The 72089-nt window shown below is 39.3% G+C and overlaps 4 protein-coding genes and 1 pseudogene across 4 annotated transcripts; 1 reads left to right on the top strand and 4 right to left on the bottom strand.

The window, feature by feature from the left end:
* Positions 1-9755: 9755 nt before the first annotated feature.
* On the bottom strand, positions 9756-11222 carry LOC143542349 (diaboline synthase-like; annotated as a pseudogene).
* A 14522-nt stretch (positions 11223-25744) lies between these two features.
* On the bottom strand, positions 25745-26272 carry LOC143542340 (akuammiline synthase 1-like). Its single transcript, XM_077034948.1, has one exon. The coding sequence runs from the start codon at positions 26270-26272 to the stop codon at positions 25745-25747; it is 528 nt and encodes a 175-aa protein (XP_076891063.1).
* Positions 26273-29401: 3129 nt separating this feature from the next.
* LOC143542339 (17,18-epoxy-17-hydroxycur-19-ene N-malonyltransferase-like) lies at positions 29402-30508 on the bottom strand. The gene has a single exon (XM_077034947.1). It carries the CDS (start codon positions 30506-30508, stop codon positions 29402-29404), a length of 1107 nt encoding a protein of 368 aa, XP_076891062.1.
* A 4997-nt stretch (positions 30509-35505) lies between these two features.
* On the bottom strand, positions 35506-36633 carry LOC143542337 (diaboline synthase-like). The gene is made up of 2 exons (XM_077034946.1): positions 36034-36633; positions 35506-35934 (listed from the first exon to the last, which is right to left on the bottom strand). The coding sequence occupies exons 1-2, from the start codon at positions 36631-36633 to the stop codon at positions 35506-35508; spliced, it is 1029 nt and encodes a 342-aa protein (XP_076891061.1).
* Positions 36634-38996: 2363 nt separating this feature from the next.
* LOC143542363 (uncharacterized) lies at positions 38997-41783 on the top strand. The gene is made up of 3 exons (XM_077034965.1): positions 38997-39827; positions 40550-40718; positions 41258-41783. Exons 1-3 carry the CDS (start codon positions 39096-39098, stop codon positions 41704-41706), a joined length of 1350 nt encoding a protein of 449 aa, XP_076891080.1. The 5' UTR covers positions 38997-39095; the 3' UTR covers positions 41707-41783.
* The last annotated feature ends 30306 nt before the right edge of the window (positions 41784-72089 follow it).

Raw genomic sequence — 72089 nt, 5'->3', positions numbered from 1 at the left:
GCAATTTCAATTACCAAAAATCCGGTCCATTTTAGCAAAACGAAGCACATCGAAATTCGATATCACTTCCTTCGTGACTGCTACGAAAAGAAGTTAATCGATGTGATAAAAATCCCCACTCAGGAACAACGCGCTGATCTCTTCACTAAAGCATTTGATAAACCACGGTTTTTATATTTACTAGAGATCAACGGCGTTAAACGTATATCAGAAGACTCGCCAGCAGTACTCTTGTCATCGGCGTACACCCCAGCCTCCTGGGTTGTAGATTCGAGATCGCGAGAAGACATCTTGCAGATGGAAGTAGAAAACGATTTCAAGAGAATGCTCGACTGAAAAGGTGAGTATTCGCCGGAAATCGTTTTGAAGATGAAGAGAAAAGTGAAAGTGTGGATTACAAAGAACCCTCTCCCCCTTTATATACTAATCGCAATTAATGCGATGAATTTAATGCGGAGGAGAGAGAAATCGAAGGTGCAATGAAACTATGACACGTGGGAAAAAGCAAGCTGGCAACAGCTGTTGAAAGGACGCGTACCATTAATTTCGCGGCCACGCGCCCGAAAAATCGCGCCCACGCGCCTGAAAAAGCGTCTGGAATGACCATGTACTGTCACGTCACCATAACTTCCTGCACGTCCTGACACAGTCAGAAGAAACCGTCGCACGACGTTTCAGAGGTTTGGACTGTTCTTATCCTTTCACCAACTCTTCGAATTTCAAAAAAATTCAAAAAGATTCAAAAGTAAGCGGGAAAATACCCCTTACCTTGGCAACCAAGTAACTGTAAGACAGGTGCGGGTACAGTGTTAAGGCAAAACCCTTCACATACTTAGCACCTGCAGGGAATTGAAGCCAAAAATACCTCGGCAACCAAGTAACTATAAGACGGGTGCGGGTACAGTGTTAAGGCAAAACCCTTCACATACTTAGCACCCGCAGGGAATTGAAGCCAGGAATACCTTGGCAACCAAGTAACCATAAGACGGGTGCGGATACAGTGTTAAGGCAAAACCCTTCACATACCTAGCACCCGCAGGGAATTGACGCCAGGAATACCTTGGAAGTAAAGTAACCGTAAGACGAGCGCGGGTACAGTGTTAAGGCAAAACCCTTCACATACCTAGCGCTCCGCAGGGAATTGAAACCAAGAAGGATCTTCTGGGCAATGCTTGCGGAAACGGAAATAACATCCCCGCATAGCGGGAACGTCGAGAACTACATTGTTTGAAGCTCCAGGATGGAATTGGTGGTTTTAACATAATTGATCACTATGTTCAAAACTACCAAAACCTCATGGAGAATCCACACAAGTGGGACTCAACGCTCCTGACTTGCGAGGAGGTTACAGACCTACCCGCATCATACCCAAAGATCAAGCAGGAAAGTCGGGAATTTCTCAAGTGACAAGGACTTCCGCGGGAAGAATCCCCATGGAAAACCTTAAAACTAAACCTTTTTCAAAACCCTTTGCTTAAGTCCAAAAGTTCACCTCACTTTATTAAACATTCATGAGAAGAACATTGGACTGGGGGGACTTGAAGAGGTAGGTCCCAGCAGAGCCCAGTTGGACCCGCAAGACTCACCTTGAAGAGGGACGTCTGCGCAGAAACCAACTGGATCCACAGGACCCACCATGCTCAAAGACGTGACGTCCTTACGCGCAGTACGCAAGCTGTTCCCGCAGGAAATGCCTCCCAATGGTGAAGTACTCTGCTTGTTCCCGCAGCTGCGGATACAAGCCATCAGGGAAGGCCACCCGCGCAGCAAGGCTACACGCACAAGGCACTTAGCTCTCAATCACTCAGTTGTCACCTGAAGGAATGAGCAAAGCCGGGAACAATCCCGCACAAAGGCGGGAGGGGGAATACTCCCGCCCAAAAGCCAGTCCGTACGATACGGGAAGATCTTCTGTACTGTACCTGACGAGGTATGGGCAAAAGATCTGACCAAAGATACGACAGCTCATTGACAGTAGTATGGCGAGCAGCATGCTCTTGTACTGTATGTCACTGTCAGCAGCTGCCTACCCACCAACTACCAGCATGGCACGTGCGTAGGCCACAGTTGGTAGAACAGGAATACTATTCAGCCGGCCACACCTCTTTGGAAACCTACCTTCGGCTATAAATACCCCAAATGGTATGATCATCTCATCTTATCACATTATCATCATATACTATCTCGTATTACATATTATACCTGATATCTGCTCTAGCAATCTCTTAATATACATTTATATTTAAAGAGCAATCTAGTCTGATTCTCACGCCGGAGGGTGGTCACAAGGAGGAACCCCCCCTTCTCAGTGACGAGCTCACGGTGTCTGTTTTGCAGGTTATCAGAAGAACCATCTTTGCCGGGTCTAACCCCTCGTGGGAAACATCTATCTAATCCCCAGGTTATCCGTAATCTGCCCGGGGTCCGGTTAGTGTTTCTTCAGTATCGAGAGAAAGAAATCCAAAATTGATTATGAAGCATTCTTGTTAAGAGTAAAGGAAGTAGGAGAATAGTTGTTGAATCTCTCATGTTTGCTTATGAAGTCACAAAGTCATAGATGCTCTTCACCACCCATGGTGCCAATACCGCATACTTCATTTGTTAAATAAAATGCAGTAAAATTGTTAATAGATGTTCTAACATATATATAGTAAGTACAATGTTTTAATAGTACAAATATTACAAAATGAACTAAGAGTAGGCTAGTAAATAAACTGAACGAACACGAACAAGGGCATGCTAAATTGTGTTCGTTCATTTAACTTTAAACGAACACGAACACTTAATCGAAGAAATATATTGTGTTCGTGTTCGCTTATTTAATTTATAAAGTGAACATGTTAGTGTTTGTTTAAAATCTAAACAAATAGTTCACGTACATAAGCGAACATAACTGAATAAAGGTTAACAAACATATATGAACAAATGTAAATGAACAAAAACGAACATAAGTGAATACAGTTAAATGGATAAATATGAAGCTTTTAAGTATAAGTCTTATCTAGATAGTATTTAATTATTTTTTATTAATACATAAATGAACATAAACATTAACGAACAAAAATGAATGAACGAAATATGTGTTCATATCCGTTCATTTAAACGAACACAAAGTTTTTGTTCATGTTCGCTCGTTTATTAAATAAACGAACTTTCTACCGAACGATTCGCAAACAGTTCACCAAACATTTAATTCATTCGTAGGCCTAAATGCCTAACTAGTGTGAATTATCAAGGCAACACAAAACATGTCAGATGCCCAACATGGAATTCTCAAGTTTAAGATTAGTCAAAATGGGTTTGGATCAGTTTTAGATCCAACCCACACTAGGCGGCCCAATGGGTTTGAAAGTAAAGCAACCACTTTAGACCTTCGAAAAATTATGGCCTCCAGTTTATTAAGAAAGTTATTATGTATTAGGATTTTTTTTATCAAATACATAGTTTTATATCCAATCCACACTCGCATATCATTATAAACTTATATTATATGTCAAAATTGGGTTAAATTTATGTCAAATTTTTTTTGGTTGGATATTTTATGTCAAAAGCTAAGAGCTAAACAAGATTAAGGATATCTAGTTTAAGCGTGACTAATTTATATCATGCATTTCTTTTAAGATTTCCAGGTTCATGTAAAAGTTATTATTCTATATTGGATTCAACCCGTAAACCTGTAAACGAGTCGTGTATTATGAATGAACACCAAATAAAAATAAGAGAACATTGAGAAAGACAGATCACCAAGAATATATATTATCTGAAGAACTAATGCATGCATACATAAACTTAGAAATAGAGACTAATTGTAAGTTTGAAATATTTTTTTAATTCACAAGCCATAAAGCTTGCATGAAGTGAAAGGGGTGATGGTTTTACCTTGAAGCTTCCAAGTGGTTTCCATGGCCAATCTGTGAGAATACCAGGAGTGGCAGCCATTGATCAACCCAATTTAAGCTTGTGTTGTTTTGTATATATATATCGTGGCTGGGTTTATACTTCAATTTATAGACAAAATATGTAGTCAAGCTTTTGGTGAAATAAATGGAAAAAAGAAAAAAAAAAGTGTCATTGTAATTATATCTAGCCTCTAGGGATTTCATTGTTAGTAGTTTGAGCATGCGATGTAGAATACTTGTCTAGATGAATGGCTTATTTTACTATCGAGTTAACTTGTTAAGTGATTACACGAGGTTAGAATCAATAATTAATTACTAATAATACTAATCGAATTATAGATAAGAAGAACACTCAAATTTTCGATCACTCAATTAATGGAATACTAGGTTAGGAACATGTGTACTACATGCACTCTGAAAATATAGTAAAACACAAATAAAACACAAATAAAACAAGATATTAGTTAATATACTTGAACAATTTGTAAATTAACATGATATATAAACATCATTTTATATAAATTTTATGTTTTGGTAATGAAATTGAAGATGTTAAAGCAATCAACGTTTTGTAGTAGATTGTTAGCAAGTGTATAAGATTATGGATGAGTTTTGATTTATTACATAAAGCACATAACATAACAAAAAAAAATTAATATAGTTGCATATGAAACAATCCTTATAAAACATTAAATTATGTATTACATATATTATTATTAATTTTGGAGCTCTAAAATTAAAATTCGAATTAGATTATGTTACAATTATCTGTCAATAGACTTATTATGGAAGAAAACATGATTTACACCCTTACTAATTAATTATCATTGTTCATATAAATAAATAATTATTGATATTATTGATGTATTTAAAATTAGTCAAATGTTTTAAAATGGAAAGTTTACGTAACTATTACAACGTTTGAATATACGATTGAATATAATGTTGATAAATTAGTGTTATATAAGAAAATTGCCTATGTGGACATCGGCTATGTGCTCACGATATGTTTGCTTTAATAATATAATTAGATTAGATATATATAGCTTAACTTTAAGAGCGTCGTTAAAAAGAGTATAACTTATAATCATAAAGTTGCATGGGTTAAATCAAAACAATTGGTAGAATACATATTAGTGTACATGATCATCTTCTTGATAATTCGAGGGGTCAATAATTTGATACACATGCTATCTAAATTCACTTTTACAACTGCCATTTAGTTATTTTTTTATCGTTTTCTTTAATAATTGTTGTTTGGAGCACTATTTTAATTTAAGTTTTACATTATTCGACTCACATCTTTCTTAAGATCAAAAGCTCTAAAACATCAGTTTGAAAGTTGGAAAAAAACTTAACAGAATTAAGATTTTTTAACGGAGGTCCAATAAGACGAAATGAGCGAAAGGTGAGACTTGTGGCAAGAATTTTTTGAGGTAAGATTATTATCGGCCAATTGCAAAACGAAAGGATTAATAAAATCTAATTTACCTTGTTTATTTAAACCATATGGTGAATATGCCACTAAGTGTGCAACTAAAAGTCGTTGGTAGCCTTTTAGTGATTCAATTAAGAGACTACATCTGACTTAGTCGAAGTTAATTAAGTGTCTTTGGTTCTGTTAAAAAGTCTCTTAATGTTTAATGGAACCTATTAATATGTAAGTTTTAAGGTTTTAAAAACATGCTAATAGATTTAGATATGACCTCTTAATCGGTCAAGCCTTTCAATGATTCAGTACAAGCTTACCAAACAGTCAAAGCATGAAACTGAATGTGTTACTTAAAATTTTATATTGTTACTAAAACCGTATACTTGAAGTAATCAGTGATAAAAAAAACTGAATGTGACATCTAACGTGGCAATGAATGTGATTTTGAAACTTCGATATTATATAGTGTAGTTATAACAGCAGGCCCTTACAAGGCCTGGCCGACGTTTTAGGCATGATTTCGATGAAGGCGTAAATTTTTTTTAAAAAAATTATACATATACGTATAAATATATATTTCTAACATTAATAAGTGAACTTGAATGATAAGAAACCAATAAGAGCCTAAAAAAATATGAACAGTTCGATTATGTATCAAACCAATATGATAATATATTATTGGGTTCGGGCATATTAATGAATAATGAAGTAATAGACTTGCAGGTAACTTAATAATATGTTTTATTGCACGATTTTGTGAGGAATTTTTTTTTATATAAGGGTTTTTTTTAGTGTTCTTTTTGGACATTCAAAATTTTCGAGACGACCTTATATAACAATACATATTGTACTTTGTATATGCTATAGCTATCTTTCACAGGATGTTAGCTCACGTTATAAGGCTATGGAAGAGGGCTTGAGAGGTTTAAATAGAGATTTAGTTTTTGATAAATGTAATAAAGTATGTGATGTCTTATAAATTCAATTTATGTAATGTTTTAAGCAATAACAGATTAGTTATTGGTTTCTACTTTTGGTAATAGTGGCTCGTCAACCGACATCATCGCTACCACTCTGCCACCATCGTTTCTACATCCACAAATAACCCATCATCGCCGCCACCAACACCACTACCATCGCCATAGCCCCCACCATCGTCGCAACCTCCACCGTCCCCCCACTGCAATCAATATAAATTATCATAACTCACTTGCCATAATTATATATTCTTTATTTGGCCAACTACGCAGCTTTAATATATATTTTTTATTTTGTGCAAATGACAACTTTAGTTTCAAAAAACATGCAATTTTAGTACTTTTTTTAACCCCGTCAATTTCCTTCGTTAAGTCAGGGTTAAAATGATAACTTCATTTATTATATTTGTTTCTCTTTTCTTTTAACATCGTTTCCCCTTTTTAATTGATAAAACCCTAAATTTTCCTAACACATTCTTCTTCAAATTCCCCATACCAATCTGATCCTTCAAGCAAATGAGCAACAATAAATACCATAAATGGAACCCGTCAATTTGGTCCTTCGAATTCCCCTACCAATCGTACCTTCACCACTGTGACGACCACCGTCGCCTAGGTTCCTAAATGGAACCCGTCAACAACATCACCCTACCAGACCACCGTCACCATCGGCGTACAACATCACCGCCATCGCCACATACATCAACAAGATATTGAACCGAATACGAAATATCTAGTCTGGTATGAGATAAATAAATTAATTTTAGATGGTTATATTTTATAAAAGAGAATCATCCTTTTTACACAAATTTGAAAGTACAAAGTTTTGTTCAATAGGTACATTAACCGGTTTACAAGCTGTTAAACCAAATTCTTGTAAAAGCTCAACACAATAGTTTCTTTGTGATAAACAATAACCTTCTGTTTTTTTCAATACTATCCCTAAAAAATATTTTAACAACCCTAAATCTTTTATCAAAAAAATTTATATTAATAGGATTTTAACATTTTCTATCTCATCTTGTGATTCCCGGTGATAACTATATCCTCTACATATACAAAAGAACAATTAACACATTGTTTACATATTTATTAAACAAATAATGATCACTTGAACTTTGAACAAAACCTATACTCAACAAAACACCTACAAGTTTCTCATTCCACATCCTTGATGCTTGTTTTAAGCCATACAAGGATTTTTTAAGTTTGTAGACTTTAGTTACAACCTTAGAGAATAAACCCTTGGGTAAATTCATGTAAAATTCCTCATGTAAATCCCCATAAAGGAAATCATTATTTATATCAAGTTGGTACAAAGGCCATTCATGTTGCACAACCAAACAGATAAAACACTTAACGGTTATCATTTTAACCACGTGAGAGAAAGTTTCATCAAAGTCTATTCTTTCTCTCTTTCTCTCTGGTTAAAACCTTTTGCAACAAGGCTGTCTTTTTTATCTCTTAACCTCATCGGTTGATTTATACTTAATTTTATATACCCACTTACACCCTATTGGTTTTCTTCCAATAGGCAAATCAACTAACTCCCAAGTTTGATTTATGTTAAGAGTATTCATTTCATCATTCATGGTTGTTACCCAATTACTATCGGTAATAGCCTCTCTAAAAAGCTTAGGTTCAACACTAAGAACAGACACTAGGTACATAAGCTACCCAGTGGCAGATGTAGGTTAGTGCTAGGGGTGGCCTCGACTACCCCTCAACTTATCGTCGTAGTGTAAAAAAATAAATTTTAGGTAGGTTTTCGTGTTTCGTTAGCCATGAAAAAAAAATAACGTTACCCTTATGTGTTTTAAGCTCAACCAATTTAATAATTCAACCCAACTAAAGCCCAAACAAATGTGTTATTAATCACAAACAATCAAAGATAACAAATAATCTCCAATCTTCAAACACAGACGAAGCTTACAACACCAATAAACCAACTACAACGAAACTGGATCATTAACACAATGATCTAGTGTATAAACTCTCAAGAACAACGAAACAATAACCAAACCCTAACTGTGAGTATGATTATAAAAGACAGAGAGGAAACTAGAGGCCAATGGTGGAAAAGTAATATCTTCAATTCGAGCCGAGTTTGAGCAGAGGCTCGCTCGGTTTGACTCGGTTCGTGAACAGCCCTAGTTATAACACCTCCAGCAACCCAAATGGGCCTTCAACAAACTCTCACCAGCTAAACCCATACACAAGTAGCTCTAAGCCCAAAGCTTTTAAACTTTTAAAAGCCCAAAGCCTCCAAAGCCCACCAGACACAACACATGCACATATCAGAAATAAACGAGTAAGCACAACACATTATACAAATATTGAAGTGACCGATAACACCCTTTTTTACGAGGAAATATATACCTCATTTCTAATTCATCCATTCTGTAACTGTATGTTTCGACTTTAAATTAACATCACTCTCACTTTTTTCCGTCTTATCACACCCATCCCAAAACCAAAACAATGCATCCTTTCACATGTGTGTGCTTTGATTCAATGTCTTTAGACTCGGACAAACCATCGATTACCATGTTACAGGTCAGACCGGCCCGGGAGGTCGGACCATACATTGACCGGATGACGTCATAAGTAATATAAATATAAATACATATAATTTGTATTTCAGTTTAATTTTAATTTTTTTTAATTTGTATTTGGAATAATGTATTAATTACATAATAGAAATTAAATCATTAATTGCTCACATTAACTACTGTCATTATTATGTTGAGTCATTAATTGAATCATTATTGGCTGTTTTACACTAATGGGACTGCAAACTTAATTTTTTTTCCAATTTTAGGACTTATTTTCTTCTAAATAAACATAAATCAAGCTTGGTTGGTTCATTTTGCTGTTTTCTTTTAGAGTATTTCGACTCCCTAATCGTAAATTCTTTTTTATTTAATAGAAAACAAAGAATTTAACGGTTCAATATGTTGTTCACCGGTTCCGGTCGGACCGTCAACCACCAAAGCTGGCAGGTTCTTTAGAAAACGAGCAATACCATGGACAATACTATGCTAATAAACGAACCATAAAGCCTACAGGTTGGACCGTCCGGTCTGGGTTTCAAAACATCGTTTTATGATTTTTTTATCGAATTTACTACGTAAACAAACAAGTACTAACCAAACACACAATATACTTTGATTCGAAAATAAGGGAATTGGTCGTAGAATGTTTCGATCAACCCTATTTGGTATGCAGTAAACGAAGAGTCACATCAGTATAAGGACACTGATTCGCTTAACTGCTAGACGGATGTTTGGGATAACTACCCAACCACAAATTACTGTTCATCAGGGCTTTAAACATATCGATTTCTAAAGTCTTATGGCATCCGGACTAAACACAAACATAAATAAACACAATGCAATTTTTTTAAACTAAACTGAACAAGATAAAACAAATATAATAAAAGGCACATTCGGTTGTGAAGTTATTAAACCAGGCTACAAAATCAGAATTAGTTAATTTTGACAAAATGAAAGCAGTTCCTTGTCATTCTGAAATCTTTCCATGTCTTGTTTTTCTAAAGTCACCCATGCTTCAATGCCGTCTCCATTAGGAGTATCCATCAAAGAGCAACCAACACGTTTCTCCGGTCTAAGCGTTAAACTTGCAACTGCTGGATTTCCCCATCCGAAATCCACTTTGTTAAACGGAAATCCGCATAAACTCGAAAACATAACAGTTTTGTAATTCTAAGTCTTCTTCTTTACTTAACCTTGACGCGGCCGAATCAATGTTTTCACAAGCCTGTTGCTGACTTTTAACACATTCAAGTTCCATCTTCCCTTTTTGTATATTGGAAACCAACACCTTTAATGATGCTTCATTTTCATGTTTGGTCATGACCAAAAAAAATGACCCAAAATTTCCCACAGTAGTTTGCGACTGCTTTGGCACAAATTTATTTCGCACATTAACGACAACAAGTAAGATAGATTTTTTAAATCCTGCGGCCCATGTTTTGTATATTAGAGAAGTCAATACTTCGACCCGTGTAGGTTTGTTTATAGATAGTACTGTTGATCCACCTTCCGACATTGCAAGGACCTTATTCTTGAGGTCACTTAATTTTGAGTTCGAGAACACAAACTTTCTGGTGACAGGATTGATGCACCTTGTCCCCAAAACCGCAGTTTCTGGAGGAGGTACATGGAAACTGGTTGTAGCATGGATCTGAAGAAAACGAGGGTTAAATGGGATTATATCTTGGTGATCAAGGGAGCCATAACGTGCTACAGAAGCCCAATGGCTCATGAGTGAGCCAAAAGTACTGGCATCACCAATTAAGTGAGATATGGCCACTGCCACCGCGATTCCACCACACGCAAAGTGATTGACTTGAACTCCAAGGAGATTGGCTCTCTTACTAGGAGAGTGTTGCCACCGGGACAAGCCATCAACAAAAAGTTGGCCAACAATGTCATCATCGTCATCGATATGTTGGGACATGTTCATTTGGCTATCGTGTTTGGCTTCGACAAACACAACTCCCTCATCGTTACAATGCATGTAAGTTGATGTGGGTGAGTGTACCCTGCTGGCAAACGGATAGTATCTGGTTAGGCTTTGTGACAATGATTCCTTCATCTTCCGCACTTTGTCATCAGGGGTTAAACTGCAACTTTTATCGTTTGGGTAGTAGAAAATTAGCGGAACAAAGTTATGTGAGATGTACTGATCAAACTTGGAAAGATTATAAGTTCGTAGATGAGATGGAGTTGGAGATGAGGGTTTGATTAGTTCTCGAGAAATGATGGTGTGAGGCTGTCTTCCTTCGAATTCTAGCAAATACCCTATCATCATCAACTTTTAATGGAAAGACTCTTTTTATTTTAATCTTGTAGCTGCGGATTAAACGTAGATATATAGTGCCACCATGTTTGTATATATCATTATGTTCATAGCAGTTACAATCTTTTCATTTAATGATCCTTATCTTCCATACTTTTTTATCCCTAGAAGGGGACAAAAACATCATATATAGTGACAAAATATTTATTCAAAATATGGATGATAATAAAATAACCATTGATGAAAGACAATTCAGACTTGTTTTGCTTTATTTATTTTGGCTGAGTTCATACTTAAATTTATACACATATATAGTAAAGCTTTAATTAAGTGGCATAAATGGAAAAAAAAGATTAAAAACAAATAATGTTACATTGTAATTATATGTACCCTCTAGGGATTTTAATGCATTTGACGCAAATGATTATATTTTTTTCTTTGTGTGTGTGTGAATTGAATGACTAATTGGATCATTGACGGAACATTGACCCGGTCCATTATATCTATTCCCCGAGTACCATAGACCATCCCACATAAGAAAACCCACCATAAATGAAAAAACCCTCGACCCAACCTCGAAGTCTGGAACCCCGTATTTTTTGTCACATGCATGTGGATGTGGAACTAGAATCAAATACATCATCATCATCGTCATCGTACTCAGTAAATTGTAAATCTCACCAATAGCAAAATTATGGTAGAGTCCGAAAATGGTAAAATGTAAATACCTTTACCTCTACCTCGTATGAATAGAGAGTCTGTTTTAGTAATATCCCTAGCTCAATAGAACCAAATACCTTCCTCTTTTTATATTTAAGTCTGTAGGTGTCCTACCTTAACGACTTGAGCTAGGGATCATTGGCTTGACGAAAAGAATATTCGTATATGTAAAGAAAACTTTAAAAAAATAGTTAGAAATAAAATAGGAAGATAGAGTAAATTGCTTTTTACGCAACAAAAAAAATAGAGTAAATTGTTTTTAGGCCACGTGATTTAGTCTTATGGACAAGTTTTAAGCTTAAAATCAGTTTCTAAAGTCTTATGGCCTACGAACCACGCACAAACATAAATAAACACAATGCAGTACGTTTGAAACTAAACCGAACAAGATAAACAAAGATAATAAAAGGTAGATTCGGTTGTGATGTTATTAAACCAGGCTGCAAAATCAAAATTAATCAATTTTGACAATATGAAAGCAATTCCTTGTTATTTTGAAATCTTTCCATGTCTTGTGCTCTAACGTCACTGATGCTTCAATACCATCTCCATTAGGAGTATCCATCAAACAGGAACCAATACGTTTCTCATGTCTAAGAGTTACACCTGCAACTGCGGGATTTCCCCATCCGAAATCCACTTTGTTAAAAGGGAACCCGCATAAGCTCGAACACACAAAAGTTTTGTAATTTTCTAACTCTTCTTCTTTACTTAATATTGACAAGTACGAATCAACTTTTTCACGAGCCAGTTGATGACTTTTAACACATTCAAGTTCCATCTTCCCTTTCTATATCTTGAAAACCAACACATCTAACGACGCTTCACTTTCCTGTTTGGTTGTGAACAAAAAAAAACGACCCAAAATTTCCCACGGCGGTTTGTGGCTGCTTTGGCAAAAATTTATTTCGCACGTTCATAGGAACAAGTAAAATAGATTTCTTAAATCCTGCGGCCCATGTTTTGTATATTAGAGAAGCCAATACTTCAACCCGTGTAGGTTTTTTTATAGATAGTGTTGATCCACCTTTCGCTAGTGCAACGACCTTATTCTTGAGGTCATTTGATTTTGAGTTCGGGAACACGAATTTTCTAGTGACAGAATTGACGCACTTTGTCCCCAAAACCGCAGCTTCAGGAGGAGGTGCATGAAAACTGAGCGTAGTGGGGATTTGAATAAAATGAGGGTTAAACTGAAGTACATCTTTGTGATCGAGGGAACCATAACGTGCTACCGAAGCCCAATGACTCATAAGTGAGCCAAAAGTACAACCATCACTGAAGAAACGTGGATCGACTCACTGGTGGATGATCTACTTTCCTCGGGTGTGATTATGCTTTTTCACCGATGGTTCTCTTGGATCTGGGTTCTTCCACCTACAAAATGAACAGCACCGTCAACTTACCCCTCAGAAAGGGACAGAGGGGTCCTCTTTGGGGTAACCCTCCGGTGTGAGAATAAGTGTTTGTAGGAGAAGATAATAATGTGAGAGTAAGGAAAATGGAGTGTATTGCTTAATAGCTGAATACTCTGTAATTGGATGTAATTGAGTGTGTTACTGGCTGTAACTGAGTGTATAATTGGATCCCTCTCCTTGTGGAGTTGATGCTGTATTTATAGTGCTAGGGTTTCCACTGATTGGGCTAAGACCCAATTAGGGTTTTGTTGGCCTCCTCCAATTGATTTGCGCCACGTGTCCTTGGGGACACCTGGTGCTTTTTCATTGGTTATAATCACGTGGTAGCACATGGGTTATGCTGAGTTGTCCACCTTTCATTTGGCAGCTGTCAACATCAGCATATTCTTATTCCTTAAAAAGATACCTTCTGGAAGGTTGTCTGACGTGCACAATCAAGGTTGCCCTAATCCTGATTTGGATAAGGACGAGGTTGATTATGTGCATGTGTGATATGCGCCTATCCTGAGGATGCGCGAGGTCTTCTCTTTATTCTCACGCGCAGATGTTTCATGCGCATATGTGATGCACAAGCATGTGATATGCGCCACGCGCATATGTGATATGTGTGAGCATATGTGATGCGTGAGCATATGTGATGCATGAGCATATGTGATGCCTGAGCATGTGTGATGCCTGAGCATCTGTGGTGCCTGAGCATGTAATGCCTGAGCATGTGATGCCTGAGCATGTGATATGCGTGAGCATATGTGATATGCGCCATGCGCATAGGTTTTAGCTTTGTGCCTTCATAATGTCTTGTTTTCAAGACTCTTCTGTATCTTGTGGGTTGACCCGCCTCGCTCGGTGTTGAGGCGGGTACATATCTCTTCAAGCCCCCCCAGTCTAATGTGTGTCTTGTCTCGCGCGAGCGAGGTAAGATAGATATTAGACTTAATAGTTTGCTCTTTTAATAGGGTTTTGTCCTTTTCTTCTTATTACTCCTGGCTGCGCGAAATTCTATCCTTTTGGTTGAAAACGAAACGTCCCTGAACGTGGTTGGTTGTTGCTGTCATGCGTCAGTGATGGAGACGTGTCAGACCTTTCGTGTGCTCGAGGTGCTACAGTTGCCTTTCGTGTCCCCTCAAATAGTGTCAGGGACACGTGTCGCGCTCGCGTTGGTCTGTTCGTGCGAGTGGTGGCGCGTGAACTCTGGCAGCAGCTGTACAGTTTCTTTTCGTGTCCCCTCACACGGTGTCAGGGACACGTGTCGCGCTCGCGTTGGCTTACTCCTGCGAGTGGGGGCGCGTGAAGTCCGATCAGCACCAATTTTTCTCTCTCCTGGGCCTATAAAAGCCAGCCCTTAAGAGTTTTTATTCTTCATCTTCTTGTTTATTATTCAGAGCTCTTTTCTTTCTTTGTATTCCGATTACCTTTGTTCTGCTTCCAGATATCTGTTCTTCAGAAGCATCCTTTGTTCGTTGTCACAGTTGTATGTCTGATAGCTCAGACAACACAATCTCCCCCATCCATTGCCGTAGAAAATCGTTAGTAATGTCTACATTGAAGAAGATCGGCAAGGGGAAGAAGGCTGCTGAGGCCTCATCGGAGGAGGCAGGGAGGACCAAGGCCGTGAAGAAGTGGAATGAAATCCCCTGCAAACTTAGGCAGTCCGATTTTGACAGCCTTATCGCCTCTCAGGGTTTTCTCCCTGAGTTTGGCTGCATGTTGCCTGGGTCCGGTCAAACGGCGGCGAACCCGCCTACCGGTCATATATCCCTTTACTGCCATTTTTTCACCCACTGCAACCTTCTTCTTCCGATGACAAGGTTTGTGGGTGCGGTGCTTAGGTTTTATGGGATTCATATATCCCAAGTCCATCCGTTTGGACTCGTGCGCATGACTCATTTTGAGTTCATGTGCAAATCTCAGCGCGAGGAGCCCACCCCTCGGCGCTTTCAGTTTTTTTATAAGCCCAAGATCCAAGATTCTTGATTCTCATTTATTCCTCGCAGTCAGAAGGTCAAGTGCTCCACTGTTTCATTCAAGAGCCTTCATGACTGGTCTGAGAGGTTTTTTTACATCAGGGCTGGTGTGATCCCCATCCGCATGACCATGCGCGCGATCTCTTCTGCGCTTGCGGATGTGGGTGTATTCAAGAACCCAACTGGCGCCTGGGTTAAAAAATTGACCGCCGAACCATCCCCCGCCAAGAAAATATGTGAGGAGGCGCTGGTGGGGGTCGGTATGAGCAGGAGGTGGGCCGATAGCGCGACTGAGCCCGTTATCCAAGTTGACGGCTTGCGTAAGTTAAACTCATTGTATTACTTCTGCGCGAACATAATTTGTTTTTCTGATATCATTTGACTTGTTTTGTGCAGTCAGCAAGGAGTATGTCCATGCCGCTTATGATGAGCACATGGAGGGTGACTCCGTCGCGCTGGGCGCTGGGGAGGTTGGGTTCCCCGATCGCTTCGATGACATGTTCATCCCTGTTGATCTGGGATTTCTGTTTGACAGCGATGCGCCTGGTAAGCCTTTGTACTTATGCATTTGCCTTTATAATACCAAATTTGGCTAACACTTCTGTTGCATGTATTGTAGATGCGCTCGAAAACTACGAGCTGGAGCTCGCGGAAGAGGAGGAGGAAGAGGAGCCGCCCCAACTAAAGCGTAAAGCTAAGGGGAAAACTGGCGCAGGGGCCAGTAAGAAGCAGAAGAAAGATGATGCCCCTGCTGTTCAGGATCCTCCTACTCAGGCGAAGGGACCTGAGAAAACCCAGGTGTTTACCACCAAGTTTTCCCTGTCTTCCCTGCCTCAAAAAGTGGGCAGACCTCCTGTCCACTTGAGGTATGGTGCCACTACCTCCTCCCTTCGCGCGTCGGAAAAGGGAAGCGGCGTTGCGTCTTCGACAGGTATACTTTGCTTTATCCTTTATGGTTCTATGAGCGCGATTCTGATAGAGTTACTAATGAATCTTTGCTCACTCAAATGTTTGTAGAGCCGGCGACGTTGGTGGATCAACCCCAGGCGCAACAAGGTGCCGCGCCTGCGCCGGCGGTCGCTTCGAAGTCCCCTGTTTTACCCTCGAAAAAGGGTAGAATGGACTTCATGGCGATGTTTGACTCGCGAACGGAGTTGCGCCAAGGTATTTATTGGGACTTTATTTTTTTTCTGACTTTCTTTTAGATCAAGTCATGAACCATTTCTTGTTGTTGATTTTTTCATAGAAGCCGTAGCTGGCGTACAAGCTGCTGGCGGCACTCCTGGCGCGGGTGCCAGCGCCGTTGGCTCTGCTCCTGCTCCTGCAAGCGATGAATCTCCCCTCATCGGGATTACTAAGGAGCAGGAGGCCGTTTTACGCGCCGATCTGGCGGCGTCGAGACCTCCCTCACCTCCTCCTGCGCACAGCCCTCCTCGCGAGACTGATTTTGATTCTAGGTCGCAGGAGAAAAGGCCTATTTCAGAGGAGGATGAGGAGGTTCATGCTGAAGACTCCGACGGCGGCCGCGCCAGCCCTGCAGCGCCACGAGGTTTCGCGTCGCCGTCTTCTCGTGGGCCTGCCGCTGACTTTTCTGCTTCGTCCCCGCAGGTATAAGTTTGTTTTTGCTCCGCTGCGCGAACTTTCATATTAGTTTTTGATGACTTAGATCATTACTTTGTGTTTGCAGGAAGCCGATCACATCTACCGCCCGAGATGGAACATTACTGAGGACAGCTCATTTCAGTCCATGGGTGTGTGTGAGGACTTCTGGGCTCATTCTGTGCCTCCAGCTGAAAGGAGGTTTCAGGAGGCCCGCGCTCGCGATGACTTGCTTAAAGATCATCTGTTTGCTGGGTCGGCTTTCTTTGCTGCCTCCCAAGAGCTTCGCTATGATTACGTAAAGGTACGTGATGCTCTTGCGGAAGCCAAGCAAGAGGCTAAAGTATCTGCTTGGCATCTTTCTGATGCTCGAGAGAGAGCTGAGAAGCTCCAAGCAGAGCTCAGTGAGAACAGGGCAAGTGCCAACACCGCCTTTGTGAAGCGAGGGCATGAGCTCCAGGCTGCGCGGGAGAAGCTTCAGGCAGCCGAGGCGGACGCGGCCAAGTACGCGCGTAGAGTGCGCGACTTGGAGCTGGACGCGGAGGCGCGTGACCAAGCTCTTGTCCAGTCTATAACTGACAAATCATCGCTGGAGAGTGAGGTTGCGCGCCTGAAGAGGGAGCTGGCGGCCGCGCAGGCCGAAAAAGACGAAGCCTTGGCGACGGCAGCGTCTAGCCAGGAAGCACTCGATCTTGCGCGAGCGGAAAAAGAAGAAGTCCTGGCGGCAGCAGCGTCCGACAAAGAGGAGCTGAAACAGACTAAGGAAACTGTTGAGTTATTAAACTCTCAGATTCCTGCCTTCGAGACGTCTGTTGCTGGCCTCGCGCAGGATCGCCAATGGCTAATCTCACAGGGCATGACTCGTTGCGCTTACGTGATGAAATTCTCAGACGAGTTTCAGGCCCTTGTGATGGACTGCAACGCTGCCGCGCGCTTGGTGGGTCGAGCTGAAGGGTTTACGGATGGCTATGAATATGGCATGTTGAAGAAGAACCCATCCGAGTACCCTTATCAGAGCGACGTTGCCTGCGCGGACATGGCCGCGATGGGGAAGAAGTATATGAATACTCCCATTCCCATCCTTGCGCAGGTATTTTAACCTTAAATGAGATTACCTTGACTTATTTTCTAAGTCTTTTTGTACTCATATTTTTCCTTATGATTTGCAGATATCCGCGCTTGCTGACCAGCCCGATCTCGTCGCGCTAAAGAAATTACTTGACGAGTGCGAAGGGGCTGGTGGCGGCGATGATGGCGTGGGGAATGCTGGCGTTGCTAGCGGCTCTGGCGTGGCCAAAGGATCCGCTCCTGACACTATTGTGATAGAAGAATCCATTCAAGACGAAGAACTTGACTATGGTCAGTTTGGAGATGACGAGGAGCGGGCTGCGCCAGATGCTGAGGGCGATGATGATGACTATGAAGAGGCTGACGTCGACGTGGAGACTTGAGAAGCCCTTCATGTTTTTTATTTTTATTTGTAGTTTGTATCTTATCATCTTGTAAACTTGTAAATTTCAATGCTTTGGAATGAAATTTTGTTTTTCCCTTCTTCGCATCTTGCGCATTCCCCATTCATCTCTTTATATTGCGTGTTTGCTTGTTGAATATAAGATATGCTTGCACGTTGAAATAAGAACAAGGTTGTAAGGAAATTATTATACTTAATCCTTGTCATATTGTAAGTGATTTTGCCATATCTTGATTATGTTGACACGTGCCTAGGCGTTTTCATTATCCCTCTTTTGCGCGACGTTATCGCGCATTTATTATATGGAATTATGAGTTTTTTAGCCTTTACGTATCAATATGTGTTGCTCAGATATCCATTACAATTGCATGCGCGACCTCGACTTGAAACCTTAACAACTATGTTTTGGCATTTGTTTTGCCTTAGTTGTGTTTAGGTATTTTTATGGTCAGGCTGCGCAGTATGTAGGATAGATGTTGTGAGTGATTTGAGCTAAGGCTCACATTATTGGGCTAAGGCCCTGACGTTTTAGAGTTAAGACTCATTAACGCGTTTGAGCTTGAAGCTCGCGCATGTATGTTTTACTTCGTTTTATTTCGTTTTGATGTCAATACAATGTTGTCATATTGCTCAAAATTAATAAAGGGAAGTGTGAAACATGTATGCAAAAGGTAATAGAATTGGGCTAAGGCCCTGACGTTTTAGAGTTAAGACTCGTTAACGCGTTTGAGCTTGAAGCTCGCGCATGTATGTTTTACTTCGTTTTTATTTCGTTTTGATGTCAATACAATGTTGTCATATTGCTCAAAATTAATAAAGGGAAGTGTGAAACATGTATGCAAAAGGTAATAGAATCCTCATTAAGAGAAGATAGCGCGTATCATTATTCATAATGGCTTAACAAGCCTTGATTACAAACTTGACATTTTTTACATGAAACATTTTCTAAGCTGTGCCGCGTTCCATGCGCGCGGGATCTTCTTTCCATTCAAATCTTTTAATGCGTATGCGCCTTTTCCCAATTCCTCCGAGACTTGGTAAGGTCCCTCCCAATTGGGGGACATTTTTCCCGGGGGTATCGCGCGGCTAGCTTCATTGTTTCGAAGGACAAAATCATTTTTCTTGAAGTGGCATTCTTTCACGCGCTGGTTATAATATTTTTCCAGTTTTTTCTTGTATTTGGCTTCACTGATGATAGCCGCCTCTCTGCGCCCTTCAAGTAAGTTGAGATCCAACCTCCTTTCGCGCTCGTTATCAATCTTGTTCATCATGAGCACTCTATGGGATGGGCATCCAATTTCTGCTGGAATCATTGCCTCCGTTCCATAGGTTAGGCTGAACGGGGATTCGCCATTGCTGGTTTTGCTTAATGTCCTGTGTGCCCACAGGACATTAGGTAGCTCTTCGACCCAAGAATGGGATTCTCCCTCCAACCTTTTCTTCAGCCCATTTAACAAGCTTTGGTTCGCGCGTTCCACTTGTCCATTCCCCTGAGGGTGATAAACTGAAGTGAAAATTTGGTTGATGCGCAATTCCTTGAGCCAGCTGGATATCTTCTTGTCAGTGAATTGTTTGCCATTGTCGCTCACAATTTCCATGGGCAAGCCAAAACGGCATATGATGTGGCTCCAGATAAACTGCTTCATCGCTTCGGCTGTGATTTTTGCTAGTGGCTTGGCTTCAACCCATTTTGTAAAATAGTCTACTGCCACTACCAAAAATTTTACTCGCCCAGGCGCTTGCGGTAGGGGACCCACAATATCGATTGCCCATTTGTGGAAAGGCCATGCGGAGGTCACCGGAATCAAGTTGTTCTTTGGCCGCATGGTGTTTGGCGCATAGCTCTGACATGCTTTGCATTTTTGGATCTCTTTTAAAGCGTCCAAGTACATGCCTGGCCAATAGTAGCCTGCGCTCATTGCCTTGGCAACCACCATGCGCGGGCCAGCATGAATTCCACAGATTCCTTCGTGTATCTCTCTGATCACATAGCTTGCTTCCTCAGCATCTAGGCATTTCATGAGCGGTCCAAGATAAGAGCGTCGATATAATGTGCCATCAAGGAGTTCATAGTTCTGCGACTTGTGTCTTATCTTCCTCGCCTGTGCGCGATTGTCCGGTACCTTTCCCTCCTTCAAGAATTCCATTATTGGAGTTATCCATGATGAAGGGGTTGTATGAGTTACAAGGACAGACTTCGCTACCACCGACGGGTTACTCATTACTTCTACCCTGACATCTTTACCAAAGTGATCGAAACTGGTTGATGCCATCTTGCTCAGCGCGTCAGCAGATTTGTTTTCACTGCGCGGAATATGAATGATTCTGAAGCTGTCAAATTGCCCGATGAGCTTTTTCGCCTGCTCTAGATACAGAGGCATGGTGTTCTCCTTGGCATCATAAAGGCCATTGACCTGTGCTGCTACCAAGTATGAATCAACATGGGCCTCTAGCTTTTTGACTCCGAATTTTTGCGCGATGCGCAGGCCAGCCAGCAGGGCTTCATACTCAGCCTCATTGTTGGTGCTTTTGAAGTCCAACCTGATGGCGTAAGTATATTCATGATTCTCTGGATCCACCAGTTTTAGGCCTGCGCCGGACCCTTCGTTGTTTGAAGCTCCGTCAGTGAACAATCTCCAAACATTTTCTTCATCATTGGCTCGCGGAGGGTCTGCCTCGCGCTGAGCCTCTTCAATTTTTCCTTCGGGGACTTCTGCAATGAAATCAGCCAAAACTTGTCCCTTTATTGCTGGGCGGGGCTTATAGGCGATCGTGTGTTCTCCTAATTCCAGCGCCCATTTTGTCAGCCTTCCCGAGAGTGCGGGGCGCCGCAAGACTTGCTGGATGTTGTAACCAGTCAGAACTTCAATGGGATGACCATTGAAATATCTATGAAGCTTGCGCGACGCGTGTGTTAGTGACAAAACTAACTTTTCCATGATGGAGTAGCGCGTCTCAGGATCTGTCAGCACCCGACTCACATAGTATATTGGCGTTTGGATTCCCTTGCGATCCACCAACAATACTGCGCCGATGGCGCTCTCTCCTGCTGATAGGTACAATGTCAAAGTTTCACCAGGAAGTGGAGCTGTGAGCGCGGGCAGATTTTTCAAATATTCTTTAATCTCACTGAAAGCTTGCTCGGCCTCAGGAGTCCACTTGAACTGGCTTTTCTTTAAGCAGTTTCTCAATGTATTGACAAATGGGGTAGATTTGCTTGCATGGTTCGCTAGGAACCTGTTGATTGATACCAATCTACCATTCAGCTTCTGAACTTCTTTCATGGTGGATGGCGAGGGCATGTCAAGGATGGCCTCCACCTTTTCAGGGTTCACCTTGAAACCATCCTTGGTGACCATTACACCTAGAAATTTTCCCTCTTGTACGCCGAAAGTGCATTTGCTCGGATTGAGCTTCATGTTAACTTCCTTTAGGCGCCCAAGGGTTTCCTCGATGTCTTTGAGCATCTGTTTTTCCTCCCTGCTTTTGATCACCAAATCATCCACATAGACTTCTAGGTTTCTTCCAATTTGCTCGTTGAAAACGGCATCCATAAGTCTTTGGTAGGTGGCGCCCGCATTCTTCAAACCAAAGGGCATTTTTGTGTAACAAAAAACACCCTTGTCAGTTCTGAAGGCGGTCTTGTCCTCATCTTGTGGTGCCATTTGAATCTGGTGATAGCCCTTGTAGGCATCCAGGAAACATTTGAGCTTGAATGGCGCCACGGAGTCCACCTTTGCGTCGATGTTTGGGAGGGTGTAACAATCTTTTGGGCACGCTTTGTTGAGGTCTTTGAAGTCAATGCACATCCTCCACGACCCGTTACTTTTCTTTACCATCACAGGATTGGCTACCCACGTCTGGTATCGTATCGGGCGGATGATGTTTGCGCGCAGTAAATCCTCAACCTGCTCATTCATGTCCCTCGCTTTCTCATCCCCCATGACTCTCTTCTTTTGAGCAATTGGCTCTACAGACTTGAACGTGTTGAGAGAATGTTGTGCCAGGTCTCGCGGAACCCCAGTCATATCAGAGTGTTGCCACGCGAAGACCGACATATATGCTGTGAGCAACCTTTTCATTCTCAACCTCGTGTCGTCTGATATCGTTGCGCCAATTGTGATTTTCTGCTCCAGGAATTTTGGGTTGAGAATCCATTCCTCTGGCGCGTTGTCTGCCATTGGAAGCTTCATTCTCCCCTCCCGCGGAGTACTTGTCACTGCACACAAATGATCCCGGTATACAAAAGTTACACCTGTTGGTGTTGGGAACCCCAACGCGCCGTGCGCTGGCGACGGTATGGCGTTGAATTGGGCAATCGTTTCCCTACCCAAGATCATATTGTGGCAAGAAGTGGTGGGCAAGACCAGGAAGTTAACAACTTCGGCTCGCTTGTGTTTCTCATCCCCCATGGTTAGTTCAAATTGTATTTGACCTAGGGGATGAATGATTTCATTTGAAACACCAGAGATTGGTGCATTCACAATTTCAAGCCTTGCTTGGTCTGCCGGATCCAGTTTCCTGAAACATTGCTCATACATGATGTCTGATTCGCTGCCAGTGTCCACCAGGACTTTTGACACTTCATAATGAGCAATGTGTGTAGTGATGACAAGAGGACTGCTGATGGAAGGGCCTCCCCTGATTCTTGGGAAGATGACTTGTTGCTCGCGCCAATCTCCTTGGATTTGCGCGCTTCTCTTTCTTGATATTTGCCCTTGCCTTCCTCCCTCGGCTACACAGATTCTTTTGTACTTTTTGCTGGCTGAGGCTCCTGATTGTTCATTTTCTGGTCTTGAGTTTTTTACCAGGTGAGCCAGCTTGCCTGATTTCACATCGTTTTCAATTGCATCCTTCAAGTGGTGGCATGCATCAGTGTTGTGTCCTGTGGACTTGTGAAACTCACAGTACTTGCCACTGTCTGATGGTCCCTTGTAGTGTAGTGGCTTGGGGCTTTTGAATTGGACATTCTCAGTGCTTAACACCTGTGAAGGCGTTTTAGTGAGGGGAGTCCATATTCTTGGCAGAGGTCTGTTAGGATCTCTGCCGCCTTCCCTCTTGTCACCCTCCCCGCGATTACGAACATCTTTTTGGGGCTGGGGAGAGCTTGGTTGCGCCTGCTTTTCTGCGGAAGAAAAACTGGTTGGTTGCAACCTGGACCATACAGAGTTCTGTTTGCCCCTTTTTTCGTTGCTGCGCGGTGACTCAGCTTGATGCGCTCTTTCTCTTGCCCTATCTTGGGCAATTTGTTTTTCATTTCTCGCGAAGACTCGCGATGCTTCCATTAGTTTGGCCCAAGTGGTGGGCATGCCATCTCTGCTTACGAGAGCTCGGCGGAGTTGATCGCTGCGCGCGCCTTGTATAAAGGCCACGCGCAGGAGTTGCTCGGTTATACCTCCAATTGCCAGAGACTCCTGATTGAAACGTGTTATGTAGTCTTCAATCGTTTCATCATTCCTGCGCACGCAGTGCATGATGTCATCAGGGTCGCGCGTGTGTCTGCGATGCTGTACGAAGTGGGCTTGGAACTTTTCCAATAGTTCCTCGAACCCATCGATTTGCCCAGTCGGCAAGCTCTCGAACCAGACACGCGCCGCGCCCGTGAGGCAGCGAGCAAACATGTGACACCATGTTGGCATCGTCCAGCTCTCTAGGTTTCCCGTGTTGTAAAAACCTTGCAAGAAATCATCTGGATCTGTTGTGCCGTCATATTTTCCCAAACCACTTGGCATCTTGGTTTTGTGCTGGATGGGAGCCTTCGCGATGCGCTCAGTGAACTTTGAATGTTTCACCAAGATGGCTGGTCTGTACGGTGTGGTTACGTCCACTTGCCCTCTAACTGGTGGGCTGTACGGTATGTGCAGATCCAGATCGGCTCTGGCGTCCAGGCGCCATGTTCACGGGCGCGCGGAGCTGTGAGCCTCCTGCATGAGTATCTCGCGTCTTCCTCATGCTGTGCACTTCCTCATCACTAAACTCAGTGTGTGCAGTGTGAACAGAATGTCCTTCTTCCGGCGCGCGCGCCCTTTTTGTTCCATGAACGGTTTGCTTATCAAACGCTTGCTTTTGTGTTTTGTGTTTGACCTGCTCATTGTACTTGTCCATTAGACGCCTTTGCTCGTTTATGAGCCATTCTTTAGGGTCATTTGTTTCATCTTCTGGACCCATTGGTCCTTTTTGTTTCGCGCCGGCAAGATTTTGTAACGTTAGATCGTCTGGAGGAGTTTCAGTCTGGCCATGAGGAGTTGTGATGAAGGGACGGTTACTGGTGGTGCGCGTAGAATCACGCGGCCCCCTCAGAAACTGCTGTCCCTCATTAACATCCTCACGTTCAATATCCTCCAGAACTTGATCAACGTTACGAACGCCAGAAACCATGGTGAAATTTTTTTTTTTTTATATAGATCTGATGAGATCTTGTTGCCGTTGTAACAGTGGATGGCGCCAATGAAGGAACGTGAATCGACTCACTGGTGGACGATCTACTTTCCTCGGGTGTGATTATGCTTTTTCACTGATGGTTCTCTTGGATCTGGGTTCTTCCACCTACAAAATGAACAGCACCGTCAACTTACCCCTCAGAAAGGGACAGAGGGGTCCTCTTTGGGGTAACCCTCCGGTGTGAGAATAAGTGTTTGTAGGAGAAGATAATAATGTGAGAGTAAGGAAAATGGAGTGTATTGCTTAATAGCTGAATACTCTGTAATTGGATGTAATTGAGTGTGTTACTGGCTGTAACTGAGTGTATAATTGGATCCCTCTCCTTGTGGAGTTGATGCTGTATTTATAGTGCTAGGGTTTCCACTGATTGGGCTAAGACCCAATTAGGGTTTTGTTGGCCTCCTCCAATTGATTTGCGCCACGTGTCCTTGGGGACACCTGGTGCTTTTTCATTGGTTATAATCACGTGGTAGCACATGGGTTATGCTGAGTTGTCCACCTTTCATTTGGCAGCTGTCAACATCAGCATATTCTTATTCCTTAAAAAGATACCTTCTGGAAGGTTGTCTGACGTGCACAATCAAGGTTGCCCTAATCCTGATTTGGATAAGGACGAGGTTGATTATGTGCATGTGTGATATGCGCCTATCCTGAGGATGCGCGAGGTCTTCTCTTTATTCTCACGCGCAGATGTTTCATGCGCATATGTGATGCACAAGCATGTGATATGCGCCACGCGCATATGTGATATGTGTGAGCATATGTGATGCGTGAGCATATGTGATGCCTGAGCATGTGTGATGCCTGAGCATCTGTGGTGCCTGAGCATGTAATGCCTGAGCATGTGATTCCTGAGCATGTGATATGCGTGAGCATATGTGATATGCGCCATGTGCATAGGTTTTAGCTTTGTGCCTTCATAATGTCTTGTTTTCAAGACTCTTCTGTATCTTGTGGGTTGACCCGCCTCGCTCGGTGTTGAGGCGGGTACATACCTCTTCAATCACCAATTAAGTGAGAAATGGCCACGGCCACCGCGATTCCACCACACGCAAAATGATTGACTTGAACACCAAGAAGATTGGCTCTTTTATTAGGAGATTGTTGCCACCACGACAAGCCATCAACGAAAAGTTGGCCAACAGTGTCATCATCGTCGCTCATATGTTGGGACATATTCATCTGGCTATCGTGTTTGGCTATAACAAACACAACTCCCTCATCGTTACAAAGCGTGTAAGGTGATGTTGGTGAGTGTAACGTACCAGCAAACGGATAGTATCTGGTTAGGCTTTGTGACAATGATTCCTTCATCTTCCGCACTTTGTCATCAAGGGTTAAACTGCAAAGTTTATCGTTTGGATAGTAGAAAATTAGCGAAACATAGTAATGTGAGTTGTACATATCATACTTGGAAAGATTATAAATTCGTAGATGAGATGGTGTTGGAGATGATGGCTTGATTAGTTCTCGAGAAATGATGGTGTGATGTTGCCTTCCTTCGAATCCTAGGATGTTCCTTATCATTGTCATCAACTTTTAACGAAAAGATTTTTATTTTTTTTTATTTTAAACATGTAATTGCAGATTAAACGTAGTTAGCTATATATAGTGCCACCAGGTTGCATATATTTGTTTATCATCCTTATCAGTGACAATCTTATTAGTTAATGATCATTATTTTTCCATACTTTTTATCCCTAGAAGGGAACCTTGAAAGCCCCTTTGTTTCTTTTTAGTTTTGGAATGAGAAAAGACAATAAAAAGTGAAACCACTTTTTTTTTTTTAATTAGAAAAACAATAAAATAGACATTGACCAAAAAGTTATTCAAAATAAGGATGAAAATCTTACTTTTCAAACTAGTAAATAAAGAAAATACATTGGGCATGTTAAGACACAAAAGTTAGGCTTCGTTAACAACCAGTACCGACACTAAAAACTACAAAAAATTAATAGGGAAAAGGGTAGGGGTTTTTTTGTTTGTTTTCTAAATAGTCCGGAAAGAATATTTACCAAGGTACATGTTAAGATGCAAAGGGAGACAAAAATAAGAAATGTGTAAAGAATTTGTGCGTGACAAAAAAATAAAAAAACCTATATATATATAATACAATAATTATAACTCAAATATAAATAAAAAACGAAAAAATAGATGTTTACTCGACTTTCTTGTTAAAAAAACAAAAAAGACATAATGTTGAGAAAAAAAGACACAATGACATAAATAAACAAAAAAAAATCATAATGATAAATAAAAAAAGACACAATAGATCGCAAAACACAACACAATATCGAACAAAATATAACACAATGTTGAACAATATAACACAATATTAAGAAAAATCACACAAATTTTAATGAAAAAAGACACAATTAATAACGAAAATAAAACAAAAAACACGCGATAAATAACAAGATACAATTATCTTTTTTCCTCAATGTTGTATCATTTTTTTATAAAGAGGAAGGCGGGGGGGGGGGGGGGGGGACGTTTTTGTTTTACTTTTTTTTAAAATTTGAGTTATGATTTTTTAAATCAGTTTTTATTATTTTTTTACAGTTTTCATTTTAGCCAAAAGTTTTCTCATCCTCTTATTTTTGTTTCATTTTGTAGAATAATCGGACCCTGCTTACCAATTAGGTTATTTGAAAAATATTTATCAAAGTATGAATTTTACAAAATAGAAATCGGCTTATTCGAAAACACCAATCATTTACATAAAGAAATCGGCTTAGGCTATGTGTAGTGGATGAGCTACAAAATAGGGCGTTATGAACCATGTGGTGCCCAGTTAGCAAATGATTGGTTATGTATATATATAACACACACACTAATATAATAATAATATTAATTTCTTCCTCCTCCGGCGACAAAACCCTCCCGCCCCGCCCCTTATCGCCCCAAAATCGCCTAGGGGGCGATGTTCCCCTCCAAATTCGCCCTATTAGGCTATGCGTAGTGGAGGGGCTACAAAGTTGGGCGTTTTGCGCCGTGTGGCGCCCAGTCAGCAAGGGGTGAGAATTTATTTTTGAGGTGTAATGGTGTAGGAGGTACAATAGTAATAATATATATATATATATATATATAGAGAGAGAGAGAAAATGGTTCAAATAAGAATAAGGAGTTTTCTATGAATTGTAAGAACCAACACATTTTTGACATTTGGCATTACAAACTATGATGAAAGAACAGTTCTAGGAAACTATGTCGGTTATTGGTAATTTTAAATCTTAACCATTGATTAACATGATCCAATGGTTATGATTTATTCTTAGTCTTCCTAGAAAACTACTTATTTTTAGGATAACCCTCCAATATATATATATATATATATATATATATATATATATATATATATATATATACACACACATATAGGTATTGGATCATTTCAGAAGTTTTTTTATAGCGAGAAGTGAAGGTGTAACTCCATTAATCCCTAATTTCACTCCCTTTCTCATGTGTAGGTGCGTTGTGTATGTGCATATGTATGTGTGTAGGTACGTATGTTTGTATATGTCTACGTATGTTTATATATGTGTATGTATATTTGTATGTGTGTAGGTACATATATTTGAATGTGGCTCGATACATTTATATGTTTGTAGGTTGGTTTGAATGTGTAATTAAGACATAAATACAACCAACCTACATATATGTATGTAACATCATATGAAAGGGAGTGAAATTAGGGATTAATGAAGTTATACATTCACTTCTCGCACTTCTCGCTGTAATATCACTTCTCGCAAGATCTATCCCCTATATATATATATATCACACATACAAAATATAATAATAATAAATGAAACAAGGAAGCAGCGACAACTATACATCGCCCCTCCACATTTCGCCCCAGTTTCGCCTCTTTGTAGCCCAGGGGGCGATGTTCGAGCCCATTGTCGCCCAAAATCGCTCAAACCCAAACCCCACTACACATGACCTTAGGGATGGCCTTATAGGAGTGTGATGGTTGTTCCTTGATTCATGGGGTGGGCCCATCACTTGCAATATTATGTGGATCATATCAAGAAAATAATTATTGGTCAGTCCAGATGGAAATTGTTGTAACTGTATGTTTTGATCGTGTATCATAAAATTGGGCTTTGATTTACACTTGGTGTTAATATCTAATTATTTATTTTAATTATAAAACTAGAAATGTAAAATAAGAAAAAAAAATTAGAAGTATATATGGCTCCGATAACACTAAGAACCCGATCTTATTCTTCACAGTGACTCCTATATCAAGTTTCACATGTTTCATGCTATATTTAATAATTGAGACTCGCTACGTGAACGAATAAGTACCTACCAAGCGCACAATACTTTGAACTGAAAATAGGGGAATTAGTTATAGAATGATTCGATCATCCCTATTTGTTTGTAGTAAACGAGGTATCCCATCGGTCTAAGAACACTGATTCTCTTAATTGCTAGATGAACGTTTGGGGGTAACCTCCCAACCACCACATTGTTAATAACAATGTTAAACATATTGGTTTCTAAAGTCTTATGGCCTCCGGACCAAACACAAGCATAAATAAACACAATGAAAATTGTTTTAAACTAAACCCAACCAGATAAACAAAGATAATAATAGGCCCGATTCGGTTATGATGTGATTAAGCCGGGCTACAAATTCAAAACTAGTTAATTTTGACAGAATGAAAGCAGTTCCTCGTCAGTCTGAAATCTTTCCATGTCTTGTGTTTCTAAAGTCACCCATGCTTCAATACCATCTCCACAAGGAGTATCTATTAGAAAGGAGCCAACACTTTTCCTCGGTCTAAATGTTAAACATGCAACTGCGGGATTACCCCATCCGAAATCCACTTTGTTAAATGGAAGCCCGCATAAGCTTGAACACGAAAATTCTTTGTATTTTTCTATACCTTCTTCTTTACTTAATCTTGACACGATTGAATCAATGCTTTCACTAACCTGTTGCAGACTTTTGACACCTTCAAGTTCCATCTTCCCTTTTTGTATCTTGGAAACCAACACATGTAATGACGTTTCACTGTCATGTTTGGTCATGACCAAAACACCCAACCCCAAATTTCCCACAGCTGTTTGCGGCAGCTTTGGCACAAATTTACTTCGCAGATTCACAGGAAAGGTTAAAAGAGATTTCTTATGTCCTATGGCCCATGTTTTGTATAACAGAGAAGTCAGTACTTCGACTCGTGTGGGTTTATTTATAGATATTGTTGATCCATCTTCCACCGTTGCAAGGACCTTATTCTTGAGGTCACTTAGTTTTGAATTGGTGAACACGAATTTTCTAGTGACAGGATTGGCACACGTTGTATGCAAAACAACATCTTCCGAGGGTGGTGCATGAAAATCAGTTGTAGGATGCACTTGAATAGAATAAGGGTTAAATGGAAGTACGTTTTTGTGATCAAGAGAACTGTAGCGTGTCACCGAAGCCCAGTGACTCATGAGTGAGCCAAAAGTACAACCATCACCAATTAAGTGAGACATAGCCAATGCCACTGCGATTCCACCACACGCAAAATGATTGACTTGAACACCAAGAAGATTGTCTCTTTTATTAGGAGGGTGTTGCCACCAGGATAAGCCATCAACAAAAAGTTGGCCAACAGTGTCATTGTCATGTTGGGACATGTTCATTTGGCTATCGTGTTTGGCTTCAACAAACACAACTCCCTCATCGTTACACTGCGTGTAAGGTGATGCCGATGAGGGTAACCTGCAGGCAAATGGATAGTATCGTGTTAGGCTATGTGACATGATTCCTTCATCTTCTGCACTTTGTCATCAAGGGTTAAATTGCAATGTTTATCTTTTGGGTAGTAGAGAATTAGCGGAATATAGTAATGTGTGATGAACAAATCAAGCTTGGACAAGTTATAAGTCCGAAGATGAGATGGGGTTGGAGATGAGGGTTTGATCATTTCCCTAGAAATAATGGTGTGATGGCGCCTTCCTTCGAATCCTAGGATGTTCCCTGTCATCATTATCAACTTTTTACGGGATGTTTTTTTTTAATCTTGTAACCACAGATTAAATATAGATAGCTATATATAGTGCCACAATGTTGTATATATTTAATAATCATCCATAGCCATTACTAAGTTATCAATTAATGATCATTATTTTTTGATACTTTTTATCCCAAGACCACATTTTTTGTTAGTTTGTTTTTTCATTTTTTTACAATAAAAAGATAATAAATGTGTAACCACTTTTTTAACAGAAATATTTTTAAATAGGCATTTACCAAAAAGTTATTCAATATATAGATGAAAATATTACTTTTCAAACTAGAAAATAAAAAAAACACACCTAAGACATTTAAGTTTTGTAGACACCACATGGACCATCACTAAAAACTATGAGTTTCTTTTCACCAAAATAGGATGTACACATTCACATCTCATCGAGTTTTTTACCAAAATAGGGAAGGGGAAAAAGTATTTACCAAAATTGATGAATTAAAAGTTATTTATCAAAATGAGTTTTTTCTTGTTATCTCATACCTAATTTATTGATTAAAATTATTTCTATATAAAAAGATAGATAAAGAAATGAATTAATGATAATAAAACCTATGTTTTTTTATCTACTTTAAAACAAAATTATTAAAAAAAATGTTTTCGGAAACTGACTTTTGTATTCATATTATTTATTTATCAAAACTAATTTAAAATAAAAGTCATGTCCTCGTATTATTCATTATTTTCTTTAATTCATTATTGTTTTTTCCTTTGTTTTTTTTCTTCTAGCCTTTTCTTTTTATATTGGGCACAATATGATTTGATAGTACCACTATTTTATAATAGAAATACAAATTTTCTTTTGGTTGTTTTTATGGTCAAAACTTTTGTATGAAAACAACTTTTTACAGTGTTGTTTTCTTTTAAAAATTCGTATTAATCATTATGCTATAAATAATATACGTGAAAAATAACTTACAGTCGGTAACTTTAAAAATAAAAACATAATACATGGTATTTTTCTCAACATTCAATTATAAATTTTGTTGAATACAAAGTTGTATTCAAACTAGAGTATTTTTTATTATCATTATAAGCTATACGATTATCGGTACTTTATCAGTATCATGACGAACTAAACCGATTTTGGATAAACAACTTCGATACCAGTATCGACATTACTCAAACCGATTCCAACTAAACAATATCGATACCAATATCAATATCAAATCCAATTCAATATTTGAAAATTCCTATATAAGAAAAAAAAGCATGAAGAAATCAACGAAAATAACATATAATAAAGCAATTAAAAACGAAAACAATTTTCTTTTGCTTTAAATCGTTTTGTTAACTAAAAATATGAATATAAATAAGAGTTTCCGAGAATATTTTTTTAATAAGCTTGATATAAACATTTTAATTCATTTTTTATGTACTTTACTTATATAGAAGCTTTTAATAGAAAATATAAGATTAGAAGTGAGAAAATATAAGTCAAAAAAACTCATTTTGGTAAATACTTTTCAATTAATCTATTTAGGTAAATACTTTTTCCTCCTCACCCATTTTAGTAAAAAACTCCATCTCATCCACTATCTTCCACCTAATAATTCTACTTAAAAAAACCATACTTTTAAAATTTATTTACTAACTCAAATACTCAACATTGATTTAGAAAATAAATACGCACCACACTTTTCATATATATGTGGAGAGTACATCGTACATCACTTTCACTTTATTTGCTGAAATCACTTAAAATACTTATTATTAAAATTTCTGCGTTTATAATATGCAAATTTATATTGGCGTCATAAAATTTATAACCTCTAATAAAAAACTATAAGTTTCGTCACGTACCCTTACTCTCTTAAACCACCAATAAAATCCGCTACCTGGTTTAGATTTCTCGTGAATTCTTTCTAACCCGCCCGACACGATCGTTAATTCACTCTCCAAACGCTAATCGCTTTCCATCCACCGCTTACTCTATACAGGATTTTGTTTTTCACAATTTGTATTCTCCTACCTTATTGAAATCGATTGATATATGACGTAGTTTATGTTCACATATAATTTTGTGTTTGACATTTTTTGTTTCATTATTCTCTTCAGGGGTAACATGTACTTTTAAAGGGGCATTTCTTGCGACTTTGAGCTACATGTAAGTAGAGGTGTACAAACCGGTATAAAACACTAAACAGGTTTAGGTTGAAACCGGTTCGGTTTAGTCAACAAAAGTCAAAACTGGTTTATGATTGGTTTTGGTTTGGTTTGGTTAACCAATTTTACGGTTTTTTATGGTTTTCGGTTTGGTTAACCAATTTCGGTAGAGAGAGTTACAAATTGGTTCCAAACTTACTGTTTCAATCGGTTCCAAACCAGTTTCTACATAATATGTTTCAAAGCGCTTTGATTTATGTTTGATTTTCGTGTCGATTTAGTTAACTTTTTTTTTTCACCCACCTCTACTTGTAAGTGAGACTTTTAATACTTGCAATCTATTTACATGGGTAACCCGTAATAAATATAGTTGATTTAATTTGTTACTAGATCCATTTAACTTTTAAAATTCAATCACCAATATTTTCATCACACTCAAATTCATCTCTTGAACACAAATCTATTTAAATGGTTTTGGGCGCGTGGGGCGGATATGATCTGGTATTTAGTTAACTCGTTTCGTTTTTGTAGTTTGGGGTTTATGGGGGTTCCAAGTTCGACTCAGTTTGTGAGGTTGAAGATTGGATCAGAAGATACTGTTCAAATTCCTTATGTAGGTGTTGTTATTATTAGATGATAGAATCGCTAAACAGATCGTGTTCGTGGGTTTATGTGTCGAACCCAACACTAACCTGAAAGTTTTACATGACACGAACCTTGAAAATCGCGTAATACACATGAATACAAAATACTGACAAGACAAGTGTATTATTGGTGGTTAAACCCATCATGTTTAAACCGAAAACAGAATTTATTAAATTTCTCTTTTTTGCGTATTAAAACTTTCAATTGTAAATCAGTATTATATAAAACCATAAAGTTACAAGAAAATCAAGAAAAACATTACCAATCAGTATTATATAAAACCATAACTTTTCTTTCTTCAGTCTCTAATACCTCTCTCAGATACTCAGTATGATCCGACTCGCTCTTTGAATAAATCAATAAATCATCAATGAAAACGATAACTGACTTATCCAACATCGGCCGGCACACCCTATTCATCATATCCATAAATGCTGCAGGAGCATTCGTTAGACCGAATGACTTCACGAGGAACTCGTAGTGTCCATACCGCGTCCAAAACGTTGTTTTAGGGATGCCTGCCTCCTTCACTTTTAGCTGATTATAGCCTAATCTGATATCTATTCGGGAGAACCAACTTGAACCTTGCAGTTGGTCAAACAAATCATCAATCTGGTGCAACAGATATCTATTTTTCATCGTAAGCTTGTTCAACTCGCGATAGTCAATGAACATTCTCATACTTCCATCCTTCTTCTTAACAAATAACACCGGTGCACCCCACGGGGACACACTTGGTCTTATAAAACCTTTGTCGAGGAGTTCTTACAGCTAGGACATCAATTCCTTCATCTCAGACAGTGCTAGACAGTAAGGCGCTTTCACAACGGGCAGGGCTCCTGGTACTAAATATATCTGAACTTCTATCTCTCGCTTAGGTGGCAACCCTGGAAGATCCTCAGGGAATAATTCTGGGTTGTCGCACATGATAGGAAGATCTTTCATTTTTTTATTTTTAAAACTAGATGATTAATTATGTATTTTTTTTATTTGGATAAGTATCCGTCGACGTAGCTTCACAATAAACTAATTTTATACACGTCCCAGTACGGGTTTTTGAAAGAAACAACAATGTAACTTACCAAACATGTCCACCAAAATAAACTTACAAACCGACTGAAAATTTAAAAACGTAACAAAAACATATAACATTGTCGATTTTAGAAAAACATGACCACAGACTACTTGTTAACTTTTAACATATATTCATTCACAAATTCACATGAAAAGATAGATGGAAGAAATTTAATCTGTGAACTCTCAAGTATTTGCAATGGTATGATCAAGGTGAGCAACATGGTAAACTCTTAATCCTAAGTAATGTAGATTGTAATCGTTCTTTCTTGAGCGTCATGACTTCAAATGTGAACCACCAAATTGCATAACCTCAAAGCGAGCACGTGCAACATGTCTCCCAATCCAAATCCTCCATTTTACCTCTATTTTTGACCCATGAGAGGCGTTTAATGTATTCTTTTACCTCTATTCACCGATGCTTTCGTCTTATTAAATAGTGACTAATTTCTTGTCTTTAACACCACATGTAGTAAGTATAATTGCTTGTATTATACCTTCTTTTTTATCTTTTTTGACCCTTATGTTTATGTGTTTGTTGAGAAGGTCACGTACCTCGCGTATATTGTAGGAACTCGACACCAATTACTTATAAATTACCAAACAACCGAGGTCATATAGCAAGTGATTAAAATATGTTCCACCAATTCAAGCGTATATTGGTGAAATTCGGCACCAAATCGGCACCAATTACACAACGGAAAATATTCGTTGCTTCTAATACAACCATTATGAATCTTAATTTGTTCAAACTTTAAACATGGGGTTTTAAGACATATTGGTTTCTAAATTCCCGCAAACATAAAAACACACAATATAAATTATTTCGAAATAAACCTAACAAGATAAACAAACATAATAATAGGCCCAATTTGGTTGAGGTGTCATTAGAACAACAAAAACTAGTTAATTTTGACAAAATGAAATCAGTTCCTTGTCATTTTGAAATCTTTCCATATCTTCTTTTTCTAAAGTCACCCATGCTTCAATACCGTCTTCACTGGGAGTATCCATCAACAAGGAACCAATACGTTTTGTCGGTCTAAACGTTATACTTGCAACTGCTGGATTTCCCCATCCGAAATCCACTTTGTCAAAAGGAAACCCACATAAGCTCGAACACAAAAAACACTTATAATCTTCTAAACCTTCTTCTTTACTTAATCTTGACATGGCCGAATCAATTCTTTCACTAGCCAGTTGCATACTTTTGACACCTTCAATTTCCATCTTCTGTTTCTGTATCCGGGAAACCAACACATTTAATGATGCTTCACTTTCATGTTTGGTCGTGACGAAAACACATGTCCCCAAATTTCCCACAGCCGTTTGCGGCTGCTTTGGCACAAATTTATTTCACACATTCACAAGAACAAGTAAAATAGATTTCTTAACTCCAGTGGCCCATGTTTTGTATAATAGAGAAGTCAATACTTCAACCCGTGTAGGTTTGTTTATAGATAGTGTTGATCCACCTTCCGCCGTTTCAAGAACCTTATTCTTGAGGTCACTTAATTTTGAGTTCGGGAACACGAATTTTCTAGTGACATGATTGACACACCCTGTATAGAAAACCGAAGCTTGTGGGGGAGGTCCATGAAAATCGGTTGTAGGCTGGACTTGAATAAAATGAGGCTTATATGGAAGTACATCTTTGTGATCAAGGGAACCATAACGTGCTACCGAAGCCCAATGACTCATGAGTGAGCCAAAAGTACAACCATCACCAATTAAGTGAGACATGGCCACTGCCACCGCGATTCCACCACACGCAAAATGATTGACTTGAACACCAAGAAGATCGGTTCGTTTATTAGGAGAGTGTTGCCACCAGGACAAGCCATCAACAAAAAGTTGGCAAACAATGTCATCATCTTCACTGACATGTTGGGACATGTTCATTTGGCTAACGTGTTTGGCTTCGACAAACACAACTCCCTCATCGTTACATTGCGTGTAAGGTGATATCGGTGAGTGTAACCTGCCAGCAAACGGATAGTATTGTGTTAGGCTATGTGACAACGATTTCTTCATTTTTTGCACTTTGTCATCGGGGTTAAACCGCAAATTTTATCGTTTGGGTAGTACAAAACTAGCGGAACATAATGATGTGGGATGAATTGATCAAGCCTAGAAAGATTATAAGTTTGGAGATGAGATGGGGTTGGAGAAGAGGGCTTGATTATTTCTTGAGAAATAATGGTGTGAAATTGCCTTCTTCCGAATCTTAGGATCTTCCCTATCATTTTAATCTTATAGCTGCAGATTAAAACTAGATAGTTATATATAGTGCCAACATGTTGTATACATTTATTTATCATTTATAGTAGTTACAATCTTATCATTAAATATTAAATGATCATTATTTTTGTTTGCTTTTAATCCCTAGAAGGGAACATGAAACCACTTTGTTTCTTTTTTCTATTTTTGAACGACAAAAAAGTCATATAAAGTGAAACCAGTTTTTAATTAGGAAAATTTTAAAATAGCCATAAATGTGGATGAAAATATTACTTTTCAAACAAGTAAATGACTAAAATACACCGATCATGTTAAGACACAAAAGTTAGTTTAGACTATACATAATTGCATAATAAGAAATAAAAACTAAACCGAACATGTTTCGGTAAACTTTTTTGTTGGTTCTTATGAATGCATCGAAACTGAAAAACTTTACGCCCAACGCAACGGGTTGTTTTATATCACTAGTAGATCGATAGTATTATAAATAATTATTGAACCAACACAAGCCTACTACTAGGGATGTTATAAAAACATCTCCCCATTTCTACCCAACATCAGCCATGTCAATTCGAGTGCCAGCACTCAATGAGGGCTCAAGATATTCAAACACCAGAATGTATACTATACACATGTCATCTTACATATGTCTAATATCTCTATGAGTCGAATAGATCTTTACGATTCATATAGATCAATACCACCCATACAGGCTTATACTATTTGTTCTATACTACTTGTATTGTTCTTTACGACTCGTATGATTCTTTGAAATCATCAAACCTTATATCTCCACAGACTTGTCGGGTTGGTAAAGCCGGCCTATACAATCTTTATATCTATACAACTTCTACAAGTGACAAGTAGAATATGATATCTGGGTTTGGGGATGGTCCCTTACCATATCCTGATGTGTTAGGTTGGAGGGGGTGGAAGCGGGTAACCCGAGTTTGTGGGAACACTGCTGTCATCCCATAAACATTGCCGTCGGGTTCAATTTCTGTGTGATAAACCCGGAATGGCTATATTCCCCTATTTATTTCACCATTTTGCATTAATAATTTCCAAAAATATTCACCCATCTCTTCCAATTTCTTACACACTCTCTACAAACAAAAAACATAACATTGTTATCAGTCCCAAACATTATGTTTATCCGTTTGCCGGCAGGTTACAACATCTTGGCACCGCTAGACTAGAGACTTTCCTTGTTAGCAAGTGGGATTTCGAAATTATTAATTGTTAAGTTCATGTAATATTTTCATCTCCAATGACCAAACCTAACTAACCTTGTTTTGAGTTAGTTACAATTATGACCTCCGTGTTTGCTTCTTCCCTCCTCTTTCGCTTCTTCCGAAGGGTGCCACTCCGCATAAGGTCTCCCTTCCAATGCAACCATTCGGAAGGGCACTGCTAAGTAGCTCTACAACCGCTTTAATACTACCCAGTTAAAGATGGTCCTACATAAAAACCACCAAAAGTAGTAAATATTTACTTCTGAAACCCATCCCACCATCGACTCGGTTCATTAGTTCAGACAACTAACGCTATAACCAAACCACTCAAATAAGGACGCCTCAGTATTCTTTAACTAGACGACTTTCCAATCCAAATACAATAGCAATGATAAAACCACACTCAATTGACTTCTCACCAGCATAATTAATTCCATACTAGTTATAGTAAAAACTAATTTAATCGGAGTCTTTAAAGCCATTTTTTCACGAAATCATTTTCTAGAACGCGTACTTTCTTTGTGTTTAGACCACCGCATTCCCCAAACTGAAGAATCTTGTTGCCTCACTTTGACCAGACTATGTTGTTTTAACCGGATCCACTCTAGCTTCAGGAGTTTAGCTCGGTCGTTTCCCCGCGAAATTATACCGCCAACCGCCAACCACCACTTACTAATCGTTGTGCCGCCACAAAAAACAAAAATCTCTTACGTAACACACAGTAGACAAAAACAAAGGTAAGCTCGGGATTCAAACTGACAACCTCACAAGGTCTAGCTCAAATAATTCACTGCCATAATTTATCAAAATAATACAAATAAATATTAAACTTGGGTCATCACCAAATAACCACTCAAGTCTTCGGACCGCTAAACCACAAGTGACGGGTTTTCACAAAATCATTATTAAACAAACCCATACGCACTTATCTTATCAAAAAATGCCATACCCATGTTAAAACAATAACAATAATTACAAAGAAACAAAAACTTCATCAATATTCAATCCATCCTATCCAAAATGTCCGGCCAATCTCCGGAGACCCGACCCGCTGGCGGGACCGAATACAGCTGGTGCAGAGCCGTACCCGGCGGCACCGGCATTACCGTATTATCCATCCTCTTCTCCAAACCCTTAAACCCATCCCACCTTCAATCTTGCATCCACAAACTCCAATTCCACCACCCAATTCTCAACTCCAAACTCCAATTCAATCCCACCAATAACACCTTCAATTTCACCATACCCACCACTCAAAACCCACTTAAAATCCAATTCCACACGTCAGATTCATTCAATTCCGTAATAGAACTCGAATTGAACACAAACCTATATCAAATATTCAATAAAGATTCAAACTTTACTGAAATTGATAAGATTCTTGAAACCCATGTCATGTTTGCGAGTTTATACGAATTGCCGGAGGAAAAATGGGCGGTGGTGCTGCGGCTGCACACGGCGGTGTGTGATCGGACCACAGCGGCGAGTTTGTTGAAGGAGTTGTTGGGGTTGTATAATGGAGATGTGGAAATTGAAGAACAAGAGGGGTTAGGGTTGGGGTTTGCGATTGAGGATTTGGTTCCGGCTGGGAAGACGAGTAAGTGGTTTTGGGCGCGGGGGGCGGATATGATCGGGAACTCGGTTAATTCGTTTCGGTTTAGTAATTTGGGGTTTAAGGAGATTGGGGTCCCGAGTTCGACGAAGTTTGTGAGGTTGAAGGTTGGGTCGGATGATACCGATGGGATTCTTTCTGTAAGTGGTGGTGTTGTTGTTAGATGATGGGATTGCTAAACAGGTCGTGTTCGTGGGTTTCCAGCTCGAACCTGACACGAACCTGAAAATCTTGTCACACATGTGTTCGTGGGTTGACTTGACACGAACTGTTTGACCCGAGAATGAGTTAATTTTTGCATATTTGCAAAAGTACAATAAAAAAAATAAATAAATAGGTTAAACAAGTCAACCCATGAACGTTCAGGTTCAACACAAATTGACACGACTTGTTTAACTAAATGTGTTTGATGATTCAACTTGAAACTGACTCAAACGCGTTTAGCCTAAACCCAAACCTATGAATTTCGTGTTAGGTTCATGTCATGTTGGAATTTGGAAATTCACACCAAAAACACGACATGAACCTTACACGAAATCATTAATTCTTGCAATTTATAATGTTTTCTTGGCATTTGATAAAAGAATGATTGTAAGTTGGAACATGAAAGTCAAGTATGATGGTCTAACAAAGATGTGTTGTTTGACTTCTGAGGTCAAATGCACTATATTTTTAAATTCAGTTATATATCTTTTCAATTTTTTTCTCCTACACCTTTATATTTAAAAAGTTTATCATAAATCATAATTCATAAGGTTGATCTCATTAGTCAAAGCATACCTCTTGGCTGATAGAGTGATAATATCATTTGAACTATCAGTTTTTTTAAGAGTTACTTGCATTGTGACATTATTTGTTTTAGGGCTGCAAATCAAAAGGAATCAAACTATTTGGGCTAATTGCAGCAGCTGGATTTATAGCTGCTCATGCTTCTAAAAACTTTCCTAATGAAAAATGGGAAAAATATTCACTTGCAACTCTCATTGATTGTCGGTCAGAACTCGATCCTGTTCATAGTGATCATCATATTGGTAAGATTAATTTTCGCGTATGTTGCTTAAATAAAAACCAAAATAACCGAACCCAAACAAAAACCGAAAAACCAATCCGTAACTGAAAAACCGAACCAAAATAACCCAACCCAAACAAAAACTAACGGTTTGGTTTTTAACTTTGGGATCAATTTCATTTTGGATGTAATTAAAACCAAAATAACCTTTTTGGATTTTCACTTTTAACTTCTAATTTGTTCTAATTTATAAGAATTTAATAAAACAATGTAACTGACTTTTTAGCCCAAATGTATAATAATCAATTAAGTACTAACAAAAAGATTTAGCCCTAAATTCATAATTTGGCCAGTTTTTTCGGCCCGGAAGTTTCAAGCCCAAATATTAAAACCGAAAAAAAAAACAAAAACCGATTTGAAGAACTTAAAACTGTTTTAAGAAACTTAAAAAATTGTAATTCTTCCTATTGGTTTAGTTTGAGCCCGAAATGAACCCGCAACGAGTGGGTTAGGTCAACATACGCCTCTGTTAACCACTGAAATCGTTTCAACTTAAAACAGGATTTTACCATTCGGTCATCATAAACTCGCACGACATAAAAGAAGGGGAAGATTTATGGGATCTAGCGCAAAGAATCTACACAACCTTAAAAAATGCAAAAAACAACAATAAACATTTTACAGACACGGCCGACTTAAACTACCTCATGTGTAAAGCTATTGAAAACCCGGGTTTAACACCTTCTTCTTCATTAAGAACTTCTCTCCTTTCGGTATTCGAAGACCCCCTAATCGAAAACACCAATCATTTACATAAAAATATTGGTTTATTGGATTGTGTTGGTTGTTCTTCGGTTCATGGTGTGGGTCCGTCACTTGCGATCTTTGATACTATTCGTGACGGAGAGCTAGATTGTGCTTGTGTATATCCATCTCCAACACATTCAAGGGAACAAATGCAAGATTATGTGGATCATATAAAGAAAATCATTATTGATGGTTCTAAATGAAGTTAATGTAATTGTATTTTATGTTTGTGGGTCACAAAATTGGACTTTGATTTATGATTGGTGTTGAATATCTTGGTTCACAGTTCATAACTTTAAATCTATACGAGTTTATGATCAAACAACAATAAAATATAATTGGCCTTTTATTTTGATTTTGGTTAATACACCGAGTTCATGAGAAAACCACAAAGTCACTTAAGCGCTGGACGGGCGTTTGGGATAACTTCCAAACCACCAAACTGTTAATCAAGACGTTAGACTTATCGGTTTATAAAGTCTTATGGCCCCGGGCCCAAACACAAATATAAATAAACAAAATGCAAATTGTTTTAAACTAAACCGAAAAAGATAAACAAAGATAATAACTAGCCCGATTCGGTTGTAATGTGATTAAATTGGGCTACAAAATCAAAATTACTTAATTTTGATAAAATGAAATCAGTTCCATATCATTCTTGAATCTTTCCATGTCTTGTGTTTCTATAGTCACCCATGCTTCAATACCATCTCCATTCGGCGTATCCATCAGAAAGCAGCCGGTACGGTTTCCCACTCCTAACGTTAAACTTGCAACTACGGGATTTCCCCATCCGAAATCCACTTTGTTAAAAGGAAACCCGTATAAGCTCGAACACATAAAACATTTATAATTTTCTAAACCTTCTTTGCTTAAACTTGACACAGCCTAATCAATGTTTTCACGAGCCAGTTGCAGACTTTTGACACCTTCAAGTTCCATTTTCCCTTTCTGTATCTTTGAAACCAATATCCTTAATGACGCTTCACTTTCATGTTTGGTCATGACCAAAACACCTGACCTCAATTTTCCCACAGTCGTTTGCGGTTGCTTTGGCACAAACTTATTTCACACATTCACATGAACAAGTAAAATAGATTTCTTAAATCCTGCAGCCCATGTTTTGTGTATTAGAGAAGTCAATACTTCAACCCGTGTAGGTTTGTTTATAGATAATACTGTTGATCCACCTTCCGCCATTGCAAGGACCTTATTCTTGAGGTCATTTAATTTTGAGTTCGGGAACACGAGTTTTCTGGTGGCAGGACTGACACCTTGTCCACAAAATTGCAGTTGAGGAGGAGGTGCATGAGCATGAAAGCTGGTTGTAGCCGGGACTTGAATATAACGAGGGTTAAATGGAAGTACATTTTTGTGATCAAGGGAACCATAACATGCTACCGAAGCCCAATGACTCATGAGTGAGCCAAAAGTACAACCATCACCAATTATGTGAGACATGGCCACTGCCACCGCTATTCCACCACACGTAAAGTGATTGACTTGAACTCCAAGGAGATTGGTTCTTTTACTAGGAGTGTGTTCCCACCAGGACTAGCCATCAACAAAAAGTTGGCAAACAGTGTCATCATCATCACTCATATGTTGGGACATGTTCATTTGGCTATCGTGTTTGGCTTCAACAAACACAACTCCCTCATCGTTACAATGCGTGTAAGATGATGTGGGTGAGTGTATCCTGCCCGAAAACGGATAGTATCGTGATAGGCTCTGTGACTATGTGAAGAAACACTAACCGGACCCCGGACAGATTACTGGTAACCTGGGGGTTAGATAGATGTTTCCCACGAGGGGTTAGACCCTGAGAAGATGGTTCTTCTGATAACCTGCAAAACAAACACCGTGAGCTTGTCACTGAGAAGGGGGGGTTCCTCCTTGTGACCACCCTCCGGCGTGAGAATCAGACTAGATTGCTCTTTAAATATAAGTGTACATTAAGAGATTGCTAGAGCAGATATCAGGTATAATATGGTGATACAAGATGAGATGAGATGGTCATACCATTTGTGGTATTTATAGCCGAAGGTAGGTTTCCAAGGAGGTGTGGCCGGCTGCAACAGTATTCCTGTTCCACCAACAGTGGCCTACGCACGTGCCCTGCTGGTAGTTGGTGGGTAGGCAGCGGCTGATAGTGACCAGGCCTGTTGTGTACTATTCCTTTTCCACAAACTGCCGGCTACGCACGTGGTATGGCAGTAGTTGGTGAGTAGGCAGCGGCTAATAGTGACACAGTACAGGAGCATGCTGCTCGCCATACTGTGTCAATAAGCTGTCGTATCTTTAGTCAGATCTTTTTCCCATACCTCGTCAGGTACAGTACAGAAGATCTTCCCGTATTGTACGGACTGGCTTATTTGGGCGGGAGTATTCCCCATCCCGCCCTTGTGCGGGATTGTTCCCGGCTTTGCTCATTCCCTCAGGTGACACTGAGTGATTGAGAGCTAAGTGCCTTGTGCGTGTAGCCTTGCTGCGCGGGTGGCCTTCCCTGATGGCTTGTATCCGAGGCTGCGGGGACAGGCGGAGTCCTTCACCATCGTGAGGCATTTCCTGCGGGACCAGCTTGCGTACTGCGCGTAAGGACGTCACGTCTCTGAGCATGGTTGGTCCTGCGGATCCAGTTGGTTTCTGCGCAGACGTCCCTCTTCAAGGTGAGTCTTGCGGGTCCAACTGGGCTCTGCTGGGACCTACCTCTTCAAGTCCCCCCAGTCCAATGTTCTTCTCATGAGTGTTTAATAAAGTGAGGTGAACTTTTGGACTTAAGCAAAGGGTTTTTTGAAAAGGGTTTTTTAAGGTTTTCCATGGGGATTCCTTCCGCGGAAGTCCTTGTCACTTGCAGAAATTCCCGAGTTTCCTGCTTGATCTTTGGGTATGATGTGGGTAGGCTGTAACCTCCTCGCAAGTCAGGAGCATTGAGTCCCACTTGTGTGGATTCTCCGTGAGGTTTTGGTGGTTTTGAACATAGTGATCAATTATGTTAAAACCACCAATTCCATCCTGGAGCTTCAAACAACGTAGTTCTCGACGTTCCCGCTATGCGGGGATGTTATTTCTGTTTCCGCAAGCATTGCCCAGAAGATCCTTCTTGGTTTCAATTCCCAGCGGAGCGCTAGGTATGTGAAGGGTTTTGCCTTAACACTGTACCAGCGCTCGTCTTACGGTTACTTTACTTCCAAGGTATTCCTGGCGTCAATTCCCTGCGGGTGCTAGGTATGTGAAGGGTTTTGCCTTTACACTGTACCCGCACCCGTCTTATAGTTACTTGGTTGCCGATGTATACTTGGCTTCAATTCCCTGCGGGTGCTAGGTATGTGAAGGGTTTTGCCTTAACACTGTACCCGCATCCGTCTTACGGTTACTTGTTCGCCAAGGTTTACTTGGCTTCAATTCCCTGCGGGTGCTAGGTATGTGAAGGGTTTTGCCTTAACACTGTACCCGCATCCGTCTTACGGTTACTTGTTCGCCAAGGTTTACTTGGCTTCAATTCCCTGCGGGTGCTAGGTATGTGAAGGGTTTTGCCTTAACACTGTACCCGCAGCCGTCTTACGGTTACTTGTTTGCCAAGGAATGGCTTCTTCGAGAAGCGTTGTCTCAGGTAATCTTTTCTTGTCTTTACGCTTTTCTTTGTAAATAGAAAAGGTTTTTGATACTTGTATATTTTCTTTTGTAGGTTGTGCATCGGGTCTTTGCTGAGACCTCTTACGATGATGCTATGAGCGCAGCCCTCAACGCTTCTCACGAAGATGGGGAAAAGGTCGGCTTCCTGCTTGGTCTAGGGTTCGTTGAGAAAGGCATCCCGCCTTCCAACTTCCCTCTGTACAATGTTGATACTGAAGCTGTTTACGACCAAGCAGTGAATCAATACGCCGCCTTTCCGCATCCGGTGGTGGAGAAGGTGAATGAAGTTGCTGCTGCTGATGATGGGCTAGCTATCCTTAAGGCTTTCCTTGAACTGCCACGCTCTACTGATGGGGCTGGTCCAAGTGGTAGTGGCCCTGAAGCCTGATCCTGAAGATCCCTTCCCACTGCTAGGATAGATTTAGCTTGTATAGATTTATTTTCTTGTAGGCGGGTAGTTACCCGGCCATTCTTGTAATCAACCATTGTGAAATATAAATCTTTTTGCGGGTAAAACCGCTACTTTCGTTGGGTTCCTTGCTTTGTAAACGTTGTATGTCTTGCATACTTTAGTTTAAATTAGCAATTTTCCAAGTGTTTAGAATAAGTTAACCTTTGAACGTGGTAGATAGGTGTGAAGTTTTGCTTCCTCTTCCGTGATTGTGCGGGTAGGACCGTCACTTGCATGTAGTAGGATGGCTAAACTTTACCATCTGACATGCGTGTAGGTTTTCCTCATCCTAGCAGAGCCCAGTTGGACTGCTGCAAATTTCATCGTTTGGGTAGTAGAGAATTAGGCTAGTTGATTTCTGGTTTGTACTGGTTCCCATCTCTTGGTCTCTTGGGCCAGATTATATGAAGACAAGGCCCAGTTTTTGAAACACCGCATGAATCATTTGATGTAGGCCCAATAGAGATTGCACATATTTTCCATTTAGAGGTGCACAAATAGGGCTTTTCTAATACCCGGTTCCAGGAAAGGAACCGGGTTCGGGTATGATCGGGTATTGGCAATGCCCAGGTCGAGTTCGGTCTGGGTATTGTCTTTAAAAATCATTCCCTATGCACCTAGTTCGGGTCGGGTCTAGATACAGATATTCTAAAACCGGGTATTTGAATACCCTATCTCCATTTCTAGGTATTGGAAAATCCATATTTTTTGGTTTTTTTAGGATTTTTTTCTGGGTATTTTTCGATGACATAATGTGTTTTTTAAGGGCTACATTTTTTTGAGGGTATTTTTCAGTTATTTTTCGGGTAATTTCGGGTATAGATCGGGTATAGATCGGGTATTTGAAAAACTCGGTTCTGGGTATGGAACTGGTTCCGGTTTTTTTGTATTATCGGGTACAAATCTGGTTCTGGATACGGGTTTTGTTACTAAAATTCATATACTATCTGTACCATACGGGTAGGGCCATGTAGTAAAAACCCGAGTATAAAAAAACCTAATTATTTTCATATTATTAATTCTATTCAGTATTATTTGAATCTCAACATCATGTCATATGAAGTAGCAATAAGCAGGTCAATAACCTATGAAGAACGGATTAGAGAGTAACGAGACGAGTGATCATGTACAAAGTAAAATGTCGCTTACTAAGACCATGGACAAGAAAGTTTACATAAAGAAGAAGCCGTTTGTGAATGTTGTGTATAAGGGAAAATCAACCATCGATGTGGCCGAGGTAGAGGACATGGCATTGGACGAGGTAGAGGTGTTTGGATCCAACCCAATGGAAACCAAAAGAAGCAAGGTATAGGTCGAGGTAAAGCGCATATCAGATGTTATAGTTGTCTTGAATATATGGTCATTTTGTATATAAGTGCTCCGAGCCAAAACCGAAAGAAGTAAAACTAATTTGGTTCATGAAGATGAGGATCCGAAAACCATTTTGAAGAGCCACGAGTTCGTATCAAGATTAACGGGTGAATGAAGGGTTAATCTTGATAAAGATTTTAAGTCTTGGATTTTTTGGTAGAATGCTAAACTGAGAAGGCTAAGTAAGCAATGAATCGCTCATTCTAATGCAGGGAAGGCTCGTTGATACTTCCTTTTCATTACCGTGAATGGCACACTCTAGTCGGCAAGTAATGAGCTATCGGAAGTTGCTTTCAGCTCCGGAACTGAACTACCTTCTTTCCCGAGCTGGCTGGATGATTACTATGGAAGAGTTGGTGAACATTGTTCTGCATCAAGAGAAGCAAATGAAAGGCTTTCATAAAAATTCTCGTAGAATCGAGAATGAAAACCATAGAGCCAATTTTTCAATTTTTTGTATTCTTTGGAATTTTGTTTTCCCCATCCTGGTGGTATAAATCGGAATGCCTTATTTGTCTTTCCAGGAAAATGGATATCTCCAGAAAATATTATCAGTTTAATTTTTTCTGCTTTTTTCTTCACGCGGACCAATCCGCCTACTCGACTTCTTCTATTTAAAGTGATTTGTGTATCTACCCCAATAATACTATTGTGCCGTACCATTATGGAAGAAGATTCGTCTAAAATGTGGACTTCCGCGGGAATAAAAAGAAATGGATTTACTTCCTTTTGGTATTTGGCCAAAATACCTTGACTCCTCGATACTCAATCGAGTATGAATTGGTAATTTAATTAAGTTTTATCGATTTTCCTTGGAATAAGTTTATAAGAGTTTGAGTCATGGTTGGTTTAAGTATCTTGTCTAGTATAGACAATTTGATCAATAGTTTATGTGTGATTTGTTTGTGTTATTTTATTATTTTTCATAATCGTTTTCTTGTTTTGATTTATGTTTTCCTTAGTTTGTGGATCGAACACTTGATAAAACGGTTGACTTGCAAATTGTAAAATACTATATTAATGTGATATATACCTGTCATGGGATCCACATTTCGTTTATATCTTATCCCAATTATTTACCAAATTAATATGCAACCACTTTGCATACCCATTAAACAATCACGTGATCCTACGGATATTATCTCAACTACAACAACATTCACATGCTTATTTCTACAATTCCAGTCATAAGTGTATCACTTTTATTTTAATTAAAATGTAATTTTAGTGTTCACACAAACTATATTATGATTGTGAAGAGGTAGGTCCCAGCAGAGCCCAGTTGGACCCGCAAGACTCACCTTAAAGAGAGACGTCTGCGCAGAAACCAACTGGATCCGCAGGACCCACCATGCTCAGAGACGTGACGTCCTTACGCGCAGTACGCAAGTTGTTCCCGCAGGAAATGCCTCCCAATGGTGAAGTACTCCGCCTGTTCCCGCAGCTGCGGATACAAGCCATCAGGGAAGGCCACCCGCGCAGCAAGGCTACACGCACAAGGCACTTAGCTCTCAATAATTCAGTTGTCACCTGAAGGAATGAGCAAAGCCGGGAACAATCCCGCACAAAGGCGGGAGGGGGAATACTCCCGCCCAAATAAGCCAGTCCGTACGATACGGGAAGATCTTCTGTACTGTACCTGACGAGGTATGGGCAAAAGATCTGACCAGAGATACGACAGCTCATTGACAACAGTATGGCGAGCAGCATGCTCTTGTACTGTATCACTATTAGCCGCTGCCTACTCACCAACTCCTGTCATACCACGTGCACAGCCGACAGTTGGTAGAAAAGGAATAGTACACAGCAGGCCTGGTCACTGTCAGCCGCTGCCTACCCACCAACTACCAGCATGGCACGTGCATAGGCCACAGTTGGTAGAACAGGAATACTATTCAGCCGGCAATACCTTCTTGGAAACCTACCTTCGGCTATAAATACCCTAAACGGTATGATCATCTCATCTTATCATCTTATCATCATATACTATCTCGTATTACATATTATACCTGATATCTGCTCTAGCAATCTCTTAATATACATTTATATTCAAGAGCAATCTAGTCTGATTCTCACGCCGGAGGGTGGTCACAAGGAGGAACCCCCCCCCCCCTTCTCAGTGACGAGCTCACGGTGTCTGTTTTGCAGGTTATCAGAAGAACCATCTTTGCCGGGTCTAACCCCTCGTGGGAAACATCTATCTAACCCCCAGGTTATCCGTAATCTGCCCGGGGTCGATTAGTGTTTCTTCATTGGCGCCATCCGTGCATAAAAGCTAGAACTTCATTTCTTTTCAGTTTTTTCAAACTTCTGGAAAGATGGTTAAAGAAACTCCGGTAACCACAACCCCACCTACTGGGAGGAATACCGGCGACTACACAGTTTTCACGAACACTACCCCGGTTACCCCAGCCGGGGCAAGTGCAGTAAATTTTACGAACACTACCCTAGTTACCCAAGCTGGGGCAAGTGCAGTAAACAACCATCCCCTGGGATTCAATAATACCCAGGCAGAAAGACAACAGACGAGACTCCCCCGCCAAACACTTGAACAAGTTAAAGCGTGGGCGAGGCACGTCAGAAGGAATTCCAAGCTGAGTTGGACGAACGCTTGCGTTCCGTCCAACAGGCTGACGAATTTGGAGAGTACTGGGACAATGATTCGGAGGAATCCGATACTGACGCAAACCCTCGTCATAGGGCGAAAGGGAAGCATAAGGAAACGGACTCCCAACCGAGAAGGCGTTTTGGAGAAACCTTCAAACCAAAAAACGCAGGTGGAAACCCACGTGACTTCTCCAAAACATTTACACCAGCTGCTGCAAAGGCGGGAACGTCCAAATTTGCAAGGGACATCGCGGAAGCAATCGTCCCGAAAAGTGCCAAACAGATGTCCAACATCGGTACTTACGATGGTATATCTGATCCAGACGATCATTTGAACAGGTTCATAGCGGGGGCAACCGTCAGTAGTTGGACGGAACCTACGTGGTGTTACATGTTCCAAATGACGCTTGTTGGGGCAGCTAGAGCGTGGTTCGATCGTCTACCGGCCCACCACATCTACGATTGGGAAGACTTCCAGCAGAAGTTTAGCCAACACTTCAGCCAACAAAGAAAGTATACCGAGGAGCAATGGACAATCCTCAAGTGCATTCGAGAAAAAGATGAATCTTTGCCAGACTTCATCACTCGCTTCAACTCAAAGAAGCTAAGTCTGGGTAATATCAGCGAAGATCTTGTTCGCGCTGCCTTTATCCAGGGCGCGAACGACCCAGAGCTCATCAGCACCTTAACGGGTAAAGATGGCATGCCATCCACATGGGATGCCATCATGACAGCAGCTAAACGCTTTGCGGAAACGGAGAAGCAACTGGGTAGAGATCTCCCCCAGAGCACAAACCTCTACACCCAGAAAACAAGAGAAGACAATGTCCTTACCGCCCGACTAAACAAAAAGCGGAAGCTAGGCATTTGGCAGTCAAGGGTAAACTTTGACACCTCATCCGGCTTGCAACATCGGTTAGGCGGAAGGGATAACGTACAGTCAAACCAGAACTCCAGATGGACGCCACTCACCAAAAGCGTCACCGAGATATTCGCCACCGAGGAGCTCCCATGGCCAAAGGCTCCAATAATCCGACATCGTCACAATGCTGATCGGAGCAAATACTGTGACTTTCACAGGACAAAAGGCCACAATACTGAAGAATGCATAGACGTAAAGGACATGGTCGAAGCATTTGTCAGAGATGGGACGCTCGCGCACCTCGTGGCGCAATGAACGCTGAGCAGGCTGATGCGTGTAGAACCCCAGTTGGGGAAAACACGAATAAAATTGCAGCTTCAATGTTGGAGACTACATACTGCGCAAACAACGAGATCCCGAACCAGGTGCATATCGGCTCGATGGCACTCCCATCCCAACAACATGGAAGGGAGCTCAATTACACAGTTTGCATGTAGATCAATTCCAAATTTGTAAAGAAAAGGCCCAGAGCCACTTCTAATGGAAATGATTCTCCTTAGAACATCGACGCTGATGATTTTACATTTATACTTTATGAACTATCAACACTGACGCCGGTTTTCACCGCATACATAAGTGTGAGTCGTTGCATGGGGAAGGCGGCAAAACCCGCATAAACCCAAAAACGGAAACCTTCACGCAGGTCAGTTAAGGGTAAAGTTCAGTCATCCCACTAAATGAAAGTGCCGGTCTATCCGCATGAATCATGATAGAGGAAACTGAACAACCTATTAACAACCGCGCGTCGAACGGTTAATTTATTCAACACGGATATGCCTGTTTTCACCGCATAATTACGTGGAAAGTCGTTGCGTGGGAAAGGCGGCAAAACCCGCATAAACCCAAAAAACGGAAACCTTCACGCAGGTCAGTCATAGGTAAACTTTGGTCATCCAACTAAATGAAAGTGCCGGTCTATCCGCATGAATCATGATAGAGGAAACTGAACACTAACCTATTAACAACCGCGCGTCGAACGGTTAATTTATTCAACACTGATGCCGGTTTTCACCGCATAATTACGTGGAAAGACGTTGCGTGGGGAAGGCGGCAAAACCCGCAAAAACCCAAAAAACGGCAAACCTTCACGCAGGTCAGTCATAGGTAAACTTTGGTCAACTAAATGAAAGTGCCGGTCCTAACCGCACAAATCATGAGAGGAAACCGAACCTATTGACAACCGCGCGTCGAACGGATAACTTATTCAAAACAGAGAATTTCTAACAAAAGGATGAGGAAAACCTACACGCAGGTTAGATGTAGGTAAAGTTTAGCCATCCTACTAAGTGCAAGTGACGGTCCTACCCGCACAATCACGAAAGAGGAAGCAAAACTTCAACCTATTATCTACCACGTTCAAAGGTTAACTTATCCTAAACACTTAGAAATTTCAAAAAAGATGAGGAAAACCTCCACGCAGGTCAGATGTAGGTAAAGTTTAGCCATCCTACTAAGTGCAAGTGACGGTCCTACCCGCACAATCACGAAAGAGGAAGCAAAACTTCAACCTATTATCTACCACGTTCAAAGGTTAACTTATTCTAAACACTTGGAAAATTGCTAATTTAAACTAAAGTATGCAAGTCATATAACGTTTATAAAGCAAGGAATCCAGTGAAAATAGCGGTCTTACCCGCACAAAGATTTATATTTCATAATATTCATTACAAGAATGGCCGGGTAACTACCCGCCTACAAGAATATAAATCTATACAAGCTAAACCTATCCTAGCAATGGGAAGGGATCTTCAGGATCAAGCTTCAGGGCCACTTCCACTTGGACCAGCACCATCAGTAGAGCGTGGCGGTTCAAGGAAAGCTTTAAGGATAGCTAGCCCATCATCAGCAGCAGCAACTTCGTTCACCTTCTCCACCACCGGATGCGGGAAGGCGGCATACTGATTCACTGCTTGGTCGTATACAGCTTCAGTATCCACATCAAATAAAGGGAAGTTGGAAGGCGGGATGCCTTTCTCAACGAACCCTAGACCAAGCAGGAAGCCGGCCTTTTCCCCATCCTCATGAGAAGCGTTGAGGGCTGCGCTCATAGCATCGTCATAAGACGTATCCGTGAAGACTCGATGCACAACCTACAAAAAAGAAAATATATAAGTATCAAAACCTTTTCTATTTACAAAGAAAAGCGTAAAGACATGAAAAGCTTACCTGAGACAACGCTTCTCGAAGAAGCCATTCCTTGGCAACCAGAGCCTCCTGGAGGGCAGCTTGAGCTTCGTTACGGGCGCGTTTGGCTTCACTTTTATTGAGGTTGGCAAGCAACACTTCTTTAGCCGCAGCCTCTTCCACGCCCTTTAGCTTCCGCTCAGTGTGGTCAAGCACCCCTCTCTGGTCCAAGATCTCTTGGAGCTTTTGGCGTCTTCCATCGCCAAGGCATCATGAGCCTGCTGGAGAGCCTCTAATTTGGCTTTAAGCTCCTCATTCTCCACGCGTAGAGGCTCAGCAACAGCTTCAGCCTTGGTGGCCCTCTCGGTTGCGTTCCGTGCAGTTTCCTTAGCCAGCCGAAGCTGTTCGTTAACAGCTTGGACAGCCTTGGAACGGGCCTCGAGACGGGCCTGAACTTCAACCTCGAGGGCCTTGAAGGCCTTCTCCTTTTCCGCAGCCACTGCGGTAAGCCTTACGTTCTCCTCCCGGACAGCCCGCGCCCGAGCTACTTCTTGAATGCGAGCTGCTTTTAACTTGTCGTTTTCACGACAAAGCAGCTCGACGCGCGGCTGCATCCGGGCCAGGAGAACCCGAAGCTCATTGGTTAGCCTACCCTCCTGGTAGCTAGCCATGGCTTCCCCCAACGCACCACTGGGAGCTGCATGACGAGCCCATTCCACGCACTCCACAAGTGTGCGAAGGGTTGTTCCTCGGCGGATGTTCCATCGCGGAACATACACTTCATTGGAATCCGACACTGCAAAAAACAAAAAGCAGTTAGGAAAAGATGATATATATAAAAAATAAAAAAAAAAAGGCCAAAAGAACCCTACGCACCTGTAGGGTCAACAACAGGCCGATAGCCGCCAAACCCATCACCTGAACCCAAAGGAAATCCATCCAAGAGGTCAGGCAGATGGGAAGGAGGCAGAGGTTGGTGAGAAGCCCCTAGCATACCTGAAGGATCGGCTGTAGCTGCCGACGTCGGAGGCATGGAGGCCGCCTTGGTAGAAACCAACGAAGGTGAACTCACCAGAGGTGAACTCACAACCGTGGTCGCCGCTGCGGAATGCGCAGAAAAAGTAACCGCCGGCTCAGTGAAAGATACGGTAAAATTGGCACTGACAGCCGGCGATGATGTCATCACAGCTGGAACAGTTGGCTCAACGGAGTGAGCAACTGAACCAGCGGAAGCAGGCGTAGCCGCCTGGGTCGTCGCCTCAGGTAGGCTGACCAAGCCTACCGTCATGGGCGGAGAGGTACTCCTCCCCGCTCCACCCTGGAATGCGTCAACATCCACGCCTGCACAAAGAAAAGTATTAATGATGGAAAGCTATGAAGTTAAAAATAAAGTTTGTACTTACGGGTTTTCTTGAGCCTGAAAGTGCGGACAGGCGGGGATGAACCCGATGGAGCCGGCCTCTTCACGCCGCTCACCGTTGTCATCCTTGGCTCTCCGGAGGTGACAGTCGTCGCAGCCTCCGGAGCAGTGGTCTTATCACCACCGGGGTTCCCCGCCATCTCCTCGCTCTCGGCCTCTGAATCAGACGAGGCACCGGATCGGCAGTGGAGGCCACCTTCTCCTTTCCCTTCCCGCCGGCAGCCTTCTTCTTCCGCACCAACGGAGGACCATCTGCGGATTCCTCATCAGAACATAAGATTAGAGGAATTCCAGCAGAGGTTTCAGCATTGAGGGGTCGAGGGTTGAATAACGCCTTACCTGGCCGCCTGGCGCTCAGGATCTCGTGGCCTGACGGGTAGACCTCCACGAACCGATCCGCCGTCTGTTCAAGGATGGGCAACTCGTTCTCATCTAGAGCGCGAGTACCCATCCGAGCGGGACTGTCAGCCTCCCGCGGATACAGGAGCGACTGCAAGTCGTTCCCCTCTGAAATAAACAGGAAAGAAGTTAGAAGAGATTCTAAATCAATAAAAAGAAACAGAGCATACCGTAAGGAACAGAGTTCAAACCGTATTCGAGGACGATCGGGATCTTTTGCGCATCCCCATGGAAAACCTTAAAACTAAACCCTTTTCAAAACCCTTTGCTTAAGTCCAAAAGTTCACCTCACTTTATTAAATATTCATGAGAAGAACATTGGACTGGGGGGACATGAAGAGGTAGGTCCCAGCAGAGCCCAGTTGGACCCGCAAGACTCACCTTGAAGAGAGACGTCTGCGCAGAAACCAACTGGATCCGCAGGACCCACCATGCTCAGAGACGTGACGTCCTTACGCGCAGTACGCAAGCTGTTCCCGCAGGAAATGCCTCCCAATGGTGAAGTACTCCGCCTGTTCCCGCAGCTGCGGATACAAGCCATCAGGGAAGGCCACCCGCGCAGCAAGGCTACACGCACAAGGCACTTAGCTCTCAATAATTCAGTTGTCACCTGAAGGAATGAGCAAAGCCGGGAACAATCCCGCACAAAGGCGGGAGGGGGAATACTCCCGCCCAAATAAGCCAGTCCGTACGATACGGGAAGATCTTCTGTACTGTACCTGACGAGGTATGGGCAAAAGATCTGACCAGAGATACGACAGCTCATTGACAACAGTATGGCGAGCAGCATGCTCCTGTACTGTATCACTATTAGCCGCTGCCTACTCACCAACTCCTGTCATACCACGTGCACAGCCGGCAGTTGGTAGAAAAGGAATAGTACACAGCAGGCCTGGTCACTGTCAGCCGCTGCCTACCCACCAACTACCAGCATGGCACGTGCGTAGGCCACAGTTGGTAGAACAGGAATACTATTCAGCCGGCAATACCTTCTTGGAAACCTACCTTCGGCTATAAATACCCCAAATGGTATGATCATCTCATATTATCATCTTATCATCATATACTATCTCGTATTACATATTGTACCTGATATTTGCTCTTGCAATCTCTTAATATACATTTATATTCAAGAGCAATCTAGTCTGATTCTCACGCCGGAGGGTGGTCACAAGGAGGAACCCCCCCCCCCCTTCTCAGTGACGAGCTCACGATGTCTGTTTTGCAGGTTATCAGAAGAACCATCTTTGCCGGGTCTAACCTCTCGTGGGAAACATCTATCTAACCCCAGGTTATCCGTAATCTGCCCGGGGTCGATTAGTGTTTCTTCAGATTGTTTAACGTTTATAGTGTGTAATATATTATAACACATGCAAGAAACGCAATTTATATAACTATATTGTTACTATGTTGTCGATTATTATCATTTTTTTCGTGGTCAAATTAAACATTCGCAAAAGTTGAATTATTGGCATCAATGTATTAAAAGAAAGCGGTGTTATGAACACCGACACTTTATGAACACCGACACTTTTGTGTGTATGACACATTTTCATTATTGTCACCAATTATTAACTCTTGTCCCCTCCTCCCAATAGTATATAGAACAGTTCTTTTGATATTATAAATACCATGTATCTTGATAGATTTAATGCATCAGTAAAAGTTCATATTCTTATATTTTCCTTATTCCATTGTTTCTTGTTAACTCCAAGTCTCATATATTACTCTTATAAGCTTGTTATAGTTAGGGCTAATATCATAACACGTTATCAGCACGAGCCGCTTATATCCTAACCAAGAAAGGTAATAGACACAAAGGTATCTACATAAGCATCATAAACACTTCTTTAATTATGTACATTAGATATATATCTATGCATATACATATACTAACTAATATACTGAGTAATAGCAATAATGTGTATAAACATTGTTATTAAAATTTGATAACTATTCTAACTTTTATTTATATATGCACACTAATATCTCATTTAGAAGTTAGATTTATTTACACTAACAATTCTATTCTTATTATTGTGCATACTAATTATATATATTTTATAAAATAAACTGTATTTAATATCTTATTTATTATCTTACTTTAAAATAATTAATATTATATATTATATATACACACACACAAACGGTAATGTTACCGTTATAAACGGTAATATAACCGTTGTAAAAGGTTATAAATTTTCACTATAAATAACCAATCATTAACCCCATTTCATTTACAACAAACATTCTTCTTATTAAATTTATCCAAGATAAAGTTCTCAAAATGATTCACCCGGTTTTACTGTTGGTCACTATAATGCTTATACTACCTCTCATTCTAATTTTTAATCTCCCATCTGAAAATTTCGGCATTTTCTTTTTCTTTTATATGTTTATAGCTCTACCAATGTATTGTATCTCATTGTTGATTGATATATATGGATTCTAATATTTATCTTATTATTTGCTCTATTATGTTTAGCAACAAAATGTCAAATATAGCAAAACTCGAATTCCCTGCACTCAACATTTCTGGAGAAAATTATATGTCTTGGACAGCAAATGTCAAAAGACATTTAAAATCTATGGATGTGTTAGACACAATCCAAGAACACAATGATTGCTCTGACCAGGATAAAGCAAGAGCTGATGTTTTCATCCATAAACATATTGATGAATTACTACAGCATGAGTATTTTAATTATGATAACCCATATATGATATGGGAAGATTTGAAAAGCATATTCGGTCATCTAAAGGAAGTTATACTTCCTACTTCTAGAGATGAATGAAACAGTCTTAGGTTCCAAGATTTTAAGAGGGTAAATGATTACACCTCTGCTTTATACCGAATTTGTTCAAAGCTAGAATTTTGTGGGTATCCCGTAACAGAGGAAGAAAAGTTAGAGAAAACTTTCTCCACGTTTCATGCATCAAATATAAACTTGCAAACACATTATCGTTTGCAGAATTTTAGGAGATACTCTGATCTAAATGCATTACTCCTTGTGGCAGAGAAAAATAATGAATTATTGATGAAAAATCATCAATCTCGTCCCACGGGTTCATTAGAAATACCAGAAGCACATGTTGCTCACAAAAGTTCTCATAAAAATTCTGATCATAAATGGGAACAAAGTCGAGGACGAGGCCGTTGACGTGGACGTGGTCATTTTGACAAAAGGCATTTTAATGATCGTAAGCATCCATTCAAATGGAACAATAACTCTTACGGTCGTGGTCGTGGCCGTGGTCGTGGTCGTAACCAGAGAGCCAATAATTATCATGTCCCACACAATACCAATTCCAACCACCAAAATAAATGGAATGAAGCTGGTAGGTCCGAAAACGATGGCACTTCATGTTTTAGATGTGGAAGTACAAACCACTGGGCAAAGGCTTGTCGCACAGCTCCACATCTGTGTGAACTGTACCAAGCCTCTCTAAAAGGAAAAGAGAAAGAAGTGAACCATGTTGATAACTTTAATAATATCAATGCTGAGCTGAGCGTTGAAGACTTTGGGGTAGAACTTTGAAACAAAGTTGCTTGACTACTATAATTAGATGCAGTTATTAAGTGTGTTCTCATTATCTTTAATTATGTAGTTTCTCTTTCATGTACTACTTGTGTTTCAATTAAATAAAGTTCTTAATAAAATATCATATGTCTTCGTTATACACTTATTTTTTTTTCTTAATATTTTTCAAGATTTAAAATGAAAATCACCGGAGCACAAGATCAAACAAATGAAGAAGATATATGTATAGCGGATAGTGGAGCCACGCATACTATACTTAGATCGAAAAAATATTTTTATAAACTGAAACCAACAAAAGGGATCATCAATACAATATCAGGTCCTACAAACTTGATAGAAGGAGTGGGAAAGGCTAATTTAGCATTACCAAATGGTACAAAGCTCAAAATAGAAAATGCTTTATTTTCCCCAAAATCAACAAGAAATTTGTTGAGTTTCAGAAACATATATCATAATGGATATGATACTCAGTCAAGGACTGTTAGTAATGAAAAATATTTGCATATCATAAGCAAAGATCAAATATTGGAAAAATTGCCAATGCTCCATTCTGGTTTGCATTATACATATATAAATGTGCCTCAAGCACATATGGCAGTCAAAGAAAATTGTTGCGATTCTGGTATCATAAACTTATGGCATGACAGATTAGGCCATCCAGGATCCACAATGATGAAAAGGATCATTAAAAATACACATGGGCATACACTGAAAGGTCAAAAGATCCACAAATTAGATAAAATGCCTCAATGTACATCTTGTTCTCTTGGAAAATTAATTACAAGGCCTTCGCCATTAAAAGTCGATAAAGAAACGCCAATGTTTCTTGAAAGAATTCAAGGTGACATATGTGGACCAATTCATCCACCATGTGGACCATTTAGATACTTCATGGTCTTAATAGACGCATCCAGCAGATGGTCTAATATCTCTTTATTATCGACTCGTAATGTTGCTTTTGCAAAATTTCTTGCTCAAATTATCAAATTACGTGCACATTTTCCGGATTATACCATTAAAAGAGTAAGGCTTGATAATGTGGGAGAATTTACATCACATGCTTTTGATGATTATTGCATGTCTGTAGGGATTGTTGTAGAACACCCTGTTGCTCATGTACACACACAAAATGGCTTAGCCGAGTCGTTGATCAAACGCCTACAGCTAATAGCTAGACCATTAATAATGAGGACAAAACTCCCTGTTTCTATTTGGGGTCATGCAATTATGCATGCTGGATCATTAATCCGCGTGAGACCAAGTGCAAATCATAAATACTCTCCCACACAACTTGTTTCTGGAAATGAGCCAAATATCTCTCATCTTAGAATTTTTGGTTGTGCTGTGTATGTTCCTATTGCACCACCACAACGCACAAAAATGGGTCCCCAAAGAAGGTTGGGAATATATGTTGGATATGAAACATCTTCCATCATAAGATACCTTGAACCTTTAACAGGTGATGTATTTACAGCACGTTTTGCTGATTGTCATTTTAACGAGACAATGTTCCCGACATTAGGGGGAGAAATGAAAAAGCAAGAAAGAGATATATCATGGTGTGTGCCATCATTGTTACACCTAGACCCAAGATCAAAACAAAATGAGACAGAGGTTCAAAAAATAATACATCTACAAGAAATTGCAAATCAGTTACCTGATGCATTTACTGATATAAACAGGGTCACTAAATCTCATATACCAGCTGCTAATGCTCCAGCTCGAGTTGAGATTCCAAGCAAGCAAAACCATAACAATGCACCTCATGAATCTCAAAAACGTTTAAAACGTGGAAGGCCAATCGGTTCAAAGGATAAAAATCCTCGAAAAAGAAAGGGTTCTGAGAAGGATACTGACCTTAAGGAAGGAATGATTGACAAAACCTTCCCTCAGGAAAGAATAAATGATATAACATTTCCTCAGGAAGAAATAAATGATTCCAATAAAGAATTGTCAATAAACTATGGTAAATCACATATAATGTGGGATCGAGATGAAATGGAAAATATTGATGATATATTTTCTTATTCTGTGGAAAGCGATATCATGGAAGAAAATGATGACCCTGAACCAAAATCTGTAGATGATTGTAAAAATCGACAAGATTGGAACAAATGGAAAGATGCTATGCAAGCTGAATTAAACTCACTAAACAATCGAAAGGTTTTTGGACCTATTGTCATTACACCAAAGTCAATGAAACCTGTAGGATATAAATGGGTTTTTGTGAGAAAACGAAATGAGAAAAATGAAGTTACAAGATATAAAGCAAGACTTGTAGCTCAAGGTTTTTCTCAGATGCCAGGAATTGACTATGAAGAAACGTATTCTCCTGTCATGGATGCTATTACGTTTAGATATTTAATCAGCTTAGCAGTCTCTAAAAATTTAGAGATGCGCCTTATGGATGTTGTCACAGCTTACTTGTATGGATCACTAGATAGTGACATCTATATGAAAATTCCCGAAAGATTTAAACTCCCTGATGCAATAAGCTCAAAGCCTAAGGAAATGTATTCCATCAAATTACAAAGATCCTTGTATGGACTGAAACAATCTGGAAGGATGTGGTACAATCGTTTGAGTGATTATTTGATAAGCAAAGGATACACAAATAATCTTATTTGTCCATGTGTCTTCATCAAGAAGACAACATCAGGATATGTGATCATAGCTGTGTATGTTGACGATCTAAATTTAATTGGGACACAAAAAGAAATTAATGAAGCAATTGCTCTTTTAAAGAAAGAATTCGAAATGAAAGATCAAACCAAATATTGTCTTGGTTTACAAATTGAGCATATGCATAATGGGATACTTGTGCATCAGTCAACTTATACTGAGAAACTCTTAAAACGTTTCAATATGGACAAAGCAAATCCTTTAAGCACACCGATGGTTGTTAGATCACTCAATGTTGACAATGATCCATTTCGTCCTTGCGAAGATAATGAAGAGATTCTTGGTCCCGAAGTACCATACCTCAGTGCAATTGGAGCACTTATGTATCTTACTAACTGTACAAGACCTGACATTTCTTTTGCAGTTAATTTATTGGCAAGATTCAGTTCATCCCCTACTAAAAGACATTGGAATGGCATTAAACATATTTTTCAGTATTTAAAAGGAACTGTTGATTTAGGATTATTTTATCCTAACGATTCAAAAGAAGGGTTAGTTGGTTATGCAGATGCAGGTTATTTATCTGATCCCCATAAAGCAAAATCTCAAACTGGATATGTATTTAAGAATGGAGGAACTGCGATTTCATGGCGTTCTCAGAAACAAACACTCATTGCAACATCTTCAAATCATGCTGAAGTCATTGCATTGCATGAAACTTCAAGAGAATGTGTATGGTTAAGATCTATGTCACGACACATATTGATTTCTTGTGGACTAGAGAAAGATCGAATTCCAACTCCTATCTATGAAGATAATGCAACTTGTGTCTCGCAAATGAAGGAAGGATATATCAAAAGTGACAGAACAAAGCATATACCACCAAGATACTTTGAGTATACTCGAGACCTTATTAAAGACAATCAGGTTGAAATGAGATATGTCCAGTCCAGCAACAACTCAGCTGATCTTTTCACAAAAGCACTTCCCACAGCAACATTCAGGAAACATGTTCATGATATTGGCATACGCCATGTACGAACAATGTAATGACCTGCAATTTGAGGGGGAGCTATATACTGCACTCTTTTTCCCTTAGCTAAAGTTTTTTCCCATTGGGTTTTCCTTTAGCAAGGTTTTTAATGAGGCAGTACTTCAAGACCCCGAAGTTTTGAAAAGGTGTCATCCAAGGGGGAGTGTTATGAACACCGACACTTTATGAACACCGACACTTTTGTGTGTATGACACATTTTCATTATTGTCACCAATTATTAACTCTTGTCCCCTCCTCCCAATAGTATATAGAACAGTTCTTTTGATATTATAAATACCATGTATCTTGATAGATTTAATGCATCAGTAAAAGTTCATATTCTTATATTTTCCTTATTCCATTGTTTCTTGTTAACTCCAAGTCTCATATATTACTCTTATAAGCTTGTTATAGTTAGGGCTAATATCATAACAAGCGGATTATTATTATTATTATTATTATTATTAAGTCATCAGAATAATTTGAAATGAAATATAGTTTCCAATATTATGGCTCAAAATAACTTAAAATATAGGACCCTTTATCCAAAATTACACTAAAACGCACTATATTTTAGAGTATTCTTATCCAACTCCCTATTCCTAAATCCAAAATTACACTAAAACACACTACATTTTCTCTCTCATTTTCAATTAAAAAAATACTTTTTTATACCTTTATCATTACTATTTCTATTTCCTTCACTCACAACCACTTTCAAAATATATTAAAAAATTATATGGGTAAACAGTAACTTTTCAAATATACAAAAGAATCACTACATTTTATAAAATATAAAAACTTTTCACCCAGAACACCCTAAATCACTCTCTAAATTATAAAAACATCCTCTCACATAATATAGAGGATTGGATGAGAATGCTCTTAGACCAACAATAGTCATAAAACTAAAACGCCACCCACCTTCTCCTTTAATTGGTTGATCTTCACCTATTGGTCCCACTTTCTCTTCCTTTAGTGTTATGTACACAACGTTTGATGACTATTTGAATCACGTTTTATGGGGGTGGTGTTCTCCAACGTTTTATGTCAAAACACATCCCAAAACTCTTCATTACGCTTCACTTCTTTTTGCCAATGCATGTGACAATCTTATTTTATACCTTTTAAAAATGGAAACAATGCACTTAAAAACAACAAAAAGTGTTGATAAATCGATAGATTTTGTAACATACGAAAATCAAAAACAATAAAATAATAAAGTAATACCGTCGAATATTTGTGGTCAGTTATTAGAAGCATTAATATCTCGTTACGCAGATGAAACGCTAATGATAAAAATAAGTTTAAGGGTTAGTTAAATTAAATACTAAACAAAAAGGTTTGTTTTATAAATAGTAAATAAATTGTGGACCAAAGTAGGAGGACCATTTTCGTCATATGCCAAAACTTGAATTGTAAACCCACATGCTGCATCTTCCACGACGATTTTTCCGGCAATCTTGATTTGAATTTGAAAAACTAATCCTATTAACAAAAGATTGAAGCTTAACTTGAGTCGTACGATTCGTTTGATTATATATTCTTTTTATCACAAACCCTACATCATTTATTCATCCATTACGGCATTACCACCTCCCAATAACTCGTCGCCAGAAAACGGCGATCTCCGCCACCCTCTTCGACGCTTGCCGTCACGTACCGTACACCACCATCGTTCTGCAGACTTCTGGGAATACACCACCGCCGCTATCGGTTGTTTCGGAGCTAGCTTCACCGTCACACCAGTTACCACCACCGCCGCCGACATCTGTTCAAGTGGAGACGCTTATCGTCACGCCTTCGTTTACTCCCGACGCCCACCCTTGCTCCTCGAATACGTTCGGTACTGTACGGTTACGAAGGTAATGGTCGTCTTTGTTAATAGTTTGTTGTTTAACCAATATAGTTATTATGGTACTTGGGTTCTAATTGATTTCCGGCGACTTTATCGTTTCCAGCATGGGAAATTGTTTTATGTGAATAATATTAATAAAGGTTCTAAAACTCCCTGTTTGTCTGTTCCTACTTCCATCTAAACAATCCGTTAATGATCAATTAAGTGGGTTATGTTTGTTTATTTTAAAAACATAAGATGTTTATTAGAAGGTCATGCATATACTAGTCAAAAAGAGAATTTTGGATATGTTGTGCTTCAGTCAGTAGAAATCATATTTTCTTTTTTATGTTTTAAATATAGGTAACCAATAAATCCTAAAAGTCCTTGTCGCCGGAAATTATTTAACCAACGGATCTAAGTCTATAAAGTTTAATTGGGAAATAAATAAAATGAAGGTGTTAGTACAACTTAACGCAACTCGATTTTACTTGCTTGCCCTCGACTATTAAAGTACGGTTTCTGTTTTTCTTACTCTTAGTATTAATTATAGTCCGTTATTTTGTTGTACGGATTCTGTTTCTTGTTACTTCATAGTACGGTTTCTGTTTTTGTTACTCTTAGTATTAATTATAGTCCGTTACTTCGTTGTACGGATTCTGTTTCTTGTTACTTCATAGTACGGTTTCTGTTTTTGATACTCTTAGTATTAATTATAGTCCGTTACTTTGTTGTACGGTTTCTGGTTTCTTTCACTCATAGTATTAATTATATTCCGTTACTTTGAAGTGCGGTTTCTGTTTTCGTTTACTTATAATATAAATTCTGATTCGTTACTTTGTAGTACGGATTTTCGTTACGCGTCGGTTATATTTTGAGTTCAGTTATATTATATAATATATTTTTGTAGCATGCAATAGATTAGTTACTATGTATTCCTTATTGTATGTTCCGGTTTGAATATGTTTAGTTAAATGATTTTAGTTTTTGTACTCTGTTACCCGAGCAATTGACTTGTCGTTAGGGCGTCAACGGCATGCAACTCGTCGTGACAGTGCGTAACTAAAGTTCACGGCGTCTCTAACTAGTACTTGTGAAGTATTAGGGCCACTTAGGGGCGTATGGATCGATCCTAGTTCTGTTCTGAATTCTGATTTCTGGGGGATGGAAATGTTAAACGAGACGATATTTAAGGGCGGTTCGGTAAATCTCATTGGGTGGCTTTGAGGAGATTTAAATAATAATTAGTTTATTATTAATTAATAAGTTTGTCTTATCCTAAACCTATTTGAGTTAGATTCAAATTGTGTATTTGAATACGAGTAGGACTCGAATTAAGGGTGTTATATAAACCCTTGATTCACATAGGTTTATTAAGTTTTTTCGTGTGTCGTTTTCTTAATAATAATATTAGAGTTAATTTGTTTGTCAAAAAGTCTTCGTCGCCACTGTGTTTTCAAGTTGAAAAAGTGCAGCCATCATCCAAAGCTTTTTATTATTTATTTCTTTCTTCTTGATGTACGTACAACAACTACAAATCAAAAATACAACAATATTTGTTTTATATTAAGCACAGTCAAGATTAGTTCTTGATTAATAATCGACTTAGCTGTGCCAAATTCAACAGGAACAACGCGTGCACGCCACACGTGCCATCTCATTGGTGCATAGATTAGCTAACTGTGTACCCCTCTGTTTCTGTTTTTGGCTCTGGGTGATTATGTGTACACGACTTATTTTATGGATATATTATTGTCGTGTAGTTTGATATATGTTTCTGCATCTGTTTCTGTTTATGTATATGGTTATTATTATTATTATTATTATTATTATTATTATTATTGTTTTATATCCGATTCTGTTATTTAGTATATTGGGTTAATCGGCATTCGTATTAGTATTATATTTAGTATCTGTATTAGTTTCAGTTAGTTCAGTTATGGTCTAGTGCCAATTCTATTTCTTTTTCTTTTTCGTAAGTCCGTCTTTACATGTACTATTGTTCTATCTGTTACTGGGCAATTTTTTTTCCCAGCCGTGTTTTCTTTGTCTGTGTTTTTCTTATTTGTTCACAGGTAATCTGGAAAATCAGGGGAATCAGTGATGAGAGTAAAATGAAGTTCGGGAATAAAGACTATTTCGTTTATTTCAAGATTTAATAAAATTTGACTTAGGAATTTATTTTGGTTGTTTTTAACTTGTTGACTGTCCTTGGATTCTATTTCTTCCTTTGAAATGGATTTTGTTTGGTTTATGATATCTGTAATGGTGACAAGTCTGCCTGCTCCGGGTTGCGGTGTTACAGGTTTTGAGTTAAAGTGAATGCTATTTGGAATTTAAAAATTTATTACTTTTCTCATGACCAAAAGTATTTGAAAAACATATTTTAAAATATTTTCTGAAACCGGTATGCTTATATTTCTTTTTAACTGACAAAACCGAAAACTGAATCGAATCAAAATTGCTTAAAACATAACTGAATTACATATTTGAATTTTGGTTCGATTTTAAATAAGATCAAGTTACGTTATTGATTTTCGATTTGATTTAAATCCAATCTATTTTGACTAAAATCACAAAAAGGAGGAACCCGTGTTACTTTATGATTTTTATGAAATCGTATTTTTGTTTTGAGACGAAAGCAAAACCATATTTGAATTCGGTTTAATATCATTGGTTTCGTCCACTTTGAACTATGTTCGGTTTAGTTTGGTTTCGATCGAAAATTCGATTAAACTACTCATCAAACCTCGTGTCATACTGTATAAGAGATTGCTTAAAACCATATAGAGGTCTTTTTGGCAAACAAACTTTTTCCAATTTGCCATTCCACCTCAGAACCAAGTGGTTATCTTTCTTTCCTCATCGAATTAGATATAAAATATTCGAGATTTGACAAGCGGTACATATATGTTTTTTTATACGCTCTTTGTCTTTTGTGTTTACCGAACATACTAATTTTTTTGGGATGTTATATTCAAACACCACCATCTTGGTGTGTGAGAAACTCTATACGGCTCGTATAAGGGCAGTACGAGTCGTTAGCCCACATTTACTGGCATACGTACGCGGTGGACATGATGGCAACTTTATTCAATCTATACGAGCCGTATAGATCCTATACAAGCCGTATACGTTTCCTATCTCGTATAAGTCACTTACCACATCTTACCTATGCAAGTTGTATATGAGATATACGAATCGTATAGACAACATGTCAATATGTACTTTGGCCGGAGATTTATAATTATTTTCTTGTCTATATGAGTCGTATAGATGGTATACGACCTGTACAGACCAAGTATCCAGGTTTCCTTGCTCCAACCATGTAAGGCATTGAACGACTATAATTTTATAACGGCTATATTTCAAAAGTTGAGTAAAATCTACATCAACAAACGAAATTATTTTTAAAACAACTATATTTCAAAAGCTTAGATAACTCATATAGGTGTAAACCGGAACGGATCGCTTAACGCATCTAACAAGCCGTTACCACGAAACGCTCATGTTGTTCGTAGTTGTTTGATTACCATGGATCAAAATTATTTATGTTTAAATTACGTGTTTCTATATCATAATCAACTCGGCTTTTATTTTTAATTTCTTATAATTTTAAAGCAATTCCAAAAAAAAGAATCATATACGAGTCAAATAGCCGCTATATAAGTCATATAGTCATTTACGGCTCGTATAGGGGCTATACGATACAAGGGTACAAGACCTGACACTAGCCGACACAAAATGACATAACTCTGCACATATACGACTCGTATAGCCTCTATACAAATCGTATAGATTATCCTGACATGTGTGTATAACACCTTTTTTTATGTTTTAAACATTGTAGGAGGAAAGTACAATCATCGAGTCATATCCCTAAAAGTTATCTTACCTAAAATAAATGCTTTTCAGTTGTGGTTTTAGAGGTTTAATTCTTTTTCATTTTTTTAACAAGAAGATAAAAAAGATTATATAACAAATTGTATTTTACAATATAGAAAAAAAGAATAAATTAAAATTTGTGACCGACATAAAATGTAGCACATAGCGACCGAAATGAAATGATCGTAAAACTAGCTATCAAAAGGATTATGTTGCCAATGACGGGTCTAGAAAATTTTATCATGATTTTTTGTTTTTTAAGTTTTCTAAGATTTTTTGTTTTTATTTACGGAGTATATTTTGCGTCATGATTTTATTATTTTTTTTTTGAATTTTCTAATGAGTTTTCTATTAGAATCAAAAACCCTTCAAAAAAATATTCAAAAATAATAATAAAAAATTCATAACTCAAAATATAAATCAAAAGCAAAAAAAGTAAAAAAAAACTAAAATGTTTTATTTGTTATTCTCGTTAAAAAAACTCGATAAAAGATCTCAATGAATTTACTTGAATTCCTCCTATATTTTTGGAAGGATTTGGAATCACTTTATTTAAAGGAATTTGAAGGAATTGAATTCCAATTTCAATTTTTAGACAACGAACACACCAAAATAGAATTAAGATTCCAATTCCAATGAAATAAACACACCATCTCATTGGATTTTAATTCCAATTCTTTCGAATTCTCACGAATTCTTTGAAACGAACTTTCCGCAAGTAAAGAAATTAAAGCAAATTTATGACGTTAAATGATATACTCATTTAAGTTCTCTACAAGTTAACAATATGATTTTTTTTTAAATTTCTTTTTTATCATAGTTATTTTGAATATTTTTTATATTATGTATATATGTATGGATATTTGGGTCATATATAGTGTTGTGTGTGCAAATAAAACTTTTATGAATGGTATAGTTTGTGAATTTGTAAAAGTATATGAAATTGAAATATATAAATTGTATAGTGTAAAAAATAAATATATAAAAAAAAGGAATAAAAGCGTACCTTAAACATGATTTTATAAACATTAATAATAATTGATGATTCTCTTTAGGCCACCCGTAGTCGGCGACCAAATCCAGCGGGCGATAAGGGCTACAACACCCCCCCCCCCTCGAAATGTGGGGCGATAGGGGGAGGGGGGGGGGGCAACTATTTTTCGGGAGAAATGTGGTGAACATAATAATTATTATATATGTTTGTGTGTGGTTATATATATTAGCGTACAAAACCATTACACTCCAAAAACAAATTCTTACCATTTACTAACCGGGCGTCACGTGTCGCAATTCGCCAAATTTGCAGTCCCTCCACTACACGTATTCTTATAAATTTGTTATCTGTCAATATAACTTCTAGACTCCTCGTTAGGGTTATCAATTTGAACACCAATGCAGACTAAAAGACTTGGATTCATTGATGTAATAATTATATACCATTGATTAACCACCAACCAACTTATCAAAAATTAAAGTCTGAATTTAACCATGACAGAAAAACCACAAGCTTTTAGCTTAGTTGTAGCCCGGTTACTTCTCTTGGAATAGGTGTCGGTTTGAGCTTCATTTTTCGGTTTTATGTTGTGGGGTAAAACGTTTGCTAGCTTCTCCTTGGGATAAAAGTAAACTTTGTATTATGAGAATTTTCACAAATCATAACGTTAATTCGGTTTTCGGTTGTGGGCTAAAACCAAGTACCAAACCTAGAGTTGATTTCGATTTTAGATTTTCATTAATTTGTTTCTCAATGTAGTTGGAATGAAAGCGGCAACGAGCGAGATGAGAGGAGCGGTTGTTGTTGTGGCGTCTCCGTAAGAAACGCTTTAAAAATATAACGTATCATTCATAAAAAGTTAGAAAAAAAAAAAATAAATGGATAAGCATTAATAACGGTTCAGTTTATAAGCATAATCAACCAACAATATATAGATCATGGAAAAAAAATCATAACCAAGTATATTAGTTATTTACAAATATATATAGATTTCTAATTTCAGTTATAATTTAATTGTTCATTGTTTTTCAGCTTTTCTAAGCATTATATAAATTATGGTAGGTTTCGTTATTTAATTCACCATAACAAAAAAATACTTTTGGTACTTGCTAGTTGGTACATCAATTAAAGACATAGGGCGGGAGTCCATAAAAGTGAAAGGGCACACATAAACTCATAAAGAATGCCGGCCTCAATTAATACATGCCTTTATCCAACAGATTTTGTGATGTTCTTTTAAGAACACCGGTAGTCGGCGCAAACCTAGGGTGAATTTGGGTTGATAGGGGCGACCACACCGCCCCCTTCCTGCGAAATGTGGGGCGAGGGGGGGGGGGTGCAATCTTTCTGTCGCCGGCTGCTTTGTGAAAATAATAATAAAATGTAACGTCGCGTCTTTTACCCTATAAAATTTGAGACTAATAAACTAACTTAATAAGTATAAGGACCAAAATGAAAATTCTAAAAACTTCCTCATCGCGATACTCGACGGGGCAAACATAAGCCCATCGCATAGTGCGATGGACGTGCACACAGACCCAGAATGGGCGGCGTAGCGATACGCTATGGCACAAAACATAACGGTCATCGCGTAGCACGATGACCATGCTGAGTCACGGGACAAGTGTCCAACCACGTGGCACGATATGACAGCCACGTGTCACGAACTGGTAAGGCGGCGATGTATTGCGGCGTCGTGATACGTGACGGGGCGAGAGGAACCCATCGCGTATCGCGATGGGGTGCGGAATTCACCTATAAAAGGGGGTGACGGGTATTGAGCTCTCCTCATCCCATCACATCTCTATTTTCACACACTTAGTATTGAAAAGCGTGCCCTATTGCAGTATCAAGCCGACGTGCCATTTTCTCGTAGTTCGTGCAAGAAACGAAGTTATAATCGAGCTAGCAATCATACAATCGAGTAGATCAAGATCCTGCCTTTTTCTTATTATCATTCTAAGTATCCGACATAAGGTAGAAGTTATGTTTAAGTTATTTGAATTATAGCTTGGACAATCAATCGAGGCTATGGTTTTTAACCTTGATCGTGTTTTACAAACATTCACATTCATAAACGAGTTTTCACAAACGTTACTTCATAATAAAGTAATGTTAACCAAAGATATATTTTGACGGGCATGTAGTAACTGTAAGGGTGATATCACTAGTAGTTAGTTTCAACCGAGAGACCCGTTTACTTACCTGGAGAAACTTACCAACGTGTTATAACCTATTAAGCCAAAGCATGCTACATCAAACGTCACATAAAAATTAAGTGTTTTCATTCAAAATCATAAACGATTTCAAGGTTAAGCTTAGCAATCATAGCTTAACCAAAACATCATTCAAATATTTATATAAACCTATTTTATATAGGTTAAATATCATTAAAAATCAATCAATCCGTCTAGGTTTCCAACATCGACGGTACAAGTGAACACGTTAACCTTTTTAATCAATCAAAACATATTTATACTCGATAAGATAAACAGGTGTTTGTCTTAACGAGTCAGTCAATGTTTACATGAGATTATGTGATCTCTAAAACATTATAATACAAAGTAGAAAATAAAATCAACTCAGACCGAATACACATGTGTCTGGATCCAAACATAACCGTTCAACCTAATCATTCAAAGGCTACGTGGCCGCGTGCTAATGGTCATAACTAGTTTCCCATTAAGGGCTACGTGGCTCGGGAATAATTATGTGTGTAGGGCAGTGGTACATAAACCGGAAGTAGAAATGCTTCCGCTGAGCTTGTAGAGAAAACTATATTTGTATTGTAATGGCATTCAATTGTTTTATAGATTCATACGTGTTCACCAGCATATAGACGACGTATTTTTTTTCCAACCAATTGCAGGTAATTAAGCATAAATAGCATTAGCAAGGATTGAAGTCTTAATGAAGATAGAATCGCGTACAAGATGGCTTCGTTTTTTATAACTAAAATCCTTGTAATATGAAACATATACTTGGGTATTTAATTCCCAAGTAAATTTTTAATGTAAATTAATATTATATTCAAACCTAAAGTCTTCCGCTAAAATCAACCCATAACTCTGATATATTTACAAAACAGGTACCAACTTATAGTCACACGCCTAGGCCCTAAGTCGGGGTGTGACATAAAATATTAAAGTGACTGTTGAACAGTTACTTTAAAAAAAAATTAATAAACAACTTAATATAAATACTAAACCAATTGAACCATTTTCACAATATCATACACAAACTCAAATATAAATACCAAACTAATTCAACCATTTTCACCATTTCATACTTCTTCACATTTTCATTTCATTCTATCTCAAAATGGATTCCCCGGATTCCCCGAACTCTTCCGAAATTTGGGATCAAGTAATTAAGGAGAGTCAGAGAATTTTTCAAGTGCAACAACGAGCGTTGCATGGGACAAATGAGGTCATAAGCGCAATGCGGGCCGTCGCCAATAAGATAGTGCCTGGCTCTACTAGCTCTTTGTTGCCACGTAGGCGATCGTATATCCTTCGGGATCGTAACGAAGCGAACGATCGTTTGATGAAGGACTACTTCAACGACACACCTACATTTAACGACGCTACGTTTCAACGCCGTTTTCGGATGTCTACACGTTTATTTTTGCGCATCGTGGGAGATTTGGAGCGAGGGTATACGTATTTTCAACAAAAACCCGACGCAAGAGGATATTTAGGATTCACCGCCATCCAAAAGTGTACTTCGGCGCTACGCATCC

The sequence above is a fragment of the Bidens hawaiensis genome, unplaced genomic scaffold, assembly GCF_021521415.1.
Source record: "Bidens hawaiensis isolate Kalapana, Puna unplaced genomic scaffold, B.hawaiensis_p1.1 tig00012834_1, whole genome shotgun sequence".
NCBI classification, from domain to species: Eukaryota; Viridiplantae; Streptophyta; class Magnoliopsida; order Asterales; family Asteraceae; genus Bidens; species Bidens hawaiensis.
Note: the sequence above shows the minus strand (reverse complement) of the source record. Positions and strands in the feature narration are given on the sequence as shown.

What these genes read in the sequence shown, in the direction of transcription:
- LOC143542339 (XM_077034947.1), bottom strand. Translation starts at nt 30,508, where the DNA reads ATGTCACATAGCCTAACACGATACTATCCATTTGCCTGCAGGTTACCC.
- LOC143542337 (XM_077034946.1), bottom strand. Translation starts at nt 36,633, where the DNA reads ATGAAGAAATCGTTGTCACATAGCCTAACACAATACTATCCGTTTGCT. An exon ending in ACAAACCTACACGGGTTGAA is followed by an intron (nt 35,935 to 36,033) that starts GTATTGACTTCT and finishes GTGCCAAAGCAG; the next exon opens with CCGCAAACGGCTGTGGGAAA.
- LOC143542340 (XM_077034948.1), bottom strand. Translation starts at nt 26,272, where the DNA reads ATGATAAGGAACATCCTAGGATTCGAAGGAAGGCAACATCACACCATC.
- LOC143542363 (XM_077034965.1), top strand. Translation starts at nt 39,096, where the DNA reads ATGTCCGGCCAATCTCCGGAGACCCGACCCGCTGGCGGGACCGAATAC. An exon ending in ATACCGATGGGATTCTTTCT is followed by an intron (nt 39,828 to 40,549) that starts GTAAGTGGTGGT and finishes TATTTGTTTTAG; the next exon opens with GGCTGCAAATCAAAAGGAAT. An exon ending in TCATAGTGATCATCATATTG is followed by an intron (nt 40,719 to 41,257) that starts GTAAGATTAATT and finishes AACTTAAAACAG; the next exon opens with GATTTTACCATTCGGTCATC.